The 60,948-nt window shown below is 38.9% G+C and overlaps 4 protein-coding genes across 9 annotated transcripts; 2 read left to right on the top strand and 2 right to left on the bottom strand.

The window, feature by feature from the left end:
- The first annotated feature begins 350 nt into the window (after nt 1–350).
- si:ch211-288g17.3 (neurofilament heavy polypeptide) lies at nt 351–5,738 on the top strand. 2 transcript variants are annotated; one of them, XM_020648567.3, is made up of 2 exons: nt 351–507; nt 1,573–5,738. In XM_020648567.3, exon 2 carries the CDS (start codon nt 1,595–1,597, stop codon nt 3,728–3,730), a length of 2,136 nt encoding a protein of 711 aa, XP_020504223.2. In that variant the 5' UTR covers nt 351–507; nt 1,573–1,594; the 3' UTR covers nt 3,731–5,738. The 2 variants fall into 2 exon arrangements, with proteins under 2 accessions (XP_020504223.2, XP_029136010.2); XM_029280177.2 differs by having other exon boundaries at nt 359–507; nt 1,576–5,738.
- A 1,009-nt stretch (nt 5,739–6,747) lies between these two features.
- Nucleotides 6,748–16,606, top strand: LOC109995006 (transmembrane protein 79). The gene is made up of 5 exons (XM_020648568.3): nt 6,748–6,905; nt 9,766–10,600; nt 12,166–12,360; nt 12,438–12,660; nt 14,552–16,606. The coding sequence occupies exons 2-5, from the start codon at nt 9,886–9,888 to the stop codon at nt 14,742–14,744; spliced, it is 1,326 nt and encodes a 441-aa protein (XP_020504224.1). The 5' UTR covers nt 6,748–6,905; nt 9,766–9,885; the 3' UTR covers nt 14,745–16,606.
- A 2,073-nt stretch (nt 16,607–18,679) lies between these two features.
- On the bottom strand, nt 18,680–46,928 carry mef2d (myocyte enhancer factor 2d). Of its 5 annotated transcripts, XM_020648554.3 has the most exons (14): nt 46,719–46,928; nt 38,339–38,506; nt 38,112–38,260; nt 35,462–35,665; nt 34,948–35,085; nt 33,755–33,971; nt 32,836–32,892; nt 31,998–32,179; nt 30,216–30,245; nt 26,723–26,852; nt 26,386–26,572; nt 24,458–24,523; nt 23,539–23,589; nt 18,680–23,087 (listed from the first exon to the last, which is right to left on the bottom strand). In XM_020648554.3, exons 3-14 carry the CDS (start codon nt 38,163–38,165, stop codon nt 22,625–22,627), a joined length of 1,779 nt encoding a protein of 592 aa, XP_020504210.1. In that variant the 5' UTR covers nt 38,166–38,260; nt 38,339–38,506; nt 46,719–46,928; the 3' UTR covers nt 18,680–22,624. The 5 variants fall into 5 exon arrangements, with proteins under 5 accessions (XP_020504210.1, XP_020504212.1, XP_020504211.1 ...); XM_020648556.3 differs by lacking the exon at nt 23,539–23,589 and having other exon boundaries at nt 38,112–38,506; XM_020648555.3 differs by lacking the exon at nt 30,216–30,245 and having other exon boundaries at nt 38,112–38,506.
- Nucleotides 46,929–51,681: 4,753 nt separating this feature from the next.
- LOC109995032 (kelch-like protein 10) lies at nt 51,682–57,850 on the bottom strand. The gene is made up of 5 exons (XM_020648612.2): nt 57,714–57,850; nt 56,012–56,495; nt 54,678–55,283; nt 53,735–53,884; nt 51,682–53,206 (listed from the first exon to the last, which is right to left on the bottom strand). The coding sequence occupies exons 1-5, from the start codon at nt 57,848–57,850 to the stop codon at nt 52,802–52,804; spliced, it is 1,782 nt and encodes a 593-aa protein (XP_020504268.1). The 3' UTR covers nt 51,682–52,801.
- Between the last annotated feature and the right edge of the window lie 3,098 nt (nt 57,851–60,948).

Genomic DNA, 60,948 nt, shown 5'->3' with positions numbered 1-60,948 from the left:
TGAGAGAGTTCCCGCCCTCTGTGTCCGGCCTGATGACGTTTAATGTCCCCGACAACCACTGTAGTCACATTTAGCCACTTGTTAGCAACCGCCTTTTTAAAGACGCCTAAAAACTTCAAAATTCACAAGTGTGGGTATTACTTAACGTAGTTTATGTGGTCTAACAAAACACCAACATGTCTTCTGCTTGTGTTAACCACAGATTCATTCAAAGTCCCTTCTGCTTCTTCTCTGGGATATTCAAAATCCACATTGAGTTTCGCGGTCAAACGCTAACTTACTTCCGGGTTTTAGGACCATTACCTGTGGTGCGCGTAGCAGGCGGAACCTATAAATGTAGGCAGCAGTTTCTTTCAGAGCCTGCTGAATGTCACGGACACCCGGAAGTGGTCGAAATTTAAACCGCCATCACAGCAACAATAAGAGGGCATTTTCTCACAGCGACGTGATTCTTTGATCAACAATATGCAAGCATCCGGGTAACATCGCCCTAAAGGCTTCTTTGAGGTAAACAGAGAAATGTGTTCATTGCAGTATTTACTTGCTCCTTGCCGATAGATTCTCTTTTCAGCGCCAATTGATTTCGGGGCTGGCTATTACCTGGAAAACAACATGGTTCATAGTCAGTCAATTTTTTAGGCATTTTATATTATTTTATTGTTACTAAAAAATATGTGTTTTAATTTATTGCATGTGTGTGTCAAAATATGCTGCTAAGGGATTTTTTTAAAATATCATTTGTTTGCATCAATGTTAATCGGACACATTGTGTTGTTCATCCAACTCAGCAAAATTTAAATCCAGAAAATAGACAAAGCCATGCAATACCTTAATTATAATAAACACGTAAAAAACAATGAAAATAATCAAATTATGACCAATATTGTATCAAGAAATGTTTTTGTAAATGCTTAAGGAATGAATGCTCAGATATTTAACAAAGTTTAAAACGGTTTTATTGCTTTTTAAGATTGTTTGGTCATTAATCAGATGATGTAACTGTAAACACATTTAATTTAGACATGCATAATGATCACATAATGTCCGGACAATAAACATTTGTTATAATTATAAATGCAAGACATTAAGTTTCTTTTACACATGGCTATTTAGATGTATTTACGTATTTGAGATGCCATTTTTCTTTAAATTATATGATTTAGTGACTGGTTATTAATATCCTTTTTTTTTTGTTAAAAAGAGGACTTAAACTAACAGTGCAATTAGTTATCATTAAATCTTTAAAAAAAACACTCTTGGATTTAATTTTGGGCATTTGTGCCAATTTAAGAGGCTGTATAGAGAAGGAATTTTAGAGCGTGATAGAGTGGGAAAGGAGCATGAAGTAGCCACTAGGCCAGCAGCGCCTCAATCTTTTTTATAATACATTTTTAGAAGCTCACACAAGACATCACCAACAAATGTGTTTTGAACTGTTAATTACATCGTTGCAGATTAATCTACACTAACTAAATTGTCTTTTTTTTAATTTATTTTTTTTTACATTTTTTAGCTCTCTTTTAAACTGTCACTTTGGAAAACATAAATTTTGCTCCTCTGCTTATTTCACAGAAGCAGTCAAATTGGGTACAGTATGGAAGAAGAAATAATCAGTGACGTGATGGAAAAAGGAGATGCTGGGAGCAACGAGGAAGAGTCTGGAGTGGGCGAATCTGGATTGAAGGAGGCTGACGCAGAGGGGTTTAAAGCGGAGGTGCCTGAAGTGGAGGAGGCCGACGCAGGGGATCCTGAGACTAAAGAGGCTGAGACTGAGGAGCCTAAACCTGAGGACGCCGAAGTGGAGGAGGCTGACGTGGAGGAGCCTGAAGCAGGGGATCCTGAGACTAAAGAGGCTGAGACTGAGGAGCCTGAAGTGGAAGAGGCCGGAGAAGAATTGTCAAACACGCGCCCTGCTAAAAGAGGGAAGGGGAAGTCACAGGGGTCAAAGAAGCTGAAGGTTAGTGTTACAGATGTTAACCTAACAAACCTGGTGTCAGGCATTTCCAATGGTGGGTCCCCACAGCCAAAGAGGGGTAGAGGACGCCCAAGAATCTCAGACACGAAACAAACAGAGCTGCAAGAATCAGAAGCTGACCAGACTGATGATCCTGTTAGAACTCCTAAGAGTCCAGAGAAAGGGTCCACAAATACGACGAGTAATGGGGACGGTGCTGTCGCAGACAGTTCCCCTAAGAAAAGAGGCAGGCCAAAAAAGGCTGTTAGCACTGAGACCACTGCTGGTGAAGTCTTACCCAATGGTGGCTCTAATGTGCCAAAAAAAGGAAGGGGTCGTCCTAAAGGAACCTTTAAGCGCAAATCAGAAAGTTCAATGGAATATGAAAAGAATGAAGGGAGTTCTGAAGAACCCAGAAAAAGGGGACGACCAAAAGGCTCTACTAGCAAGAAGCCCAGACTCGAGGAAGAGGCTGAAGGAGGTGTGGAGGAGGGGAATGACAGCGATTGTTCAACAAAGGGATTGTCTAATGGCAGCTTAAACACACCTACCAGAGGGAGGGGAAGGCCAAGAAAAATAGAAGTTCCGGAAAGTGTCAATCAACCGGTCAAGAGGGGAAGGGGTCGACCTCTAGGCACTTTAAACAAGAAAAAGCATGGTAAGGTGGGCCGGCCTCCAAAACTTCAACTCCTTACTCCTTCACGCAAACCGAAACGGGGTAGACCTAGAAACGGACCAGTGAAAAGAGGACGGCCCAGGAAGTACCCTACACCGTCACCCGAAGAGCTGAAAAAGCCAAAAGTGTGGAAGGCGCTGGGAAGGCCGAGGAAATACCCACGTGAAGATCCTCCTGAAGAGTCTCCACTTAAAATGAGCCCTAAAAAAAGCCGTGGTCGGCCTCGCAAGTCAGAGTCAAAGAAAGGTGCCCATTTTCGCATGAAATCTCCTGCAACGCCATCAACGCCTCACACCCCCAAAGACGAGACTCCAAGAAAAAGGGGCCGCCCACCGAGCAGTGCGAAGAGTGAAGCGGGGACCCCAAAGAAAAGGGGCCGGCCTAAAACGGTGCTTGACAGCGAACTCCCAAACTTATTGATAGAGACTGATTCAACTGCTGTTGATGAAAAGGAGATGAATGAAAACCTGGGGATGTCGCCCATCGGGGACTCAGAAAGTGAAGTTGTAATCCCGAAGAAAAGGGGACGCCCTAAAGGTGCAATCAAGACAAATAAAACTATAAATGACACAGCGCTTGACAGTGAACTCCCAAAGTTATCGATGGAAACGACTGATTCAACTGCTGTTGAGGAAAAGGAGATGTTGCCCATCGGGGACTCGAGCAACACAGAAAGTGAAGTTGTAACCCTGAAGAAAAGGGGACGCCCTAAAGGTCCAGCCAAAAAAAATAAATTCAGGGGTAAAACAAAGCTCGACAGTGAACCCCCGATCATTTCAGTAGATACAACTGATTCAGCTGCTGTCGAGGAACAGGAGGTGGAGTCGTCCACAGAGGGCAACATTGACCCTCCTACCACGCCGTCAACGCCCGGAAAACCCAATGACGAAACGCCAAGGAAAAGGGGCCGCCCCCCGAGCAGTGTAAAAAGGCAACTCACTGCCGGGAAGAAAAGGGGGCGTCCGAAAATCGGAAGTGAAATGCAGCTCGACCCCCATTCAGCAGGCGACGCATCTGCTGCTGGAGAAAACGAGGACGGTGCTGAAGAAATGCTCGTTGACCAGAACACGGGTTTGGAAGTTAGTAACCAGTCCTCATGACCTCCTTTTCCGACCAAAACAGCTGGTGTAGTAGTTGCTGTCTAAAACACAATCCTGTCAGTGAGAATTCATTCTTAACATTTGTCGGTCGGGTAGGCTAGATATCCTGTAGCTCTCCTGTTTTCCTGACTAACTTGTTCATGTTGTTTTATTGTTCTAGATATTGTTTAAGTTCTTAAACTACGTCATCTGAGTAAGCAGTAATACTTATACTCTTTTACTAGAACTAGCTTGTATGGTTTATTATAATAGGCTGATTGTTCCCATTTTTATTTGGCTTTCAGGTGTAGTGTTTGTCCGTTGAACTGTAAACGTGAAATGTGAGCTGGAGAATGACTCGGAGAGGGAGGAAAAAAATCACAGCAGTGAAACTATAAAGAGCTGAAGTCCTAACATCACTTTGGACTAGTGTCTGTCCCACCAGCCTCTGACACTTAAATTTATCATTTCGCATTTCCTAAGTCTAATTTTCTGAAGACCACCTTGGTTCCCTGACACTACTTTCATATAGTAGGATTAACTGGTATATGCTGGATGTGGAGTTTCATTGAATCAGTTCGCTCATAGTTTTGCTTAGCTGTTTTGCTTTTCCCCTTGCATCAAATCTGCAAACAGAACCTTGAAGTGATTCAAACTGCTTCATTGAAATGTACAACTAGCAGAAAAATACTTAAAATATGTTTTCCCCCTAAGCCAATCATCAAGAAACTACTGGACACATCCTGTGGTGTGCTGAGATGAAATGGAGTTGTCAGTTCATATTTCAATAATTAAAAAAATAAATTGGTGTCAAAAGCTAATCAAGTTAAATATTCAAAAAAATAATTACAAGACCAGTTAAAATTAAGAATCCCAATGCGGTTGTCTCTTCTGTGAAAGATGATTAGTTTTAATAGTTTGTGTAGCTTTACTATTATCACCTGAGGAGTGTCAAACATATTCATGTTGGCATTTCACACTTAAGGAAGTAGATCTTTCAGTAACTGGTTTATGCATTAGTCATGTTTTTTTCAATTTAATTTCATTCGTGCATATCCCAACATGTAAACATCTGTGTTTCTAAATGGGAGAAAAGGTGTCTTTTAGTCAACTTATTGAGCGCCTGAAAAATGAAATTTAGAGACTGTTTTTCTTTTGTTGCAAGAAGAAATGTATTCAAGCAACTATTTTTGACTGGTGATATTCTTTATAGGCATGCTACCTCGTCCTCATTGAACATTTCAGACTCTGTACGATGCTGCCTAGTGATTTGTCTCTGGTCTGTGTTTCTGCACACATTATCGTGTATATGAGAATGTGAGTTTGTGTTCCTTAACATAACAGAAGGATGGATCATCAGTATATTTCCAGCACTACTGCGCCTTGTTTTCTTTGCTATTTCTCTGTGGCTCATGTCTTTATATTTGTTAGCCTAAATAACCAGAGCTCTGAATGTACCATCAGTTTGTAAAACGCAGATCACTAAGTTATGTGGCACAGATTTTCATTTTTTTCTTTTATACATGCATTCCTCGACAGAACTCAACTTCTGAATTAAATTCCTTCCCGATGCTCACAGTAGTCACCCTGATGATTTTCTCCTCCTTTTACCATCGACTTTTGTGTTACCAGCTGTTTTTGAGAGATGTAATTTGCCTATTCGTTTAATGTTTGTGTAGCTGTGAAGCCTTTTATTAGTTGAAACAACTTGGGACTGTGTTGAGGTAAAAGTCAAGTGATTGAATTCACATCATAAGCATTCATCTACTTGATTTTTGCGCACCTTGTTTAAAAAATGGGACTTGTACATCTTCATTTACTGATATGAACTTTTTTTTTTTGGTTTCTGAATGCCAAATTGTTCTATTGTGTCAAGTCATATAAATGAATGTGAAAAGGCAAGTAATAGTTTTGAAAATTTCTGGCTTTTTAAGGTCTTCTTGTTTTATGTGGAAATGAGGATTTTGTGTGTTTTGAACAAGAAGTCCATTTGTGAAATAATACTCTTGAATTAAAATGTCAATCTTTATTTATGGTGTGATGTTTGTCTGAGTCCTGTTTGTTTTATGTTATTGTTGTGTGTTTTTTTTTTTTAAAGGTTTACATGATCTACAGACGATAATCAGCAGCTCCACCCTCACCAATCCTGTTCAGTGATTTTTATAGAAACATGAGTCACGCTACGACCAAGTCTATGTGTATTTTGAAAGATCGTACACCCCAATACAGGTCATGTGTGACATCTTAAAAGACCACTCAAACGACTTGCATTTAAAATGTGGCTTATTTCATACATGTTCAGTTTCAGTATATTTGGTAGTCGGCAAGGTACAAAGTAGCACTTTCAATCTAGGAAATCCCAGAAGCCAAGAAAACACAAGTTATTGTTACTATGCAAGCTCCATTGAAATCATCTTTTGTAAGGGACCAAGATGATGCAAATAGAAGTGTGAGTTGGTGTGTAGAAAGTGAAGATAAAATATAGCTTATGGTCAAGCAAATAAATAAAAGTGAGCAAATAAATGACGAGCTATTGGGGGAGAAGTGTATAAAAAAACCCCACAAATCAGTTATTGAAGCGCATAAACTAAAATGAGTCATTCAAAACATTACAGTTTTGAACAGGTTATTTCAGAATCAGCTTTATTGGCCATGTATGCTTACACACAAGTAATTTGTAGTCAGTCAGCTGTGCTCCCAACGTACTAAAGTACATTAGATAAGCAGAGAATAATATATATGACAATTTCAATTGCTACACAATTGGCTTGAATGATTAAGTATGAAATATTAGATCTAGAGCACAAAAAACTATATTAGTTATTTATAAGCACATACCTTGATTAATATAAATCTATGAATTCGAAAGTATAAAAGTGTTTTATTTATGTTATTCATCGTCCATAAAGGCCTAGGTAGAAAAATGAAAGACGTCAAGGTTTGGGTGAAGTGATCAGAAAGACGCAGTGAAGTTAACTTGGACAAATGCAGGTGAGTTGTTTCCGTGAAGTTTCCAATCCTTCGAAATGGAAGCAGAGTGATACCTCTTCGTGTTTTTTTCCTGCTCTGATGCTAACGAAAGGATTGAGCACCTGGTCACACCTGCCAGGTAGCTTCACAACTGAAGTAATGGTCGCTACTAATCGGTAAGGGACGGGATATCGTTACGGTGATGTTACCGGGATTAAACAAACAGGTAAGGCTGTGTGTAACGTTAACGTAACCTTTTTTTGTTTTGTTTTGGTGAGATGGGTTAACTAAACTAAGCCGTGTAGGCTACTTCAAATACGTAGTTGTTCATCCACATTCCTCCCTGCTCTAAACTAGGCCCAGTTTTCACAAAAATAAACTTAAATCGTAACAACAAGACATTTGCTAAAACAAATACCTTTACTGAAGTGAAAATTGAACAGGCTAAACTGTTTACAGCTCAGGCTCAATGTAACAAGCTGAAAGTTTGACTTTAACAGAAACTCTAACTGAAGAGTTTTTTGGGTCTTTAAATACTTTAGGACTGATAACATGTAAATGAAGGCAAGTATAGACACAGAGGAACAGGCCAAATGTTTCCTGGAGCGGACTTAATTGTAAACTTGAACATCTCACTCAAACTTTTTCGAGTTTCGGGGATGAAAATATAAAATCCGAATTTTATTGCTCAAAATGTCACTAAAGCTAGGGGTCAACAAATTCAAAACAAGCCATGGTTTACAGGCCTAGCTAAATCACAACAAAACATTTATTTTAAAGGTTTAGGCTGTTTGTAGTGTTTGAGGCAGGCAAAGTCCAGCCTGTGTTAGGTGTCTCCAGAGAGCAGGAATGCAGCCATATTTATATAACTTGTTATTCTCTTTGTAGCTTAAATGTATCCGTGTTCTCTGTTAATGATTATCCTTACATATATGTAAGGATAATCTTTTCTGTCTTTTCTGTGAAAGATGATTAGTTTTAATAGTTTGTGTAGCTTTACTATTATCACCTGAGGAGTGTCAAACATATTCATGTTGGCATTTCAAACTTGAGGAAGTAGATCTTTCAGTAACTGGTTTATGCATTAGTCATGTTTTGTTCAATTTAATTTTATTTGTGCAGACATGTAAACATCTGTGTTTCTAAATGGAAGAAAAAGTGTCTTTTAGTCAACTTATTGAGCGCCTAAAAAATGAAATTGAGTTTCTTCTATAGAAACAGATACTGTTTTTCTTTTGTTGCAAAGAAGAAACATATTCAAGCAACTATTTTTTGACTATGATGATATTAGCCCTCATTGAACATTTCAGACTCTGTGTACGATGCTGCCTAGTGATTTGTCTCTGGTCTGTGTTTCTGCACACATTATCGTGTCTTGTATGAGAATGTGAGTTTGTGCTCCTTAATATAACTGAAGGATGGAGCATCAGTACATCTGTCTTCATAAGGCCATACTACATGAACTGCCTTCTCATCTGTGTTATTTACTGACTTCCTACAAAGGGTCAGAAGCTGTAACCTTTGGTCTGAGAGGCACATCATGTATGAAGCTCCACTAACTATCTTTTAGTCTGAGCCAAAGGGTCCCCTTAAACATTTAACGATTTTAACAACGATTTTAAACCCAGGATCAGTTGACCTGTGTATTCACATGTTATACTGCTGAATCATGTTGTTTTGGTTTGCTATTGTCTGTTATTATTTATGTGGAACTTTTTGTGCTGCTGTCTTGGCCAAGACTCCCTCGTAAGAAGTTTATGTATCTCAATGGGAAAACATTTTGTCTATTAGACAAATTAATTGTGTGTTTAAGCCCTAAACTAGAAAAATTTCATTTCTTTTAATTTGGACTTTGCTGATAAGACGTTGCTTGCATCATTATGGACATGTTTGTCCATTTGGGCAAATGTTTCCTCTTCATCTGGCCATCATGTTGTCTGTGTTAGTGCATATGGCACCATTTCTTGTAAGAAAGACTCTCTCTAGACAAATTTTGGAATGCAAATTATTTATTTTTTAATAGATCAATAGAACAATGTGAAACATGTTTACAACCCTCTTAAGTCACTAAGGACAAAAATGTCCACTTACAAAAAACTGCTATAAAAATAGAACAGCTTGATATTTTTTTTAAACTTTTTTCTGCATACATCTCTTAAACAACTTCAGCCCTGCTCAAAACTATCAAACATTCAATCATTTTTAGGAATTTAACCCTTTAAATGCCAGTTTGATTACTTGATGTCACTGTTGTTATTTATGAAAAAAACACAAAAACAAGTTATTTTCCATATAACAAATATTTGGTGGCTGGGGGATTTTTTTTTAAAATCAATCTTGGATATGTCAAAGATTATCCAAAATATTGACTTTGATGCATTGTTAGTTTTTGTGTAGCATCAGATTTAAAATGTAGTTCCCTGTTTGGACAGTGGAGGACAAAAATGTCCACATCCAAAAACTGCTATAAAAATAAAACAGGTTGATATTTTTTTCTACTTTTTTCTGCATAAATCTCTTAAACAACTTCAGCCCTGCTCAAAAATATCGAATATTCAATCATTTTAGGAATTTAACCCTTTAAATGCCGGTTTGATTACATGATTCTGGCATTTAGAATATTAAACATTTAGACGTTGTTAAACAATACTGCATATAAAATGTAGAGCTGCAAATTAGGATTATTTTTATTATCAAGTCATCTATTTATTATTGCCATCATTAATTGATTCATCTTTTGGATTATAAAGTGTAAAAGTGATTTCAGCATTAAACACAAACACTCTTTATTTACTCTTCCTGATGAAGCAGCAGATCCTCACGTTGTAGAAGCTATAACCAGCAAATGTTTCTTCTTCTTGCCTTATTTTATACATAAAGAGTTTATTTGTACTCATCTGTTAAGTGCAGTGTGGCAGATTTTCTAATAAACAACCGACACCTACACAAACTCAGACTCAATCTTTACCACATGTCGGTATGTGCAGGGGCACAACGAGAGGAACACACCCATGATAAACAGTGAACTTTGATTTTTACTTTGAGGCTGATTGTTTAAACAAGGTTACAACTTTTCCCCCTCCCAGGCAGAGCTCAACAAGTGTGTCCAAAAATGACTTTAAACAACCGGAAGGAGATTTGTTAACAGTCAGACTCTTGACAGTGCAACAAGTGTTTCCTGAAGAGAGACAGGATTCAAATCCAAAATGTCTGGCCAAGGTGGATTGAGCTCAGATTTACCTGAAGAGGGGGCACTTTTACCTGCTGATCTACAAATCGCAGGCAGAAAAAAGCTGCTAGAGAACGAGATTATCAGTGAAAAAAGGGAGATAGATGAAGAAGAAGACGACTTAAAGCACGAGGAATATGAAGAAGAAGAAGAGATGACCAGCTCTGCTCACCTGGAGCCCACTACTCTGCCGTGGCCCGGAGACAAAGACAAGAGGCCTCAGACAGATGATGATGATGATGATGATGATGGTAAAAGTGGGTCAGAAAAGAGAGTGTCCGAGCCTGAAGAGGGGGACACGGGGATCAGCAGGGGGAGTCAGGACCTGTCAGAGGAGCACAGTCAGTCAGAGAGCGGCAGAAAGAGTAAATCAAAGTGGAGGGAGAGCATGCCCGAGGGAGAGAGGTGGAGGGATGATGAGATCGGGGTGCAGAGGGACGATAAAGGGGATGGCTCACTGGCAGATGATGAACATGAGGAGGAGGAGGAGGAGGAAGATGATACAAACTGGATGCCAGAGAAAGCTGCTCTGGGTTTCACTCCTCATGTCACCATAGTGCGCCCGTCCAGCAAAGAGCTCCCAGAAGAGAGCCGACTCCTCATAGAGAGGGACGAAAAGAACGAGCCACAGATGGACACTGATTCAGCTGTGCAGTTTCAGCCCGAGTGGACAGAAGAGGACGACAAGTACTGTGAGTACAAGATTACACCATGATACTGTAGACTGTGTCCATATTCATGAACTTGTGTAAGGATTAAAAAAGATACATTCTCACTCACTGTGAGCAATGATCAGAATATAGAACAGATGTTTATTGCCATCTGCACAGGTACATGACAGTACAGGTACATTGGAATTATTGTGCGTTTCTCCCTGAATCAGCTTCTACAAAAAAAGTTAAAATTATATCTAAAATAGAATAGCATTATAAGAAAAAAAGAGTAGAAAAGTACAAAAAAAAAGGAAAATAAAAATAAGTAAGTTGTAGTAACAGCTAAGTGACTTAAAATAAACTGAACAGAAGCTATTCACTGTATTAAAGCAAATATATAATACAAAGAAAATAACAAAGGGGAACACTGTACAATGAAATGAAAATATAAATATGTTTTCTACATCTCTTATTGCACCTGAGGTTATTGCACACATATTTTTCACATTATATAATGACAGAGTTTTTTGTTTTTAAGGTTAATATTGCACACTTGTATTGCACTGTGAGGTGGTCAGCTGTCCATTTAGTCTGTGAGGTGTGGGGTGAAGTACTTCCTTCCCATCTTAATGTCCTGTGGTAGCAGGGAGATGCTCTCTGGCCTGTGGTGTCGCAGGTTATAGCCCGAGTTCTTCCACCTGAACAATTTGAGTTTACAGAAGGACTCCTAATGTCAATGATTCATCAAATAACTTAAACCAAGAGTGAAGTGAAGGAGTAACATTAGTGATTATCTGATTCATCCTTAAGAGCCAATCAGAGACTTTTATTAACTTTACATCTGAACATTCATTATTGTTTTAACTATAAATCCTTTATTTTACTAAATTAAGGTCTATCTTATGATTTACTCACATGAAATCTTCAAAATAACTACAATCTGATTATATAACATAAAACTTTACAAATAGATAATTAGAACATAGCCGTATTATCCGCAAGTTTTATGTTACTTCAGGTCACGTGTGTGTCTATGAAACATCATGTTGTAATGGAGCTGGAATAAGGACGGTCTATGGTGCCTTCTAGTGCTGGTCCAAAACACACCACTATAATAATAATAATAATAATAATAAATTAGATTTATATATTTATTATACCACTGAAGAAGAAAAGAAACGTCCATATAAAGCTTTAATCCTGTCTGATGTGAGTGTTTGATTACTGTTAGTGTTTAGGTTTCTGTCTTGGTCAATGTGCTTTGTGTTTGAGATGTCAGTATAAGTCTTAGGCACACAATATTGGGCATGTTTTGTTTTTAATGACCCAAAAATGCATTTAAACTCTTGAACACGCGCTGCTCGCTCCTGTTGCTGAATGACCAACAAATAACTTTCATTGGATAAACTGATAATATATCTGATTGCTGTGTGTAAACCAAAGTTTACTGCAGCACGTTTTTCACTCAGTAAAGGGAGTAAAGTTAGGGATTGATTTCAGCTGAGTGTGATGATGTCTTTAGTCCTTCATCAGATATAATCACACGTCTGCAGAGCGATGTCACTGCATTATGATGATTCCCCACATTGGTTTTCCTTCCTTAGACCTGTGTGAGCACCTGTGCAGTGAGAAACTGAGGCTGGCTCTGGCGACGGCGGCTGCTGCGATACTTTTCCCTCTGCTGGTGTGGGGGGGTTACGCCCTCCTTCCCTTTGACCCCCCGCTGCTTAGAAGCCCCCCACTCAGATTGGTGTACACACTGCGCTGCTCCTTCTTTGCCACCATCCCCCTCCTGCTCGGTAAGATCTCATCATGTTCATGTTTTTTAGTTACTCTGTAAACATCAACACAATAATCACATGTCATGTCTCTGCAGGTGTGGTGGTGCAGGGTGCAGCCCGACTCCGATTCAGCTCCCTGAAGCCCCTCTATCAAAACCAGCTGCTGAACAAAGAGGTGGCAGTGCATTGGCACTACGTCAACGAATCCCTTGCACTCTTCTTATTCTTCTTTCTGCAGCTCGCTGTCATGGCAACCTACATCAGCCAAGACCTGGTCAAGTTGGTGCCGTTGCTCACCATCATATTTGTTTTTGGAAGGTTTGTACACTTTGTTGTTACAAAAAAAAAAATAGATTGCAAAGGAGGTGATTTGGTGGTGTAGAAACCTGACAGGTTTATTTATCTGCAGTTTAAAGTAACATTCGTTTTTTCCCTCCAGCTTTTATGAGTGACTAGTTTAGTGTAATAGGGAAGTTCAGTTGCAGACGTCACACTCAGCACACTGGACAGAAGAAATAAAAGAAAAACAACTGCACACAACAGCGTGGGTGGACAGGACGATCACATAAATCATATCTTGTAACTTTAACTATATTGTCTCTTTCACTTTAATGCAAAAAAGCATGATTGATTTGAAAGTTCAAAACATGATAACCTTTGGGTCATTACATTTTGAACTTCCACATGCACCAGGAAAATCTGCAAGGAAGATAAAAACAAAAGTTTCACAGGCACATCAGCGCTTTGAGCTGAACACTTAAACCACTATGTTAACATAATCATGACTAGCAGATCAAATGTTTACTATCCTGAGCATGCTAACTTCTGCACTAAATACAAAGAACAGCTGAGCTGAACGGCAATGAAAAAGAAAACATTCTGTTCACACTTGCTTTCTTTGATGTGAGTTAAACAAATATCTGCCAACAGAACAAACAAGTCGATGTCGGAGTCAAATGTTTAGTCCAGACAGCAGCTGTCGACTTTCTCAATCCTCACTTTAACCCATGAGGGAGAAAAGACGATGACAGAACGGCCGGACGTTACTTTCAAGCTTATAAAGAATTTACGTTTTTAAGTTTCATTAAGGTTAATAATATTCTGTGCATTTTGCTGAGTTACTCTCTGTTATATCTCTGTGATGTTGTCTTTACTGTGGCCTACATAGAAAGTTGTTGAACAAGTGTCCCAGTAACTTTTTGAATGCAGCCACCTTTTCCATTTCCAAATAAACTGGTTCAACTGGAAAGTATACCTGTCAGACCAGGTGTAGGGTTACATAACCAAGAGGTCATTCAAAGCTGTTAAAGACTGAAATACACTGAGCATGTTTTACTTTTCTCCTCTTTTTTTAAAATCTTTTTGTTTTCTTTTATAATCCTGTCTCTTTTTTGCCATTCTGTTTTCTCCTTTTTAATTCTTATTTTGGTTCAGCTTGAGTTCTAAATTCAATCATGATGCCACTGGGGTTACAGTTTTATAATAATGGTCACATATTGTGCAAAATAGACTTAAGCATGTTTTTCTAACAATAATACAGTAAGTAACTAGCTGGTCTACAAACCTCCCAATGATGAGAAAAGTCCATCCTCTCCGTCTTTTGTCTGCTCCATTTTACAGAAAATGTGTGCTCAAACAGGCCATTTGGAGATTTTCCCTTTGTGACATCACAAAGGGCAGTAACCCCTCCCCCAGGTGGGTGACACTCCCACAGCTAGGTGTTTTTTTTCCACCCTCTTAGTGTACCTTTCCACCGTAAACAACTGGGCACATAGCGAGAGAGCCCGAGCCACATCCCCTTCTAGAGAGGGGGCATGGTCAAACACCTCTCATTTACATATTTAAAGGTACAAACACAGAAACAGTCTGTTCTGAGCAGGGCTGAAATAGAGGGGTTTATAGGCATGATCAAATACAGGATCAGAGTGGATTTAGAACAAGAAACATGATGCATATTATTTCAAGTAATAAAAAAAGCATCTATTAAGACATTAATCAAGCTCCGGCACAAAAACTGATAAGAGTTCAGTCATTTCCTGTTTTGCTGAAAATGAGATTGGGTTTAGAAGATGAGATCACATCATGTTGTCATTATCGATACAAAAGAAGCTGATTTAAATCCTCAAAGAGACAAAAGAGGGCTTAGTGACTCACTGTTATTTTCTCTTTAACTGCTCTTATTTGATATTTCTTATTCTCTGTGCTGCAGGCTGATCTACTGGCTCTGCCTCTCTCTGGGCAGCACCATTCGAGGCCTCGGCTTCGGCCTCTCCTTCCTCCCCATACTGGTCATGCTGGGAGCCAACCTGTACTACATCTGCTCGTCAGTGGGACAGGGGTCGGTGTTCGATGTAGCCCCGCCCGCCACAGCTCCGCCTCCCAGTCTGCGTTGGTGGGGTTGAAGGCGACATCAGATAATGATCGTGAGGTGTAAAAAGAAAAATGACTTTCAGATCATCACCCGAAAACACTCAGACTGTAGACAACTTGGCTCGTTTCTTTTGGAGTCCTTTTAAATCGTTATCAGATGTCAGGTCTTTAACACTACAGAAAACACTCCTTGAGCAGCTGTTTTGTCGTTATTACTAAGTACAACATCTGCAAGCTCGCCTTGGCTGCTGTTTCTTGTTCTGTTGCTTCCTGGTCAATATTAATAATGACATGCTGTAAATAATAACACAAAAAAATCCCAAGGAAAATGGAGCGGTGTTCTTTTTTTATGGACACATTTTTACAAGCAGGTGAATGTGTCATAATAAAGAATACTGCATACTTCTGTCAAAACCTGTAGTTTAAAAGATAAGAGCACTCTCCTTTCCAGCGCTGTATTATATTAGTAATCTCTCTCTCTTTGTGTCCCCGATGGTGAACAGCAGGAAAGCAAAACATAATTTTGATTTCACTGCACAAGAGATCAAATCAACATCTTTACAGTTTGTGTTCTTCAAACATTCCATTTGTTTCTCTTCCTCTAGATTTGCACTTGTTTTTTATATGTTCCATGGTCTTCTCTATGTTTGTTTGCCAAACGTTTTGCAGATCAGCCAGTTCTAGGTGATAGTCACTGCTGTTTTTCTTTCTGGGTAAATCAAACTTAAAGATTTTAACATGGTTGCTCCTGGAGATTAATTTCCCTGTCCATTAAACAGAGATTTAATTTCACACAGTTTATTTACTGTACTTAATTAGTGTGGCTAACATTAGCAGTGCCTTCAGTCCTCCTTACAGGGTCCACATGTCTGTGTTGGTCAAGTGGTTGTATGACACTTTACCTGTCCACGGTGCTGGTTAACATCCGGGCAGTAGAGTGAGGAGAGAAGAGCCATTAACCAGAGCTACAGCCTTTGCTAGTGGACGTTGGCTGCGTAACAGCTTGGACTCTTTCATCCCTAATAAGAACTTAAAGTAACTGCTTCTACACAGTGTAAGGAAGCGTATGGTAAACAGCGACTGTTATCTGTATGATAAATTAAACTGAATCATCTGCATGTTTATCTCCCGGGTTTATGAAGGCATTTTGAAACCAGTTGAGAGGTGTACGACCCTGTCACCACTCCAAAGGAATAACATATAGAGAGGTAAATACATGGCACAATAGTGCAGATTCAAGTGCATACAAGATGGAGCTTGAGTTAACTTTTACAATTAATTAATTAATTAGACTTTTTTTAAAGTAAATATCAAACATGAATGAGGTTGTGGGTTTATTATGTAGCTTTGAACTTCCTCTTTGTATGAAATCAGTAAAAATTAGTTGGAAAACAAAGTTTAAAAAGTTTAGATACACCAAAAAGGCATGTCAATTGAAAACTACACACGTGATTCTTTTACATTGTGTGCGTTTACTTACCTTATTTTATCTTTGCTGATTAAATTCAGTTTTGAGTTTCAGTACGATGATGCACCTTCTGTTTGGATTTGATAAATACAGTCATGAAACCTGAAAACTGTCAGATTGAAGCTCAGGATCCAGTGAGTCAGATATTGAATATAATTACCAAATAAGGTTATTTCTAGATACTTAAACATTTAAATGTAAACAATCAGAATTTCTATGAATGTTATTAACGCATCTGGAACATTTGAGTTTCTTAAAATGTTAAATGTCAAAGACTGTTGAACATATTACTGTTTTATCAATGAATGATTTGTTTAACAGTTGCATCCGTTCGTTTTTTAGTCTTTTTTTTTTTCTTTTTTTATGCATTAGAGAACAAGAATTTAAAATCTGTTCAATAAAGATTTGTTTACACATATCACCAAATATGTTGTTTAACTGATGTTTCAGGTCCAAATGAAGAGTTGATAAGACATTACCTTCCTTTTCATTGATCATCTGTCCAGCCAATAAGAATCTTTATAACAGGTCATGTGTCCTGAATCATGTAATGCTGCATTCATGTGCTGCTCAGGTGGTCCAAGCTTTAGCAATATATTTACACATCCATGCCAACAAAGCGTATTGAATTGAATTAGAGAAACTCTAAACATGGAGGTACCTTTTATCGACTGATGTTCTTCATTTTGACCCTGGCACTACTTTGACCCAAAAGTACTCAAATCCAACATGAGCATAAACATGTCCCTTCATTTTGTCATCATAATCCAGAACCTCAGATAATACGATTTAGAACTGTTGTAAAAATGTCTTCAATAATTTATCTTTATCTTCATATTTATATCATCAGTTGTACAAATAGACCTTCTCTTGTCTTTTAGGGTTCAGAAATGTCAATGTTCTTAATCAGCTTTTTCTTCCTTAAACACACCTCAGTCACTCACACAAAATAATCCATGGCTCTTCTACTTCAGGTCATTTCCTGAATATATATATATTTTTTAAGGCTTTTTAAAGAAAGAAAAGGTTTTCTTGGACACTGTTCAGGGAAAGTTACGAGACATTCTCCTTGAAACATCACACTCCCTATTTTCTCACCTGGAGTTTGTATTCACTCCTCACTTGATATCAAACTTTCACATTTTTATAAACATGTTTTAGCCTGTGCAAGATTCCAGTAAACCCCTCTGAATGAACGAAAACAAAAACACAAAGAAACTTAAAGAGCTGCGCCCTCAAACCTTTCTGCATCTTCTGCTTTTCCAGTCACATAAACATTCCAACAGATAATTTTATTCTAACCACAATGAGATTTGAATAAAAAAGTACTTTCTATATCTGAGATGGAAAGTAGTTTGACATGCAGAGAAACATCGACCCCTTACCCCAATAAAGTTAAACATACATCATCCTGTCACTGATGAGCCTGAGTTATATTTTAAAGGTAATGAGCTTCATACACACGTTGTACATGTGGGCTATTTCCAGTCTCGGTAGACTTTAAAACTCAAACTCTATGTATCACTTAGAACTCTCTACTGAGGTTAAGAGGTGGCGTGCACATAAAAGAATGGCTCTTAATGGTACAGAGGGAAATTGACTTTGGATGCACTTTTTCTTCTTGCTTATTCTTATTATATGTTCACTGTGGCTTTAGGACTCAAATCCGTCTGCTGAATCATTTTAGTTTGGGACAAAATGAGATGATTGGATGACTTCCCCACACAAACTCTTCCACTGCATATTTTGCACATAAGCTTAGTCCTCCTCAACATAAAGCTGGAGAGCCAATGGCACAAGAGGAATGTCAGAGTAAAACTTCTCTAACTACTCTTCCTGCACTAGAAGTGTGAGAGAGCATGTTCATGTCTCTGGTTAGATACTGTACTGTTTACTTTCAATTATGCAGTCAGCAACTGATAAAAAAAAACCTCAGCCTGTGAGTGGTAAAACATGTTGTACCCAGGCCTTTAGTCATTTTGACCCCCCCCCCGCCAAAAAAAAAATACAACAAAACAGGACATCAACTTCACTCTCAGTCCAGTATCCAATGACAACATATCAAAATCTAACATATAGAAAGAAAACACCAGACCAATATGTTTTAGCATTAAGGTGAATGAAGATGGGTTTTGGTTGCCATGGTAATAAAGTACTTTCTGTTTTTGTTGATTGGCTCACACAGTTGCTTCCTTCAAAGTACGACATCATCTAAATTTAGACGTCTTATTATCACCAGGAGTGTGAAATGAAGCTTCATAGCACTTGTTTGTAATCGTGACAACCAGTAGAAGAAAAGAAAAAAAGAACTGACAATAAAAACCTTTGAACACATCTTATTAATGATTTCATGAAGATGACTTGATGTTTTAAGTGCAACAAATTAAGGTCTCTAGTTAGAGGCAGATGTTTTTTTTCTGACACTAAACAACCAGAGATTTATCTTTTTCTGTTTTTCATGACAGGAAACAAAATAAAGCAGACTCCAGTTCATTTCACTCAGTTTGACTATTTAATATATAAAATACGGTAAAACATACGCAAAAAGGGTAAGGTCTCAAGGGACTTGGATACTTTGGTACAACAAACACTTTTTTTGTAAAAGCGGTATAGAATTTTAATAACATATCAGTGCATACTTTGTATATGAAAATATACACAAACTGTATATCATTCTCAAAAAAACAACAAAAAGAAATATTTTCTTTACAACAAAAACCCAAAGCAGACTAGCTCAACACAATATATTAGCTATAAATTTCATCTTTAGTATTTCATATGCTACATTATTCAGAGTTGTTGTCAAACTCACTTGTGATGCATGTCCTTTATCATTACTGTGTGTAACACAGGTTTTCTTGTTACAAGTATCCCATGCATTTACATGATTCAAATTATTCATGAATGACTAATTTCAGTTGTTTTCCCGTTTTTATAAATATATTCTATATCTTAATTAAAATTGCAGCATTTAACTGGTATTTCCTTCATTGCATTTGCTAATACCACAAGAACTGATCGTGCAATTTTCAGCATGTTGTTTAAAAAAAGGAAACCAGTACTATATGTTTATGATAAGGATGAAAATATAAGAGAGAGAGAGAGAGAGAGAGAGAAATCAAAACAGTTGACTATCCTACAAAATAGCAATAAAATAAAAGCTCCATAATAATATCATCATCATAATAATAATAAGACAATGGAACTGTCACCAGCACAAATTAATCCAAAAATAGTGAGATTCTAAAAAACATTGTACACGACGAGTAACAGGGGTGCAGGTTTCATTTCTCATATAGATTGTCTTGGGACTACACTGCCAGAGTGGACAGAGAAATCTTTTTGTACATGAACAAACCTCAATCGGTGTGGTGTCACATTTCAGTCCACCATCAGCGCCAACAAACACAAACAGTTTACAAATTAAATTATTCTTTTTTATAATTTCACTGGAAATGTCTGTGAGGTAAAACAGATCGTTAGCTCTGTCTGACGGAGATTTCAACGGCTTAGATCTCGAAAAGAAATGATTCAACATTTAGTTTTCTTTAAGGAAGTTGGAGATAACTGATACCGCTCTAATGACTCGATGGTAAATTAAGCTATAGCCAGCTGCCTGTTAGCATAGCTTAGCATCAAAAATGGAAACATTTTTCTTTAATAACTGTCAAGTAGAAATGGACAATATCTTGGCATGTGTTTTCATTCAGATGTTTTGATGCATGTTTTTTAAATTTTTCACAAGAAAAACCTGAGACAAAATAGAACATAAAAAAAAGTCATCAAATTATTGCAGGACAGATTTTGCTTTTGGATAAACTGAGAACGTTTGTGTATTTCTGAACGAGAACCACCAATGAGTGCGATGGATAAATATATATGGTGATGAAGTGCGTGACCTTTCACCCTGGAAAGATCTGAAATAGAAGTAATGAAAACAGCAGATTCTCAATGTTTGCATAACATTACTGGATGGAATAAAATATTTAAAAATGTTGGTTGTAAAATGGACTTAAGGACATGGCATGAACACCCCCTTAAAGGTAACCTGCAAGGTGTGTTTAGTTACATTAGGAAGAGGGTTAATGTAAACCTTTGTGTCGTGCTAAGCTAACCTGTTTCTGATCCTTTTACTCCATTTCTCAAAATGTTAGTCAACATCTTTGTGTGATATCTTTTCTTTATCAGTATAAGAGTCAAATCTTCTCCAACATGATTATTGAGAGTGAAAGTTTAAATGTTTGCTGGGGATGATTGGCAGAAGGAAAAAACCTGAAGTCCTCAGAGTGGAAAGCTTCCACACTGTCCAAAGAGGGACGGAAAAATGACCTGATCATGGAAAAACATCAACAACAACACCGGTGTGAAAACATCACACTGAGGTTCTTCTACAAATTTATGGTGTTGGTGCAAACGCTGGTTTGACTCTGCTGTGACCGATGAAGGGGCAACAGTTCAGACAAGCAGCCGTGTCCACTTCCTTAACAACGCCTTCACTGATTTAAAAGTGAAGGATGGTTTGAGCAGATAGTAAACAGTCTTTCACCACCAGTCTGCACTTTGAGCAGCGTCTCACTGGATTAAAGGTCAAGCAATCAGGAGAAACGTTTCTATTTGAAGACTAAACAACCCGTGTACACACACTCACACACTAACCTGAAATGGTTCAGACAGTTTGTACTAAAAAAAACATACCATTAAACAACAAACACAGCACTTGTTAGCCAATTTCTTGACTTCATTTCTATGTGAAAAAAGGCAAAAAATCTGTGTCTGCTTAATGTGAAAAGATCTAACATGATTCTTTAAGCGTCAAAGAAGTGATTAATCTCTTAACTACACTACAAGTGAATGGCAGTGTCCTAATCATTCCATGTTTAGGTGGTTATGGACGACTTCACTTTGATCGTGGGGTTTATTTTTTGTGTGGTAGGAGAATATGATGACACCACAACCAAGCAGGCCTCTTGTGTGTGAGGGACAGAAAGTGCACACACCATCAACACGAGCATAAAATAGGTTTACTGAAACAAGTTCGATCCACTAGCACAGACTAGTGTGGCGTTTACCCCTGCACATATCAATTTCACACTCATATATGCAAACAGATCCACTGAGAATCAACACATTGCTTGTTTTTAGGGATACCTAGCAAAGTCTATGCAAATATATTCATATGTACATACAACGTGGTTTGAAGCTGAAAAGCTATTTTTACTCTGTCGCCAACTGAAGCGGTAGAAATATAGAAAATGTCTTTTTTCCTTACACTTTTTCCAAACACGGCAAAGAGCTAAGGAGAGCTAGAGAGAGCTAAAGAGGACATCAAAGCTTTTGTATAAGGAGTGATTTTTTATACAAAGTCAGAATTCCTACTTCTGGACAACTAACAGACCTTCAAAACATTTTTTTTTTTTTTTTTAAATACCAACAGATAAAGAACACTTGGACTGAAAAAACCAAATACGTCCCTACCTCAAAAACAGCCACCAAAGGCTCAAAAAACTCTCACTATGCATTTCACTGGATGGCATCTACTCCTCTATAATAAGCTGAGTGCTGATTGGCTGGATTTCTGCTGCAACAAATTCCAATCCAACTTCCAGAGGAGATGAGGAGAGAACGGGAGGAGGAGCCCCCCCAGTCTAAGGAGATAGTGCTGAAGAATTCAAAGAATCAGTTCCTGGTTCTTGTAGTTTTTCCAGACAGTGTGAGTGATAATCCGTCTGAGTCCCTGCACACTTTGCAAGAGGCATTTGGCATTTTTTCTTGTTGCAGAGAGGTCGAAAATTGGCACCCTGGCAGGGTCTCTCAGACAACCCTGTGTGAGTCTGTTTGCCCAGTGCCAGATATATTTATGCTCAGCCCTCACACTTGTCCAGATTTAATCCAAAAGTGCAGTTTGAAGTGACTTAATGGAAGAATGAACGGCACACAATCCAAGCTACGCTGGGTTTAAAGAGTGAGTCATACAGCATAAAGTCCCATAATGACAACAAAGCCACCAATCACACTGCGAACAATGTAGCAGAGCTGTGTGTAAATACATGAAGGTTATGCAGAAACCATGTGAAAGATAAATGTTCTAACAATAAAAATGACTATAAGGGGGAGTCCATTCAAGCAACAAGGCTTTCAAAATCTACTGTTCGTCTGTTCACGGGACGACCCGGGAAAAAAGATCCAGCTGAGCATAAAACTGTCGTCCCTCTCAGAGCGCGATCCCCACAACATCTTGAATTCTTTTCTGTTATTTGGCAAAGCCTTGTAGGTCTGTGTGACGCAGCTGAGCTGTATAATTTGGGACAGAGGCAGATGTGTGATGATAGTGTCACATGGCAGTGGGTGAGGGGGATTGGGCAGTGGGGTTTTTTAAGGATGAGTGTGGGTGTGTGTTTGTGGGTGTTTGAGTGTCCCCAAAACCTCAGTGAGCGTGCAAAGCCTCTATGTCACCCAGGCGTCCAGTCTCATGCGCTTGATGTTTCCTCCCTCCTGCTCCTGCTCGTTTGACGCCCGGAGGAGCTCGGCCGAGGGGCTAAAGTCGGGCGGGACATTACGGCCGGCAGGGCCAACGCTTCCTGTAGCTCCGCCTCCTCCTCCCGCGTTGCCTCCTCCGCCTCCGGTCGCGCCGCCGTCGTCACGATCACTCCCTTCGAAGGAGCTGGCGTTGCTGCTCACGCTGTCAGCAGGTGAGCGGCCCGTCGGGGGCTCCAGGCACAGCAGGGAGCCCGGGTACTGCGGCGGCGCAGTCAGGATGGATCCGGCTGTGGTCGAGGACGGCGTGGAGGAAGATGGAGGAGGGCAGGGTGTGCTGCGATCGCGGCCGGGCGAGACGGGCTCCGACTTGATGCTCACGCTCGAGTTGGTGCTGACGGTCAGCATGGCTTGAGGTATGTGAGTCACAGGCCTGAGAACGGGGTTACAGAGGACAGAGAGAGGAAGGCAGTGAGGGACAGAACGAAGAGGAAAGGCCAGAGACAAACAGACAAATGATTAGCGACTTGACAAAAGGCTCATGAGAAGCATTACAAGGCACAGCACCGACAGAGAAAGCCACACTCCTTTTGTTCAAATCAGTTCATTCTGAGCCTTCAAAGCAGAAAATGTGTCCCCAAAAGATCAACAGAACAGCCCAGGATGCATGAAATGATTGGTGTGAGAGGGTGGCTCGCAGTGAGGCGGCTACCATGTGATGTGTGAACAGAAAATAATGTTAAGAGACCAGTAGTGGAAACCAGAACTACGTCTCTTTCCTGTTTGACTGCAGACAGCAGCAGACATGCTGGGGGGAGGGGGGGGGGCGGGGGAGCAGCCAAAAGCGCACAGACACACAGGAAACAGGAAGTGTGATACAGTACCGGCCCAACCACTCATCTCTACCCAAGAGCAGGTTGGACGGAGAGCCAACACTGTGGGGAGAAAACAAAAATGTTGGAGCCCAAAACCAAAAGAGAAGAAGGTGGGTCAGAAGGCATGTGTGGAGAAAAGTGTGAAACATTATTGCGAGCAAAGTCTCTCCGACAACAGCAATAATGTTAGAATGTCTCAGCATCAGAAACACAAAGACCCCAATCTGCTGAATATTTGTATATGGTGTTAAGAGTGTGTATGGTGGCCCTTAAGGATAAAAAAAACATGCAAGAGTGAGTGAATGCAAACTGCTGTTATGCCTTAGTGAGGTACTTTCAGAGTTTAATTAAGAATAACTTTTCTTTCTGCAGAAGTGTACGGCAGCCCTCAGAAGCAAGTGATGCACTCTAGTGAACTAGTGATACATTTTCTTTCTTTGATTTTTTTGTCCAAATTGTTGTCTTGTGTTTATGACCAAACAAAAGGTTTAAAAATGATCTTGCCAGAATAAGTTTTTATATATTAAAGAATACAACAGAAAAAAACACAGGATTATAATTTAAAATCCTGAGGATTTAAATGAAATATTATTTTACATTCATAGGGTTAAAAGAAAAACCCAGCTGGATACTTTATACATGTGTTACATGTTACATACAGAAACCATTGCAGGTGACTTCAACTAACTAAATCCATATCTGCAGTCAACGACTTAAACTGATCAAAAAATACATTCATTATTATTCCTGCCTCATCAGTAAAATGTCAAAAGTTGATTAAGTTTATCTCTAATATTTTATCAAATCAATGTTGGCCTGTTATTTTAGCAACATATGTTTCATGTAGTTTTGTGTGGACTACAAACACCCCCCCTGCAGACAAGGTCATGACATGTCACACACGCACACACTAGCAGTGGCTGTTCACCTCAGATTTGCAGCCAGACTGGACACCTGGCTAGACAGCTCGTTCTGTTTGTCCATGCCCCACATGCTGTGGACGAAAGGAGAGAACACACTTAAAAGATCTGTGTTCATGCTACCAAATACCAAAAAAAAAAACAAGGCAGCTCTGCAGGATCCAGCTCCCGTAGCTCCCGCAGCTCTGGTCACTCTGAAACTGTCCACTAATCTGACACAGAGGCTTCACGGCTCTTACTTAAACCTTCAACCAAAAATAAGAAAAGAGTGAACATTTCTGCAAAATGGTGTGAACAAGTTTTCTAAATAAAGGGTTCCACTTGACTCGAGTAATTTTCCTTTTCCTTTCTAAACCTAGAAACATCCAGAATTGAGTAAAATCAAGTGAAAATAATGGACGCCTCTGGCAGAATCTGCCTTTTTTATTTTAGACAATGTTTGTTTGAATTTTGTCTTTAAGGCTAAATATCATTCTGAATGTCTATGAAGGGTTGTGACAGCACTAAGACAGAAAGCCAGTGTACGTGTTTATGTGTGTGTATGTATGTTTATGTGTGTGTGTATTTGTTTGTGTGTTTGTGTGTGTGTGTGTGTGTGTGTGCGTTTGTGTGTGTATGTTTATGTGTGTGCGTTTATGTGTGTGTATTTGTTTGTGTGTGTGTGTGTGTGTGTGTGTGTGTATGTATGTATGTTTATGTGTGTGCGTTTATGTGTGTGTATTTGTTTGTGTGTGTGTGTGTGTGTGTGTGTGTATGTATGTTTATGTGTGTGCGTTTATGTGTGTGCGTTTATGTGTGTGTGTTTCTCACAAATCTGAAGTTCCAAAAGCATAAACTTGTATCTTTAATGTATTGTCAGGACTGGGCCTCTTGAGATGTGACTTCATATGATGCAGTCTGTAACTTAAAGGAGCCGATGGAACCTTATTGAGCTGTTTTTACTGACGATTTGATTCACAGTGGTAAAACATACTTACCTTTCACAGTAAATCGAGCATCATTTCAGAGGTTCTAGTGTTTTAGGTTTTTGTACAGTGACCTTTTTTAAAATCATTTGTCGCCTATACTAAACTGTTCCTGAAACATTCCCATCCTTACAGTTTGACACTGTGTTTATATAAATTAATAAAACAAGAGTAGATAAATGTTGGTGAATACTGCAGTGTTCACATTTTATTCCTAAATATATATTTTTTAACCATAATATCAGCTAGCAGTTATTAAACAAGGCAGGCCTATAAGGGGAGGATCCTTAATCCTTAAAAAAATTATATTTCAGATATTGCAGACTGATAATTAAAAAAAATATATAGATTTTAACTATGACTGACGTGTTTAAAATTAATTGACATTTTCTTTTTTGTTTGTATGACATTAAACGTTTTACTTTGGTATTGTTTTTTTAGTTTTTTTAACAAGGCTCCCTCTATTCTGTTTTAGTAAAGGAGGGTTAATGGTGAACTCTTATTGTTCTTTTTATATGAGCACAAGTGATATATTATGAAGTCTTACTTTGGGGTGTCACTTTGAACAGATCTCGTGCCTTCATAAAAGATCTTTGATTAGCCATCAGTCTGTTATTAATAGAGGATCTTTGAGGCAGCAGGATTGTTGCTGAAGAGCCTCAGATACAGCAGATATATTCAGGTTGATGTTATGAAGAGGCAGAGATGGAGAGATGTCGTGAGAGACCAATTCACCAAAACAAACGTGAATTGCTTGTAGAGAAAGTCATGGTATGGATATCATGCATTTGGACTGGAAGTATGTCAGTAAAAAAAAAAGGGTCATCAGTGGACAGATAGTTGTGACACCAGCCTGTAGAGCAGAAATATGTCAGCCCAACACCATCTCCCCTGTCACCTGATGTGAGAGACGGAAATCTTCAGGAAAAGGGAAAGACGCAGCGCTGCTTTGAAGATGGATAAAGACTTACACCAAGTTGCTGAGTAATGAAGGATTAAGTTGTTGTTGTTGTTGCTGCTGGGCCTGCTGCTGCTGTTGCTGTGGTTGCTGGGAAACAGCCTGCTGCTGTTGCCATGGGGACACACTGGTTGGCAACAAACCGCCAGGTGATGCCAGAGCGTGTAGAGCAGTGATGTCTGCACTTGTCAGCTGGTACTCTGAGAGGGGGAGAAAGGAGAGGAAGTCCAAAATTGAATGCTCAAAGTTTCCTTATTTCATCACTGGGAAAATATTTTTTTAAATATTGTTTACAGCCATCTGTTCCTTTCTACTTTCAATAAAAGGATCTTCTTGTGTGTTCAGTTTACCTGTGTTGTACACTGTGGGCATGGCGGAGAAGGGCAGCCCTTGTGCCAGGAGGCTCGGTGTTGCCACAGAGACCACTGGTGTGGTGAGGCTTTGAGCCACCTGAGCTCCTGCTGCGAGCCGCTGAGCGTTCTGCAGTCAGACGAACATCGACAGGTTAGTCACAGCAGAAACATGGAGCAGACTGTCAGCTCTGCCCTGAAGCTAAATGACTTATTACATTAACGCGGGATCGTTTCTGACATGCTGGGAATGACGATATGGTTTGATTCATAATGATGTTCAGAGTGGAGTAAATCTCAGCGACATGTGGATTTACTGTCAGGAGGATTCTGATGACATGCATCAAGACAGTTGTTTTTGAGTGTGTTGTATTCAGACGTATTACATTAAAGGCACTTAAATCAACAGTTAGCTGTAATAATGGCTTAAGATGGGGTTTGTAATTATTTTTTTTCCTTCAGTTTGTCTCAATTAAAAAAAGGAACAGTAAAGAGATGAAGAGTTATTAGACATGAACTGGAGATATTGCAGATACTTTACACTCAGGCACCAAGGCTGTGGCTTTTCTCTTCTTAGACCTCATCAGTATTGACAAACACAATGTCATAGTTTCTCATCAGAAAGAATCTATAATAATATTTAGTGCAGCAACTATTCATTCTTTAAGCAATGAATCTGCTCATTATTAGCTTGATTAATTGACTTTAGATTATACAAATCATATAAATAACTTGATTATCTGTGCAGCGTTTATACCTTTTTCAACACTTTCAACACTGACCCCGCCCCCTGTGCGAACAATAAAAGGTTATCTTATCATATTAAAGTTTTTAGCTCTTTAACAGTCTACCAGTAAGGAGATACATTTTGATTTTTCACACGCTATTTGAATATTTACAACATTTCAGAACATTACCCTGGCACATTAAAGGCTTTATATGTGATTTTTTTGATCCAGCAGATGTCGCCCTTGAGCACCAGCATTTACCTGAAATGAACGTGATCTAGAAACACAGTTAAGCAGTGAGTACAGTATGTTATTCTTCTTTTCTCTAGTCCCTCAATTAAACTACTTTCATACACGAGGGGAGGAGTCAGCCAGCCGTCCAGGCGATGTAAACAAACTGAAGATAGGACTCTGAAAACTCTGAAAACATCACAGACAGTGGGACTCGGGTGTTACACCCATTGTAGACAGTCATGACTCAGAGTTATTTTCAGAGGATATACTTGATTTATATTACATTTAAGTGTAAAAAATCACATATAAAGCCTTTAAACTATAACTACATGAACACTTGAAGCTATCTGGAACTATTTCATCTCTAGTTTTGAACTCTAATTGAGAGCACGGCTGTTCTTGTGTTTCTCCAGCGGATGTCACTAAAGGTCTCACAGTGTGATACCTGTGCGCACTCACTGACAGTGCATCATACCTTTATATTTCCATTATTCATTTTTTAGTGAAGGCTTAGGGTACAAACCTGCCGCTTTCTTAGTGTTTGAACATTAAGTCAGACATTTACAAGGGAAATATTCAGTGTTTTCTCCAACACAGGTGCAGTAAACACACTGTGAGAGACCTGTTAACTGCTCCAGTGAGGTTTGGTTATTATGAAGCCGCTCTGGCAGACACAAATCTGTGTCGTAAAACAACACTTTGTAGTCTGGTTCCGCTGAGTTATACCGCAGATAAAAGCAAGCTGACGTCATCTGTAACATTAGAATAATAACAAGTCTGCACAAAGAAGCCAGAGGTGCAATAATTCAGGTCTGGAATTACACTAATGAATTGTGAGACCTTGTGAATGAAGATCATGCAGAGAGGAAACATTGGGCCTGAGTTATGACTGTAGAGAGAGAGAGAGAGAGAGAGAGAGAGAGAGAGATGGAGACAGGGAGGGAGAGGGAGAGAGAGAGCGAGAGAAGGAGGGAGAGAGATGGAGAGAGAGAGGGAGAGAGAGAGAGAGAGAGAGAGAGAGAGAGAGAGAGAGAGAGAGATGGAGGGAGAGAGAGATGGAGGGAGAGAGAGAGATGGAGAGAGAGAGAGAGAGATGGAGAGAGAGAGAGAGAGAGAGAGGGGGAGGGAGGGAGGGAGGGAGGGAGAGAGAGATGGAGACAGGGAGGGAGAGAGAGGGAGGGAGGCAGAGAGAGAGAGAGAGAGAGGAGAGAGGGAGGGAGAGAGATGGAGGGAGAGAGAGATGGAGAGAGAGAGAGAGAGAGAGAGAGAGAGAGAGAGAGAGAGAGAGAGAGAGAGAGAGGGAGGGAGAGAGAGAGAGAGACAGGGAGGGAGAGAGAGAGAGAAAGAGAGACAGACCGCAGAGACGGCCAGATTCAATTAAGTGCCTTTGTGAAGACGTGAGGCGGGGCGGCCGGGTGAGGGTGATGAAAATGAATCAGTCTTCTCTGGAAAATGAGATTCCTGCCCATCAACTTTGAGAGGAAGTGTGAAGAAGTGACTGACAGAGTGTAGCAGAGAGCAGCGGCTGTCATCGCTCTCTCTTTCAAAACATTCAGCCTCGATAAGGAGAGATCTCGATCTTTCCTGCATCTTTAACAATCTTTTACAATTACTTGGGGGAAAATCATCATTTATCCACTTATTGAAATGTCATTTATTTTTCCTTATAAATTAGGACAATTTTATGCTGCAGCTGTAACATATTTGTCTTGCTGGTTGATTTGCTTTGTGTTTTTAGAAAATAATGTTACCTACTCTTATTATTTCCTAGGTGACATTTTGAAATAACTTTTTATGTCTGACCCACAGTCCCAAACTCAAACAAACTGTATCTATTTTATAAATGAATTATAACATATAAAAGCATTAAAATAAGTAAAACAATTATTAAATGACCAAAAGTTGACCATTAAGTTGTGGATCCAGGCTGAGTTGTTAATTGTTTAAATAAACAGAGCCAGTTGATCCTCAAATGTTGAATGTTATAAGTTTTCTTTGTTGTAAACGTTTGTCGTCATGCAACATGTGAGCAAAATGCCTTTAATGTAATTCCAGTAAGCTTTATATCAACTGTACTTTAATATTTTGGTGGAAGGTGACAATGAACCTTTGTGTGAGTGTCAGTGAACAGGGAACATGCTCTGCAGCGCCTCACACCGCAACCTCAAGTGAAAAAAAACACCTATGCTCTAGGTGGCATCAAATGATGAAGTTAATGGGCCTGTTTAAAGGACTGACAGGATAACTCAGTTTCCACTGAAACACAGAGCACTACTACAGTGAAGGTTATTCTACGTTATCAATGAGAAGATGATCCTGAACACTGCAAAAAATGCTGCAACACACAACCATGAGTCCTGAACCACATGCAGTCAGGTTGGGAAACCACAGGCTGAATCTCAAGTTAAATGTCAGTGGAGCAAAACCAAAACAATGACAGGTCTTACTGTACAGTGTTGCAACCATGCTAACAATGTCACACAGTTGATAGCTATCGACTCATGCGAGTGACTGACATGAGGAAAAATCACCTCGTTTACCAACTCCAGCTCATCCTCTGTCTGTAAAGGGTGGTAACAGAGACAATTAAATGCTATTGGGATTCATGCTAACAACTACTGTCAAAGAAAATAGAGTAAATGAAAGTACATCCATGATGGTCATAACTGCCTGCTCTTCTTAGACTCATTTGTAGTTGTTTAGTTAATTTTGATAAAATGTCCCTAAACCTGCTTTTGTTTTTTGTCAACTACAAGCTGTTGACCTTCTCTTATAAAGATGATACAGTGAACTTTCAGCAGATAGATGCCTCAGCATGCAGAAGGCAGACACAGTTAGTCAACGTAAGCTTCCTGTTTGAGCTGTGTGTCTGGTTATCTGATGACTGTAAGGCCAATGTTCACTTTTCCTTTGAACTTTGTATTGGTCTCCACTAACTCCTGAAGAAAAAATCAGACTTTTTTTAATTTTTTTTATCTGCTACTTGCTTTGTAATGTTCTCTTCCTAAAAGCTACTCTCACAAAGCCTGGCCTATCTCAACTCTTCACTTTAAAGCTGTGCAAACTGTGGCTAAACCCATTATCACTCTGCACTGCACAGTGCACACTGTGTATTGCTTTGAACCAAATCAAATTAAACTGAGCCACGATGCTATATCGCCACCCTTTATTTTTTTAAGGGGGGATTGAACAAGTCAGCCCCAAGTGATAAATCCCCTACAAAAAATATATTAAAAGTATTTTTTGGTAGTTCTTCAAAAACTGCTTTATTGCATGATCTAAACGCTAACATGATCTGAATGCTGATAGTTCATCATGTTTCCATTTAAAGCTTGTAGGCTGCTAGCTGGGAGATTGTTACAGTAAGCAACATTTTAAATCTTAAAAACACAAACTGGAAGGGTAGGAGAAGTCTAGTGTAGCAGGCAGATACATGCGAGTGCATCTGGTGATTGGAACTAGCTAGGAGCTAACTGAGTCTGTATGTCATTTTGGGCTAGGCAGGTAGAGAGTGACTTTATACAAACCTTTTGATTGATGATTAGACTGAAAAGATCTGGGAGTTGCTAAAAGAAACAAACAGCAGGTGATAATTGTCTTCTCTGTGGGTCTGTCACTATAAGAGACTCTTCTGACCATCTTAGATTCTATGACGGGTGGGCGAAATTCATCTGTCAAAGGAAGACTGTATCATATGATGACAAGCTCCAGAAAAGCTAACATGTGGTGACACGTTGACAAGTTTTTCAGGTCCAACAGGAAGTAATGATCTATTGGCAGTGGTTTGCGTACTGTGTCAGACATGCTACAAGCTAACGTGGGTGCATGTTTAGTTCAAAAGGTGTCTAGAAATCTCGTCAGCATGTCAGTGGGAGTTGGCTGATTCATCCAGGACTTCACACAGTCTGCCAGAGTCAATAATGAGAAGTAGAACATCGAGAGGAGAGCACAAATCTTGGCTCCGAGGTTTTTTACCAAAAACACAGAAAAGATGCCAGCCTCTCTCAGACTGTTTATCATCTTTTCATTCTTGGATTTCATTTGATACATCAATATAAACTCCCAATGTTTTTGTATAATTTCCATCTCTTTCACTGGGCAGTGAAGGCTGATTTTGAGATCAAATGAAAATAATTTCTATCTCCTTGTGGCTCTTCAAAACTTCGGGGTTTCAGGATCTTGGTTAAGGTAAGTATTTCAGTATGTTTTTGTATGTAATCAGATGAATAAAATCCCAGTTTTTTCAATGCTCATGGTTAAAAATGTTAACTTAAAGCTCCCAAACAGCACAGGTTGTGCCTTGTTAAGCTCACCATCTGCCTGAGGCTCTTTCCGCCCTGTGAGGTGATGACTCGGAGGTCTGGCTTGCGGCTGTTGACCATCTGGGGGCTCGGAGGTGGGGGTGGAGATTTGGCCGGAACTACTTTCCCCAGACTGTTGCCGTTGGAAACAGTGAGGAGGCCTGGGGAGGCCCTGGCACTGGTGTATCCATTAGCTGCGGGATGACAGAGGTGCGAATGCACAGAAATCGATCAGAAAATCAAACAGGTGAATGTGGATGTAGACAGCAGGGAACGGAGAGCGAGGGCACTTTAAAGTTGTGTTAAAATAATCCTCCAAAAGCTTTCTTTTATGCTATTTTTAGAGGCTCTAATTTAAAGATATGTCAGCAAAGAGAGAATAAAGCTTTCAACATCCTGTCATTGAAGAAAAATCCATTCCAATAACAGCTAAGAAGATGATTTTTGGTTTGGTGATGATTGGACATGATGTCTAGACAAAACTTGTTCCTTCGTTTTAAAATCTTTAACAACGTCTTCTTTGAAATCTCAACAATGTCAACATTTGCACAAATGATAAATCCCACTTTAGAGGCAAAGACTTCAAAATGTCGTTTTTTTTAGACTTAATATCAAATAAAATGAAGTATACCACGTCAGCTTCCTATGAAAATATTTATTAAAAAACTCCTATGAAATCAAAAGGTTTACAATGTTGTAGTGCTGGATATTTGGATACATGTATGACAAGATGTAGAGAAAAGGAGAGGAAGAAAGCATTTAGGACAAATACTCTGACATGAGGGGGACTGAGAGCATTTTACAAAGAAGCAACAAGACAAAAGTCAGGAACAGTTATGAGACTACTCACGGACTGGACTTGGACATCCTCCGTTTGAGTTATTCAGATCGCCTCCGAGGAGAGCACCTTTTAGAAAAAGAATGAAATGGACACAACGATGTCAACAGAGAACAAAACAGACACTACAAGCGTTCACATTTCCTGAAAACAAAGATATAAACTGTACACCTTTTTTTTTATATTCAACAAAATCCAAAAAATAAGGAAGCAAAGGAGTGTTTGAAATTATTGAGAAAAGACAAACAGATGGTGAAATAAAAAGTCCAAAAAATCTACAAATAGACTTTGGATGACTTTGTTTTTTCCACTGCTGTTTCGAAGGTCAACAACGAGAGCTTTCAAACTTCTGAATATTTTACTACGATTTGTCAGCAGAATTCCAAAATAGCATTTAGCTTCATGGTTTTTAGTACTATCATTACTCTGCATACCTGAGTCTTTTTAGTACAGACAAGAGCATCCTGCCATCCTGCCTGTGCACCTCTGAATTCTTTCATCTTGAAACATAAGCCCGAAAAGGAAACTGAAACTTTATTTACAATTGATGCAGGCTGAGCAGATCGAATAACTATCCATGCTCCAAAAAAAGGCAAATGTAAATACACATACCAATCTGCTCAAACATCCACTGGTGACTGCAGTTTCAGCTAAGTGCCATCTTCACAGAATAAATTCACTACAACAGTAAGCTGAAATACAATGGAGTCTATCTGTGCGCCAACAGCTGCAGCTGAAGTTAAACTACAGGAAAATAATTATAAATAAATGCTGCTACACTTTAAATTAAGGTCACAATATTCACCATTAACAAGTTGCTTATTAGCATGCTAATTAGTAGCATACTGGCTGCTTATCACTCATTATTAAGTGCTTATTAGTACCTCATTCTCCAACTTCATAATCTATATCTAATAGGGCAGTTACTCACCTGCACTGGCTGGTCGCTGTGGCAACCCAGGTGACACTGCATTTCTCTGAAGAGCCGGCTGCTGTGGCGACAGGAGGTGGGTATCTGTGAGCGTCGATGATGTAACATAGGAGGTAGTTACCAGTGCGTTGCCAGGGTTACTGAATTGCAGTGTGCTCTGATTGGACGACTGGACTGTGACAGGCATGGAGAAGGTCTGGGGCGGAGCTGCCGTTTGCTGAAAGGACACAAAAACGATTGTTAACATCCATCGTACCAACAAGGAATCAAAAAATGTGTACGTGCTAAATCAAAGTCATGACAAAGTTTGTTTAAGGGTTTTAATATGGCAAAAACAACCTATCATAAGAACAGTTTCTTCCCCCAGGCTGTCACTCTGATGAACGCTAAACAGTCAGAGTGTCAGACCTGTCGCCGTGAATTGACTCTAAACCAACCGTCACTGTGAATATACATATATGTATATATATATTATTTCATTTAAATGATCAATCTACACACACTTATTTATGTAAATACTGTAATGACATCTTAATTGACTCATCTGTCACATAACTGCATTTTACTTATCATGTTACTTCATCATCTTTTTCACTATTCACCACTGCACTGTTTCATATTTAGTCATGTAAATATTAGTCTTTTCTTATTATGTTTATTGTTGATATCTAATGTTGTACCTGTTCATAAGAGAGCACAGTTCACCAAAGTTAAATTCCTTTTGTGAGTAAGCATACCTGGACAATAAATCTGATTCTGATTCTGATTACACTTTAAAATGTGCTCTGTTTTTATTCACTTTCATAGTTTGTCTGGTTTTTAAAAACTCTGAAGTGTTGTGAGTTTTGTACTTTCCTTTTCTCAGGGGTGAACACCTTCTCACTATTCATTCTTTTCTAAATATTTCATTTGAAATAATCTAGTGTTCGAGTACACCCTTATGTTTCTTTCCATGTACTTGGAAATGTAAAGAAACTGTTTAATTAACTGTTACCTCCTGGGATTAACTAAAGTTTCTTGTTGTTTGTGTGAAAAAAAAAAAAGCGTGAAACGGCAAGTTGGAGGAACTTCACACCAGAAGCTGTTTCCTGTGAGCCATTTGACAAACAAACTCTATGTTAAAAAACAGAAGCAGACAAAGCATCGTTTAGAATAAACATTTCAGTTATTATTCTGCAGGTTAGCTGACTTACTCCGTAGCGTTTGAAGAGAACGTCCAGGTCCTCTGTGGTCTTGCGGTACTTGTCGTCGTTAAGGGGACTTTGGTCGATGGAGTCTTCACCGTCCGGCTCGGGACTGTCACAACCATTGAAGCCTTTCTTTCTCAAAGTCTGTTCAAGAGAAGGGGAATGAGGAAGAGGAATCTTTAGGTGACACAATTTTTTTTATTTTTTTTAGCTCAATCCCAATCCAAGCTCTGAGATAGTTACTGACACTTAAATTAACCTGAATGTTAATAAATTATATTCAACTGTACCCTTCTAAATATGGCACAACTTAGTATAAACAATCCTCATGAACAAAGGATCTAAATCAAGTGAATAAGTGACTTTACTTTATATGTAGTGGAGATAATTTGAAATTTGATAATTTGCGACAGAGGCATCACAATCTGTCAGAGGAGGCACTTGTACCTGGACAATAAATCTGATTCTGATTCTGATTCGGGTATATCAGGCTTTGAGGGAGTTGCTGGGATGGATTTACCTCGATGATGTCTGCGTTGGTTCGGCTCTCGTGCGGCTCGTTGTACTCTGTGTATTTGAGCAGAACCTTGTCCATGTCAGTGCTGGCGTACTGAAACAGCTTGTTTGCATGATTAAAGATGATCAGTGCGATCTCGCAGTCGCACAAGACACTCAGCTCGTAGGCTTTCTTCATCAGGCCAAACTTTCTCTTTGTGAACGTCACCTGAGAGGCGGGACATAAAACCTTGGTGAGTTTATTTAAATTGAGTGAATAAATGTGAGCTAACAAACTCTGGAGTTTTGCTACATACAGAAAACAATTCAAGTAGGTCAAACACTGAGGTATACATGTTTGTATCTGTGTAAAACTGTCTTTGCCTCTCCAGTTTCCTTCTTCAGACTAAAACAGTTATTTAGATAACAGAAGATGAAGAATCAAAATCATGACAAGAAAAAAAAAAAGATGACGACCTGAGAAATATCTTTCAAGTGTTTAGTGAAGCAGAGATGACGTCACATGGACCAGAAACATTTCCCGAAAAAAAAGAAGTTTTTGTTGCTGATCTTGGGCTGACAGAAAAATCAGAGACAATCAGCGGCGTCAGTTTTTAGCTTCAGTAATGAAGCATCATTGTTTTTGTGGATGTTTTATGACTCATAACTATTTGCACTACAAAGCTCTAACAGTGTCAAACACTGAGCCACTGTTGTTGTGCTAAATATCTTAATGTTAAAAGAATCAAACATTAAAGATTCATTTTGTGAATAATCCATGTTGACTGAGACAGTCCAGTCAAAAGTTCTCAATGCTGAAGTCAGCACTAAGAGGACGCTGTAAAAACAACGACTCTGGCCTGTGTGCATAGTTCTGCTTAGTCAGAGCGTAAGGAGATGGCCTTGGAATTAAAACCAAACCAAAAGAAATCCTTGTGGTTCACAAAAAACAGAGATAACAGAGGAAAACCCCGAATAATATGAATGAACATTTTTGTCTGACGACTCATCTGACCCAACGGAGAAAACACAAAAACCTTGGTCGTGGAGGAGAACATCGGTCCCTGTGAAGAAGCTGCAGCGCTATGATTATAGATTTATCTCAAATCCAGTCAATCAGTGAAAGCATGTGATGTTTCTGAGCAAAACTAAAGTCGCTCTTAGAAAAGACATGACACATGTCAACTAAAGAAAACCATGTGGAGGACTGAGAGCTCCAGGCAAAAAAATCTCTGCAGTGCGATGAAACCATAATTGAACTTTTCAGTCGTGATACAAAGCACTTTGTTTGGCAGAATTCATCTCATCCATCCAACAGCTCCCCTGCTGTGAAGTGTGGTGGCAGCCTCACACAGCGAGGGCTTGTGAGGAGAAAAGAAACAACGATTGGAGCTGAAAAAGGCAAATTCCCGTCAACAGCCAGCTTTTGAGTATCTGACACTTTTCACTGCAGAAAATGTGCGCATTTCAACGGGACAGTGATACAAGGAATTCAGCAATGGAGCGCAGCAGAATGAGAAAGTACAAAAGCTGTGAGTGATTTCAGTCCATCTTAAATCTGCCTAAGACTGGCAGTGAATTATGAGGATTGTGAACAATATCAAAAGTAATGTGTGCAGGGTCTTTAAGTCTCTGAGCATTTCATGAGCATGGAGACAATATTTTCAAATCATTTTGAAGCATAACAGAGCTTTCAATGCTCAAGGTCTTATATTGAACTTTACTGAAGGTATTATTTTAATCAATAAAATAGATTTTGACATTATGATGCCAAGAGAATTCCACTTTTAGTTACAGAAGCGTGAAAATGTTGTTTTAAACGGTCATTTTGGCCTATATTAGATTTGAATGATACCAAAGACTTTGTACTCTGTTCACTTCTATAATGCAATAATTAATATGAGTTAACTAGTGGAGGTTTGAAGAACCCCTTTACTGGGATTTTCATATGACAGAAATAGGAAAAGGATGATTGACACATCTCACTGTGCAGTTCATTTCACTTGTAAGCCACGTTACTATGGAGACATACTTTTCCATGTTGCTGCAAACTGTTGGCTTTTGATTAAAAGCCTTTTCATAAGGCCTTTTCAACAGCCTCAAATTGGAAATATATATCAAAATATAAATTTACCGATCTGACATATTATACCTATTGATGATACTTTAAAGTTTTCCATAAGCAGTAAGACAGACTGTTAACAAGAGTATTGAGGGTAAATGATACAAAGGTATAAACTAGGACTGTCAGCATTAACTAGTTAATCATGATTAATTCAGGTCAGACATTAATGCATTAATTGCTTTTAAGGCGCTGCCTCGATTAGTCTCCCTGTAATCACAGTGATGGAAAAGAAGGACAGTGCTGCCTCTTTGAATGTCTCATTTCACAACAAAAAAAAAAGAAAACTGACAGCTCGGCTGACGAGTCCAAAGTAATATCAACCTCATGACATCCAACATTTCACTTTGTTAACGTTCCTTTGAGCTGTTTGACTTTAGTTTGTCAACAGTGACGAGTTCCTTTTTCTCTGTGGTTAAGTTAATGTCGTAACCTTCAATGAACCAGAAGGTCCTTACTTTATTTCAAAATAAAAGCATAACTGTTTGTGGCAGCCAGCCCTCACCTAAAAAAAAAATAAGCCACCAAAAAACAAACACATGAAAAGACTCACCTGCTTGTTCCTTTCGTCCGTGATCCGCTGAATCTGAATCTTTTTCCTACCCATAATGCTTTGTGGTTGTGGACACAAATGTTGTAGTCAGTCAAGTGTAGAAGCCCCTCTCTGAGGGTGAGAGGGGAAGTGCCGCCTGTGACCTCTTACTTCAGCAAAAAAAAAAAAAAAAACAGTCACACACAATCCAGCATCCGAGGAAACACGCACACACGCATTTCTCTGACCAGGTGTGTCGAGGCAACTTTGTCGAATCCTCCGACTGAGGAGAGGAGAGGGTGAAGAGATGTGTGAAGTTTGAGAGGAGAAGACCTCAGTTCATGGTTTGTTCCACAGGGACTGAAGTGACAAACTTCCCTGCAGCTGCTGTGCTGAAGGAGGACGTCGCTCCTCTCCTGTGACACACACACACACACACACACACACACACACACACACACACACACACACACACACACACACACACACACACACACACACACACACACACACACACACACACACACACACACACACACACACACACACACACACACACACACACACACACACACACACACACACACACACACACACACACACACACACACACACACACACACACACACACACACGTCAGGTCACTCGAATGTCAATCATGTTCCCGACACGTTGCACAAACATCAACACAACGCAGGAAACTTTTCAGAGCAACAAATCGATTTAGATATCTCAAATGGGAATGAATTATTATAATCCTGTCGTGTAAGAAAATGAAAACAGAAGTCTGCCTCAAATGAACTGAAGAAAGACAGAGACAGAGGGCGGTGTGACTATCAGAGAAGAGGGGGGAGGGGTCATAGTGAAGTTATCCATCCAGACAACGCTTTGTACCAGAAAGATGCTCTGTGGCGTCCTGCGTCCAAAACTAGTCAAAGCGTTTCATCACATAGGTGCAGAAGTCTTGCTTCAGACTCACTGCTCCAAAGATTTGATTTCTGCTTTGATCTCATGCTCTGAGACTTCAATGAGACTTCAATGAGATTCCCATTCAGCCGTCACAGAGACCATCAGAGGAAGTTATTGTCTAGGGTCTTATATATCCTGCTCAAATGCACTTTAGCAGGTCAAGTTGGGGAAAAGATGTGTTTTTTATGATATACAGTTTTACAAAGAAGTTGTTAAAATATACACCTTAAAATAGACTCAATCTAAATAATTGACTAAAAACCACAAGTTAGACGTAGCTGCTTAAAGTTGAGCAAATCATAAACACAGTCTAGATACTACACAGACGACTACCCTATGTGTCCTCTGTTTAAAGTTACATGACAGGTTTATTCATCAGCCATCAGAAGTCACACAAAATGACACAATTAAAACATCTTTTTTCTGTGACACTGACACAATAATGCTTTGACAGAAACCCCTCTGCACTACTCTTACTAAGAATTTCATGGGCTCAATGAATGGTATTGGGTAGACTGACAGATTATTGAAGGGCTGAACAATGAGTTCTCTAAATGTTGAAAAAGCTGGACTGGAAATCTTGATGTTGATTCAATTAATACTTGAGGGGAAGGGGGGGAATATTTGTGTTTTACATCTTAGGACACATTTCGGATAAAAGTTAGGCTTTTATATTAGATTCACAAATATTTGTAATAGCTGTAAAGCCGTTCAGCAGCCATCTCCGTGTGTCAGCTGATCTCCTCATCGATGTGACAGAGTCCAAGAGTAATGAATAAGAAATGTAAAATAAAAAGGCTTATGATGAACGAGAAAGCCTTGAGAGCTCTGCAAACTCTACATGAGCTTCACCTTTAAGACTCTCTCTCTCTCTCTCTCTCTCTCTCTCTACAATGCCAGTGTGTTTATCTTCTTCTGCTTGTTTTCAGCAATTCACAGACTTCGCTTAGAGAAGTTTTTCTAATTTAATAGTCAAGGGCATTTTGAATGCACTGTAAGTGGAGACATGGATTGATTAATAAAAGTCTTTATATCCATGTCATTCAAATTGACTGAAAGTAATATTACAACACAAGCAGTATTCTTCCCGAGGTAGAGCTTTAAACACATCTACAACTGTGGCTGTACCGTTAATCATATGCAGTAATAATCACAACTCTGACTTCAACAGTTAACTAAACCTGGTCAGGTGTGATGCTGACTCATTTCATTTAGGATGGCTGCTTTGTTGCATTAAATCAGCCCTGAGCTGGAAAGCCTTTATTTGACATAGTCTAATAGTCAATCGACAAAAAAGTGCAGTGGTGATTTTAAAGGTTTAATATGTGATGTTTCACACTTAAATGTAATAGAAATCAAGTATATCCTCTGAAAATAACTCTGTGAGTCATGACTGTCTACAATGGGTGTAACACCAGAGTCCCACTGTCTGTGATGTTTTCAGAGTCCTATCTTCACTTTGTTTACATCGCCTGGACGGCCGGCTGACTCCTCCCCTCGTGTATAAAAGTTGTTTAATTGAGGGACTAGAGAAAAGAAGAATAACATACTGTACTCACTGCTTAACTGTGTTTCTAGATCACGCTCATTTCAGGTAGATTTACATGCAGTGTGAAGATACGAGCATAATAAAGATTGCTAGCATTAGCATGCTAACACAACAATGCAGTGCGAGTTGTTTTGGTTTCATGCTGGTGCTCAAGGGCGACATCTGCTGGATCAAAAAAATCACATTTAAAGCCTTTAAGCGCTTAAATGCTAAACATGATTTTTATTTCTGCTTCTAAAATACAAAGATCAGATGCATTCCTGATTTGAAGAGACCACTTTGGGTCTCTATGAGATTAAACCAAACCTTTTCAACTCATTTTTAACATTTAATTGACTTAACAGTTGAACAATAAATCAAGAATATAATCATCAGATTAGCTGAGTCTGAACAACTCAACTAATATTTCAGCATCTGTCTGACTAACAGTTGTTTCCATCCAATCATGCACTATCTTTACTGCTTTTCCTGTTTGGGGCCATGGGGGGGTGGGGCCTATCCCAGCTGTCATTGGGCGAGAGGCGGGGTTACACCCTGAAGTGTTTGCCTGTCAATCACAGACAGCTGACATAGAGAGACAGACAACCAGCCACACACACACATTCACACCTAAGGAGGGAACCCACACATGCATGGGGAGAACTCCTGGCTGACAGGGATTTGAACCAGGAACATCCTTGCTGTGAGGCAACGGCGCTAACCACTGGACCACTGTGCAGCCCCACTAACAGTTATTTCAACATCATTAGAATATTTTTTACTACTAATTATTTAGCTTATTATGTTAAATAATGTTCACATGATATCCCGGAGCTCAACGTGAGTATCAAGATCTCCTCCTGTCTTACAAACACCACAAAAAGACTCTTTATCTACTTTCATAAGAAACATCCAAGATGAGAAAACCTTACATTGCTACATTTTCATCATGTTAATCTTTTACATGTTCAGCTTAGGGCTGGGCAATATATTGAGTTTTTAAGATATATCGATATATTTTCAAACAAGATATATGGTAAAACAATATCGTTAATATCGTATATAGTTTATGTTGCATTAAAATAACGTTACAGAGGTGCCAGGTCACCTTTGTCTCATCTCACTGATGATGACTGACTGTCTGTCCGTCTTAACCCTGCTCCTCCTCTCTCTCTCTTTTATTTTATAATATTACTTTTTAAATTCACAAACAGGTAGTTTATTTTTCATGTGTTTTCACTGTTAATAAAATACATATCGATATCGAGTATCGCCAGTCAGCTAATAAATATCAAGATATGAGTTTTGGTCCATATCGCCCAGCCCTAGTTCAGCTCTATTGGAGTTTTTTTAATTCAATGATACATGGAACAGGATTTATCTATTTGTTTCAGTATGATTTTACAATCCTTAGCAATAAGAGAGGAAATTTGAGCTGCTTTAAAAATGAAAACAACACATTTTGGAAGTGGAAATGCGATTGTTCCCAAAGGTACATTTTCATAGCCTCACTGCTGCAGTGAATACTGGCAATAAAACACGTGAATAATGAAGCTCAGAGAGAAACTGACAACTAAATAGTTGCAACTATCACTCCACATATTTTGGTATCTTCAGCGCTGAAACTATTTTTCTTCCCTCCCAGTCTCATACTGAGGCTCAGCCCTGTTGTGTTAAGTTTTCCCTGCAGTCTTGACCCTGTGTGTCCGTGCTTTCCTGTGGGATTGTTGTGAGGCCAGACGGAAAATATGAAAATGCCAGCGGAGAGCACATGGGGCCTCCAACAAACCACGTTTCAACACTTCAGAGTGTCCAGCTTGAGAATTAATCAGAAGCTGTAACAAAATCCAGCATATTAGGTTCTTCATTTCATGGCACCATTAAATGGCGACTTCAGCGTTCAGGCTTTCTGCTGCTTCTGAGCGCACGCGTTGGATGAACGGATAGATATCAGCCCTGATACTGAGCTCAGAGAGGGCATCAGGTGTTTGACAAAAGATGACACATTCACATCAAATATATATATATTTTTATCGGAAATCTGAGTGAAAGTGAGATAGTGTTTGCAGTGTGGTGATTGGATGATGATTTGCTGCCCCTGTTTTCCGATTTACAAGTAAACCTCAAATACTGGACTTTTGCACAACATGAGTCATTCGGAGTCATAACTTTTCTGATTTATTCCTGTGCATTTTTTGTGTTTGACTATTAAGCATGAACGTTTAAGCTATGTGCTGATAAAGAAAAGTGTGACAAATGCCCATCACAATATACTGGGGCACAATGTGACGTCTTTAAGGTAAGCTTCTTACGATCAACTAATTGTTTAAGCTCTGTGTTACAGCTTGTTACAGCTTCAATTATCTCTAATTAGATATGACACAATTTCTCCAGGTACCTCTTCAAACTGTGCAAATCTTATAACAAGCATGTTTAGGCTGGGAAACGATGATTTAGAAGCATTTACAGCATCTTCTTGAGGGAAATGAACTTTTACCTTTTGGGCATTTTAGAAACCTGATTTTAAGCCTCCAAACCTGTTTTACATAAGTGTGTTTATTTATTGCAGTTTTGTACTCGCTTAATTATCTTAATACATTTTAGACTTTTGTAGACTGATTCTAGCAGTCTTGTATTATCTGTCTCCTGTTTTTCTTTTTGATTTAATGTCGGTTTTCTAATTATTTCTGTAATGACTCGATGTCATTGTAAATGAGGGTTGCCCCTCAATGATCTTTCGGGTATAAATAAAGGTTGAATTGAATTGAAAAGTGGCTCATCATCACTTAATTATCTAACCAGTGAAAAAAGTTAATTTAAAGTGAAAAAGGTGAAGGATATTCATACGACTGTTATATTCTGTGTTGGTGACCATAATAAGAGACGTTAAGATGTCCATTACTAAACAACATTATATATGAACAAACTAAATATCAACACGTCACAGATACAATCATGCATGATGTGATCTGAGCTGTGCTTGGCTGAAGATTTTTATACACTATGTACTCACAGTAGTGCTCAACCCCATCATAGATTATTCATTAAACGTCACAGTAGGACATCAACTCTAAACTATTACCCCAACAACACACTTAGAAATAGCCAGCTCTCAAAGAGAAATGATAAACTCCTCCTCCCTAGTAACTACTAATTTAATCCCTGTCGACGTACCATGTTTTCTTTGATTAGCCAAGAAATTACCAAAAATTGGGCTTCACATCAAGGCTTCTGTCTAGCCTCAGTCCCCCTGACTGCCCTCTGCATGGCTGCCCCCTCATTACTGTAATTGACACGTTCGTTCCTCCTCGTCCCCCCTCAAGGCGCTGATGGCTCAATTAGGTGCTGGCCTGAGGACTCTGATTGGATGCCAAGATAATGAGGTCGCCGCTTGGCTAAAACAGCGTCCAGCAAAATCAAGCTCGTTTTGTGACACACGCAAGGCAAAGAAGAAAATACAATTTTTAAAGCATGTCTGAAGACACATGTAGTTTAAAGTGGTGAAGTATGAGTGACTTAACTCATTATCTTCGTTTGGTGACTCGGGATGACATGTCATACGAGTCGTCCAAGTGAGGGTTACGCAACCCTTGAATATTGTTCTGATGAAGGACAGGGCAATCAAGCTCATGGTAGGCATCTGTCTGTTTTGGAGTAGTGTAATTAGTGGCTATGACCTTTAGCGGATCATGCACTAACCAATGAAATGAGCCAAAGCCCTGAGATAAATGGTCCGAGCCTCAAACGTGACTAGCAGTGGGGTTTGCCCCTCTGAAGCTCTCAGTCAGGGCTTTGGGACGGTCTTAATGGCTCAATCTCAGCCTCCCATGGACAGCACTGATTTGCACTCATATAGACGTGTGACTCTGCATCAACATTTCACCTGACATTGACAAGGAACCTGGGGTGATGACTAATTTATGGATTCGAGGTCACTGGCGAGCACTGCTTTAATTTTCTCTTAATGATTATGTTTCGTCAAAAATTTGTCCAAGGTGCCATCATACAGGTATTCCTTCTTTAAATCAGACAATCCATCAAAACACAAAGAAGATAGTCTTTTACTCATAATCTATAGGCTACTCTCATACACAATGAAAATAAACAAATCCTCACATGCAAGATTTATTAATTAGTAATTAATGACTTCATTTTGCAGAAATGTAATCAACGTAGAAAAAAAATGGAAAAAGCTGCCACTTTTCACCCAATAAATCACACTGATTGGTCATTTTTTTATATTGAAGCGTTGCAATGACTCTCTAATTAATGTAGGTCACTATTAAATAATATGTTTCTTCTTTAAATCACTTAATTAACGTCTTCTTGAATGCAGCATTATATTGTTTTGGTTACTAAATTATTTAGTTCTTTTGACAATAAAATTGACAAAAAAGCAGAGTTCAGTGTGTTGCTATATTTGATTGACAAATTGCTACCATAGCAACATTGTATTCCTAGTTTTCCCCCTGAAAACTAGGAATAAAAGATTTGCCTCTACATTTTAATCAAATTGAACAATCAAGTGTGTTTTTGATTTGTCTCTGTCCCTTATAATGTATTTCAATCATTAAAAAAAACATGTTGTTGTTGTATTGCTATTTAATTAATCTAAGCTAAATCGATGAAAAACACAAACAGTAGGACTTGCTGCTTGTAAGGCTTGACAGACTTTAGATTCCCATGCACCAAATGATACTGAAGATGAAAAACATGAATGTTGTTTTAAGAGTTTGTGCTGGGGACTTGTAGTAACTATCTATTAGTTTTATTTTGTTCATCAACCACTCCCAGCTTTGTAGGCTCAAAGTCCTTCTCATAGGAAGTAGCAAGTTTCAACAACATTGTTGTTTTAAACATCTTCATTAAATACGTCTATACATCTAAATACATCTATAATAGCAGCCAATATGTGGATTCAAACTGGAGACAGAAGGATTCTCTGGGATCCATGTGAAATTTCAGGATGTAGGGAACTTCTCCTCAACCCCAATAATACAAATTAAAAAAGGATTTAAACCAGTCCCAACAAACACATCACATCTTCCAATGACCAGCGTGGTGCTACAAGAGGTGGTTGATGAAATGTGTCAGTTATGCTCTCATGAGCACATACAGATGTTGATATTAATCCATCTGCAGGATGGCACACATGTTGGTGGTATCGCTCTGTCAATCTGGCCTACTTCTAGCCCAACAGCTTTGGTATACTGGGATGGCACAGAAAATTATGGCTGCACAGGCCAATCTTGAACACATAGCCTCACTAATAATCCACAGTCGGTGCCTTGATTTGATTTGAGTCTTAAAAGGGTTTATGTCAAAGAAAGTAGTAAATAAGCCCGTAAAAATGTCCTTTATCTCGCTACAGCCTTGTCGTTTCTTATCCTGCATTGGTATTGTTATGTCTTTTGTCCAAAATACTACCAAAATACCATTACCAAAAATCAAACTTAAACCCGTAAAGGTAATATTTCTTTCTTGGGGCGCTTAGTAATGAAAAAGCAGCTGCATGAACAGCTTCGAACAATAGGTCACTTATGTGTAGTTTTCCTATTTTCTCCCTTGATCTCATTAAACTACCAACCATGTAAAATATGGTATGCAGAGTCCATGTAAGGGTAAAAATCACCTCTTTTTGAAGCAAAGCATGAGCAGCAGTCATAGCTGTGATATCCTCGACACAGTGTGACAGATGGGAGTCTGAAGACCGAGCAGGCCCACAGACAGGTACCCTACAGGATCTCATTTAACACTGCTATCAACATTGTGTGCTCTGATTTTTCGACAAAGCAATGCCCTCCTTTGAGACGCTAAACACGGGGATTGGTTTACAGAGCAGAAACAGGAGCCACTCTACACAGGCCATTTCACAATTTTCAAGTTACGAGTCGACCGACAGCCATTACCTTCCTTACCCTCTCTCCATTTAACTGCGAGCTGGAGCACACACGCACTACTTTACATCAAAATACGGACATTTAGTATTCACCTAAAGGCAGTTTCTTTATTTGATATACATTAGTACAGACTTCCATGTTACTTTATCAATTTAAAATTATAAAGCGAGCAGGTTTGTCCTCTTGTGTGAGAAAAAAAGACGCAGGAAGGAAATGTATCACTCCACTTACCCTGAAATATTGTTGATAAAAAACGAACACAGGCCTGTTGACACCGGCTCCAGAATCGACCCGCCTTGTTTACGAAGCATTAATTAATCACGCTTAATCGACGTCTCTATTTACATGAATCCGCGGCATTTTATTCCATTTAATGTTGAAGTAACTATACTGTCCACCCAGGCGATACAGTGAACCCAGTGTACGATCAACGTCATTGACATTAGCCCGTGATTGACCCATCGGGAATCCAATGAGAGCCTACCGCGAGGGCCTTCAGGCCAATCAGAGCGCAGTGTCACCGAAGTAGGCCGGCCCGCAAGAGAGGACATGACGGAGGTGACGGCCATGTTCTGCAATAGTGTTTGTATCCCTCCGCTTCAGTATTTACCTTTGCATGATTTTGCATGTGGGGAAAATGTCACTGTAGCCCCTCTGTGCCCTGCCTGCTTTCCATACGAGAACCCGCTAAGGCCATTTGTTTGTTTCACCACATACCTGCAAACCTCGAATAACCGTAAAGACTGTTTCACACATCACAAGAGAGAAATGTTCAGTGTTATGAAGCGTCGTAATTGTTTTCCACTGCCTGTTTTTTTTTATCATGTTATCCTGTTAAGGCATTCAGCTAAAATGTTGACGGATTTTTAGTCACCTTGTGAAAAAATACCACATTATAAAGTAAATATGTGGACATGTTAACAGTCGTACCGCCATAAAATGTCTAAATGGGTAACATTAATCACACAATAGTTGAATTGTAGGCTATTCTAGTCCAATAATGTGCAGTCATGTAGAACATTTCCTTTGAATGTCGTATGTATGCTAAGTGTGACTGCTGACCTTTTAAAAATAACATAAATAGCCTACTAATAAAACAACCCCAGTATGCATCTTAATTTAGATTTTATTAGATTACAGGGCTGGATTAAAACACTAGAGGGCCATGGGCCAGTTATTTTAAGAACCATTCATATTCCAACTCTCCCAATCAATTCATTTTACCAAATTATTTAACAAATTAGTTTTGTATCCACTATAAAATGTCAACTGATATATCAAAAGTTTTCTCTCAAGCAGACTGGACATTCAAGGTCACTAAAACGCAAATATAGTATAAATGCAGAAGCACACAGTTAAAAGTGTAATATCATATATTTGTATGTCTTTGAGGGTGCCGTTTTCAGCAGTGCATTCATTTATTTTAAAATTGAGACAAAGCTTTAAATTCTCGATTATCAAACTTTAAATCACGAAGGCCTTATTGTTACATTTCAATGGGGTCTGAAGGCAGCAAGCGACAACCTTGAGAACCTGTACCTATGTACATTAAAGGATCAGTTCTATATTTTTGGAAACAGTGTACAGTAGATTATACAACAAGATTCATAAAACGGTTACTTTTGAATGTTAGAACCAGAAGTTCAATAGTAAGCTTAGTTTAGCATAAAGATGAAAATGAGTGTGTGGGGGTGGGGGTTGCTCTTTTCTAAGATTCTACAGTTAATTTAAGCAGACACTTTTATCCAAAGCGACGTACATCAGTAAGAACAACATTAGCAAGAATCTATAAAAGAGGAAACAACGTCAGTAAGTGCAAAAGTATACAGCTTTAAGGTGATCGGACAGGCAGTGCATGCACAGAGGCAAAGCACAACATCGACGGCTGTTCTTGAGAACTTTTTAATGCTCAAAAAACATTGGGACTTAGTCTCAGAGAAATATAAGAAAATAGTTCTACCACACCCTTGGAACACTAATTTTTCATGCCGGATAACCAACATGTATCAATAACATTTTGTGTTAAATGAGGAGTTGTATGTATTGGGCAGTGACTCTCATTTAACTGTTAGAAAACAAAAAAAGTGTATTTTATTTTGAAAACTATTCCTTCACTTTGCCATCAATGGTTACAAGGCAAGACAGATAAAACAATGAAAGGATGATTGATGAGGGGTAGTGATGTGAAAAGCAGTTCTTTTCAGTGTACTGAATCAGTAGAATCAGTTCAGTAAAGTGATTCGTTCAAAAGATTCGTTCACTGAATCGTTCAGTACTTCTCTGCAGCTCTGTCTGTGAATCAGAATTTAATAAGCTGAAACACGGCCGAACGTTTAGTTCTGCTCACAATCGTACTGAGAACAGCCGGTGGTGAATAATAAGCCAATGAGCTGAGAATTTAGTTTGCAAACTGAAAGCTGCTAAAACAATCACGTTTATTTTCTCAGACCGTTCTGTTCAGTACGTTCAGTACAAGAAGAGGAAGAGAGTGACTTGGATGCGGAGCTCTTCCTCTCAGTTCGTTCAGTGATTCACGTCGGAGCTCTCGTTCAGTTCCTTCAGTGAACGAGAGCTCCGCCTCCAAGTCACTCTCTTCCTCTCAGTTCGTTCGGTGAACGAATCACTGACTGAACGTGAACGAGCGAGACTGCGAGTCACCAGCCTCAGTCACTCTCTCACACACACACACACACACACACACACACACACACACACACACACACACACACACACACACACACACACACACACACTGTACTGACTGTACTGACTGAAACATGATCGTTAGTAGATGTTAAAACAGTCAGCTAAGTGAAATTAAGTTGGATATAAAAGCCGTTTGTAAACTGACAGCAGCTATAAAAAGCACATACATTTTCGCGACACCTAAATGTTAAATAATATATTTTCTACTTCTACCCTCAATTTTGGAGACATGAGAGGGAGAAGTAGGGGCGGGCTTTAGTGACACAGAGCTCCCGACCGACTCCGTCCTGTTGGTTCAGTCAGTATGTATCACTGACATGAAGGGAGAGGGAGGGCGGGCTTTGAGAGACTCTTACGGTCTAGAGAGAGAGAGATGAGACGGGAGAGAGGAGAGCGCAATTAAAGTTGAGAAATGAACGACTCTTTTCAGTAAGTGATTCAGTTCAGTTTGTTCACCCAGATGATTCGTTCGTTTTAAACGAATCGTTCACGAACTACACATCACTAATGAGGGGAGGTAACTCATCCAGGCAGTTAAAGAAATACTGTAGATTGAAAATGTCCTGCATTCCTAATATTGTGCTGTGTGCATTATTCTTTTCTCCTCTGGGTTTCCAGGCAGACTTGTGTCCTAGTTTAAAAAACAAATGCTATATAAGACCTGGTGCTGCGGACTACTGGGAAAAGAGGGGCCGACAGAGATAAAACACATGACACCTTGGAAAAAAGCCTCATCAGGGACATCTTGTATTAGAAATACAGTATCAAAGACTGGCTTGATTTGTTGCATTCAAACCCACACACTACAAATAGGCATAAAGATGAGTCACAGACAGATCTTACAACACTTTACACTCAGACATGGACATCACTGCTGACCAGAATAAGCAACAGAGAAGAAGGACAACAAGATCTGCTCTTGTGCACAGAGGAAAGAAACCATGTTAAAGGGACCAAAATGCCCCCGGAGAAAAGCAGAGTGCAAGAATCCTGTGATGACCTGAAAGTTTTCGAGAAGTTCATAGAAGTCATTTGAATGGAGTCCAGCAGTAAGAAGAAAAGTCAAAGTGTGTAGCATAATAGTGTCCAGAGGCAGATGTAAGAAAATGAAAAGCAGGTTACAGAGTGCACAGAGATCAAGGCAGCAAAGGAAGGGAAAGATCAGCTGAAGAAACTCCAGAAAGAACCGGCCTCAGGCTCCTGAGAAGAGAACAGAGTGGGCATCTGTTAAATGTTCACACAGGCTGAAGAAAGACTTACAGTTACATTGCTTGAACTATTGAGTGTTGTGGCTGCACATCAGTTGGTAGAGTAGGTTAATTGGTCGGTCATTTGATAACAGAGCTTTTTTGTGTCTCTGAGGTGGAAACTACACCCCATGTTCATCCATACTCTTTATGGATAACATGCCAAATGAACTCATCGTTATGAAAGTAGTTAGAATGCAGAAACTGTAACTGCAAGTATTGAAACCAAGGATACCTTTAGCAGGGAAACATGGGAGGACACAAATTGGTATACACAAAACATGGACAAATGATGTTTAAGGTGTCTTATTCTCACAAAGCTTCTGAAAAGACAGTAAAACCATAACGTCCTGATTTCCACCCTCTCTTTGAAACAGAGAGAGATTAGTGAAGATGCAATCAAAGCTTCTCTCAAAGACACTTTGTTCAGGAATATTTTACCTCCTGGGGCCAATCTTGTTTGATGACACTGTTCACATTTTTTTGTTACCATAGAAATAATCTGCTCAAACATGCAAACAGGACTGAACTGCTTGCATAAATTGTGCTTTACTAGGCCTATATTATTTTTTTGCTTTGTTTGAATATGCTTGGCCTTTTCTGCACATCTATAACATGTTGGTCCAACCTGAAAAGTGGGATCGCTTCTCTGTTGCAACCTCCCCACATTTCTTGGATTTATGCCATCATACCTTAAAATCCTGTGTGACCATAAGTTTGACCTGAACAGAAGGCAGCACAACAAACCTTAGAGGTCGTCGGCTCCCGTCTAAAAATGTGCTTTTTTTTACCCTCACTGGTAATGACAAAAACAAGCCAGAGTGCTCTCCATGAAAGTCTCTCCCTCTCTGCTGCCCACACATACTCCATACTGCCTCCCACACACACACTCCACTCTGTCATCATGTTACTCTTTTAGGACCTAGTTTAATTGTGAAGACCAAAGGGCACTTGTCGCTGAGATCATTCGTGCAGCTGCTCAATGGGCATTTTTCAAATTCAATTTCTGGAACAAAAAATAGGTCAGTCTGATTTTAGAACGCTACTGTGTCTAAAAGTTTGATTATATAATGCCATGTTGTCAAAATGTCATTTCAGAAGAAAACTAAGATAACTAATAATAAGCCTAATGCAAAACTTCATAAACATATTTTAAACTTGTGTTTTTACAAAAATAATTTGAATATATTGTTACAATTGACCCCCAAAGCAGGTTACAAACACGTAATTGATCCTTTTAATTTCCACAAAGAGCCATCATCAGTCCAACTATTATATTTATTTTTAATTTTTTAGCTTTTTAACTAATGACATTGCAATCAGCCATAGCTGATTTTTATATCTACGAAGAAGTACTAGTTTACGCTGCAGTAGATATGAGATGCAACGGGATCTAATAATGACCACTAATAAGCATATGTTAGCATGCTAATAAACTGGACTATGTTGCTGAACATGCTACACAATATCACTTTTAAAATAACATCAGCAGGTTATTTAGCATGTTAATGTTAGCATTAAGCTGAAAGGTAACATAGCTTCCAGTAGACTCTGGTTCCATCATGCAATTGTTTGTAGTTATTTTCTAAGGTTAAAGGGTTAAAATCGTTTACATGTTGTGACCTTATGTACCGTCTGTGGTTGTGACTAGTCATTGTTAATTCTAAAGAATCTATCTTTAGGCAAAGGTAATTTGAACAAAATAATCCACCACAGAAAGATACATAAGTGCTGATTAGTCAAAAAAGAGACTATCTAGGACAGGGGTCTGCAAACAGGTAGCTCGGGAGCTACTGGTAGCTCACGGGCAGGTTTTAAGTAGCTCGCCTATAGGTTGACCGACTGTGTTAAAAATAAAAATAAAAATCTGACAACGGTAAATGCACCTCTTCCCACTATTCATATATTTGGCCCATAAAAACAAGTATGAAGTACTAATGTTTTCTTGGACATTGATGTGAATTTAAGATTATTGATAAGCATTGTCTTGCAATTTCACACATGTACAAACAGTAGCTTAATTCAGCTTAGCTGAATGCAAGCGATTTGATGCAAGTAGCCCTTGGCCACTTTCATTTTTTGAAACTAGCTCTCAGATGAAAAAAGGTTGGAGACCCCTGATCTAGGAGCAGTCCATTTACTATTCACTACATGACTTGACCTTTTTTGGTGTCTGGAAGAGCTAATATGTGTCAATACTGGCCAAAAAAAAGACCTCATATATGACTGAGAACGGATAGGCTGGACACATCAACCTTCTCACAGGACTTGATACTAACAAGTCTTTAACCAAGATGAAAAGTTAAAGAAGTCTTCTGTGCAGCAGCAGTTAAATGCTCAAAGAACTTTTTATTTTGCTGTTCATGTCTTTCCAGAGTGGATGGTGGTAAGGGGCAAGACCGCGCTTAAGACTGGAGACTCTCCCGACTCCACAGGCTCCACCTCCATAAGCAGAAGGCTGTCTCGAGGGACAGTTAGCTTGGTCACGTTAGGAATCCCGGTCACCACGCAGCAGCTTACAGCACTGCGGAAAATCTCCATGTCAGCTGCCTCGGACCACACGTTGGTTGACGCGTCGTAGAATTCCACGTTATAGGATGTGGTGAAGCCATTGAAGCCTCCGACAGCAAAGAGTTTGTCGTCAATGACTTCGATTCCGAAGTTGCTGCGGGGTTTCAACATGGAGGACACTGCGTGCCAGGTGTTGGTTTGAGGGTTGTAGGCCTCAGCGCTGCACAGGCGGGTGTTGCCATCAAAGCCACCAACCTGCAAAGGGAAAATGGAGACAGAACGATCTACTATCACAATCCAAATAGAGAAAATGATCATTCATTGCATATAGAGCAAAAGGCAATGTATTAAAGGTGATAACAGCTAAAGTCAGTGAATTTGTCAGTCACTGACTAATCTGTCCAGATTATGAATCAAACAGTCTTTAGAAGACTCATTCCTATATCCAGTGATAAACTGTATTTCAACATTTACTGGAGGGGTTGGTATGATATTTACACGAACATATGGATAAATCTTAATAACTTAACTGATCCACAGCTTCATATCTAGCAACAAGAGGTGGACATTTGCTGTTTTAAGGAAAATATATCAATATATGTTGAATGAATTAGCATGATAATTGACAAATCATTGAGGATTGTGATGGCTTTTGCTTTGTTGGCATGCTAACCTGCTAAACTAAGAGAATGAACATTGTGTAAACATCATAACATGAGCATGTTGGCATTGTCGTTGTTAAGTTTTTAAGTTTATAAGTAGGCAGTGATAATATGAATTTACTGCATAGACAAATCCTCCATAAGAAATGACTCCAATTCCACTGCGCCGGCTGATCATGGGGCTGATCATTGTCCACTGGTTGGTCTCAGGGATGTAATATTCACATGAAGGCAGGCACTCGTTTCCATTGAAGCCACCACAAATGTAAACCTGTGTAGAACACGAGGGTTATTAAGAAATGTACCATTTTCTAAACTTTGTCAGATTTCTTTTAAATGTCAATGTCAATATAAACAGCAGTATCATGTTATCTACATGTTAAATCATTTCAGGTGTGACCAAACATTTAGTGAAGAATGTGTTAGTCAAGAAGAAGAGGGCAATACTGCAACTCGCACCACTTAACACAGATCAGAATCAGAAATACTTTATTAATCCCAGAGGGAAATTCGATTGTTACAGTTGCTCCAAATATACAATAGAGCAGTAGAAATATAGTGATATTAATCAAATAGAATAGGAATGTAAGTAAGATTTCAATAATAGGTACAATAAATATTTACAGGAATAAGAGTCAGATGGAATATATACACACATTTTCAAGATTATTGTACTGTTTGTTTCAATATTGCACTTTGTTATCATGGACATATTATTCATTATTATTATATTGCAGTTTTAATAAATAATGAGTTATGGTGGAGGTTACAGTTTTTCAGTCTGCACAGAATATTATAAAATCTTTACATAATTAAGTTGGACTCTACCCTCTGGACAATATTCCTACTTACTTAAATAAACATTCCCAAGATCATCAAACTAACTGTGGTCTTCTACCTCATCTAATAGTTTTCTTTACACAAAGCCCTAAAGTTCTGCTAGTGTAAGACTATGTAGTAGACTCAGTCGACTATGAGTCTCAAGTAGTTCACAAAACAAATGATCAATGTTCCAGTCTCTGTCATACTCCTCTTTTAGTCCCAGCTCTTTTTTTTTGCTCTACCTTGTTGTTGAGTGAAGTGCAGCTGGCGTCGCTCCTCTGCTCGTTCATGGGTGCAATAAGACTCCACTGGTTGGTCTCGGGCTTGTAGCGCTCAGCAGTGTTGAGTCGTACGTGCCCATCGTAGCCTCCCAGGGCGTAAATGTATCCATTGAGCACGGTAACACTCACATAGCAGCGACTGCAGTACATCGGCGCCGCTTCATGCCAGGTGTTTGTGCTCAGGTCCAACCGGCGCACGCTGTTGAAATGCTCCACACGATCAAAGCCACCAACACAGTACACGTACCCGTCGAGGAACGCAGTGCCGTGGTAGGCCCGGGGACACTCCAGATCGTTTGTCACGTTGATCCAATGGTCGGCTCGAACATCGTATGCCTCGATGCCATGAGTCGGATCGCCACCGCTCCAGCCTCCGAGCGCCAGCAGGACGGCAGGAGGCAGGCGAGGGCGGACAAATGGGTTGAAGAGACCAGACAGCGATGGCCTGTTTGCGATGATGTCATACAAGGCTTCAAGGTCCTCCGTGCATGAAAGGTCATTTATCACCAGCTCATTGGACATGACATGGATCCTGATGTGCTCTAGACTCATCGTAGCCAGCCGGACCTAGAGAGTGAAAAACAGGACCTCCTTAAATCAAACCTATTTGACTTTAGTTCAGTGAATCTCAAAATGGTTTGATCAAACTAACTTGTTATCGTTATATCATAAGAAGAGTGATTCTTTGTTCATTTGTTAAAGTCAACAAATAAACATGTCAGTTCCTCTCTCAATGATTCATGACCCAACCAAATGTACAAATTAGCAGAAGGCTAATAGGCTACTTAGCTAGGTTGCCAGTTACAACATCCGGCAGCCATCTTTGTTGTTTGTGACAATTGCAGTTTTTTAGATTGCATCTACAGTATGATTCCCTTATCTTTGAACCTTCCACCAGGGATGCATGGAGAGAGGCAAGGAAAAGATCTCTCTAAGAATTAAGAGCTTTGTGATGGCCTGTAAAATTAGCACATCTGGAACAACTTCAGGTGCAAGGGAGGATTAAGGAGCAAGGAAACATCAATTAAGAAACGTGAGCTGTAAGCAGTGTCTCAAGAGTGCTTAAATATGCCCCGTATATGATTGAGAAGGGAAAGGTTGAGACTGCACTTGATTCAGGAAATCTAATGTGTGAAAAGGATGGGGAGCAGACACACCCTAAACCTATTGAACTGATCTTGTTGACTTGAATTTGTCTTACTGTAAGGATTTCTGTTGCAATCATGAGAACACAGCTAGCTACATGTTAAAGAACTAAATCTCACATCAATCCAGTGTGGAAAAAGTGATCTTACCTTAGACAAGAGAAGGCTGATGTGTCCATCTCGTTCCTCAGGTCTGTGGCCAATCCAGTGAGTAACAGCCTCAAACACAGATCTTTCATTTCTCACATTGAGGTCGTCTCTCTCGAGGAATTCAACCAGCTCCTCTACGGAGAGCTGTAAGAACTCCTCACAGGAAACGATGTCCTCAAAGTGATCAATGATGTAGTGGTACGCTTTGTGCTGCAGTTCCAAGGAGAAGACTATTTTGGTGAACTGCCAGATACCGATGCAGTTTTCTGGGCAGAGCTGCTCTCCAAGGAAGTCACAGCAGGTTTTGACGATGTCCATTACATTGAGCTGATCAGCAGCTAGCAGCAGTTGCTGCACGTTTTCCTCGGTTATAGGAACAGAGCCGGTGTAGGCGAACTCAATGATGAGCTGCATCATGTCAGGAGACAGGCCCGGTATGTTGTAGACTTTTTTGTCAGTGGTTGACCAGCGTTTGAACAGAGCTCTGTGGATCATTTAGAGACAAGGCGGTAAATTGAAAATAAACCTTATACAACTTTTTCTTATTATTTTCACACTATTAAGAATATTTTGGAACTTTCAAAACATACAATGTGACTGAATGAGTTAAAGGGCCTTTCCTAGTGTACCAAGCTTTAAACCACAGAACTGATGAACCAAGTGTATTGTGAGGCTCACATTTTATAGAACTTTATGTACATGAGTTTAAGGAATAGCACATATTTCTTTTTGAAGATATATGAATATATGTTTCATCTTAACTGCAACTTAAAGCCCCAGCTGATTAACAGAGTAGTCTGGAATAGTCAATTCTAAACTGTAAGCCCATCAAATCACTTTAATCATCACTTATCACTTTATCTTGCCATTCATGGCACATAATGTTTTAATTGCCCTGTATAGTTAACGTAACCATTTATATTGTACTTGCATATACCCCCTATTTTTATTCATATTATCTTAACTATTCTGTTTAAACTTTTATTTGACCTTCTACTTGTCTTTGTGCTGCTGCAATGCCCGAATTCCCCCTCTGGGGATAAATAAAGTATTATCCTATCCTATTTAGCAGTTCATAGAGAGAAACATGCTACCATTTTGTATGAAAAGGAATTAAAACTGTCTGAAACAATAATGCATCATTCAAGTCATAACCCAGAGTAAGAATATGATACCAAACACTCATTGGTTTTAAAACTTGATTTATATTTTAGTTTTCGTTCTTCATCTTCCTTTCACTTTCACAACCAAGTAAGGTGGCATGGAAATGAGAGATTGGTGTTAACTTACAATCAAACTTTATGAAAATTATTGTTTTTTATCCTGATTTCAAAACTGAGCATCAAGTCAATGTACAAAATCCCTGAACTTCACTTCATGGGACTATTTAATTTTTTTAACACAACCTTCAACCTTCATCTGAACTGATATCCTATACTGTGTGTTGAAAGAGAGGGAACCCGCTCCATTGGTTGACTTTTAAATGATGAATTATCCTTGAACACATGTTGTAAATATCAGGTGTCCATCAGGTTTGTTTCTTTGCTGAATGAATCAATGTGTCTTATGGTTTGGGCTTTTTCAGACTTACAGTAAATTATGATCTGATCATAACTTTGATTCTATTCATGACGTTATATAAGTTTATCTGCTTTTCTTTAAGGATACAAAATGAATCAGCTGATTCAAACAACAAACTCACCGAAAGTAAGAGCTGTAGTTACAGAGGATAACTTTGTGGATTTGAAACTCGGCATCCTCAACTTTGATGACTGCATCACAAAATTCTCCCTCCAGGCGGAGATCATTAAAGTAGGATGATTTACTTCTGTCACTCATCTTGATGTGTTTTTTTTAAAGATACCTTTCTCTCAGTCTCTCAGTATCCTTGTGTTTTGGTTGCTGGTTTAATCTCAAATGTCTCTGCTTTGTCTTAGATGATAGAATGAGAACACTCAGGCCTTATGACAGAAGTGACAGATTCTAGAATCCAACATTGTGACATCACAATGACAACGGAATAATTTTAATAATAACAGATTTGTTTATGTTGTTGAGAAGTGTTCATTAATTCATACAGTATATTTGTGATTGATTATTTACTCCATTACATTGATATATTATTTGCTGCCCAATGCCATAGGCTCTCGTGTTAAAGGACATTTTTCAAAATAAAAGTAGCAGACAGCATTTTGTAGTAACTACAAAACCTCCATGATATTATCAGCACATTTTTTGACCTTCAAAATTTAAATTGCATTTAACCATTTATGTGGGATCTTCAAAAGACTGAACATTTTGGAGTAGAAGTTAAAGATTACACTTAAATGTACTGGAAGTACATAATGACACACATTTACACAAAGCAAAACACACACAAAAAAGTATTTAGTATTTATATAATTTTCAATTGTAATGTAGAAAAAAGTATATTTGTCCAAAGTATGAAAGGTTCAGTACTTGTAGAGCCTACTTGAAAAAATTAAATTCAAGTACTTAGTCTATAATATGTTTTTCATGTTTGAATCAGTGTATCATAAAGAGAGGCTCAGAATGACCTTATTGCTTTTGGAAATAAAGAGGTATGATGTATTTTTAGTGTTTGTAAAACAGCATGAGACCTTGAGTGTACAGTGATTGGCCACTTGGGGCAGCAGATATTAAGGCTTCAAAAATCAATAGTTGCTGATGTAATACATAAAACTTCCACACGATGGTAGCAGCAGAACAGAGAAACACTCCCGCTGCTGTGTGTCCTCTGCAGTCCTTCTGAAGCTCTCAAAAACAGCTTTATAGCCTCGTAGATACACCCACAAGGCCAAATATCCCAAGATACAGCCTACTAAATATATTTATATAAATAGTGTCCCTTCTTTCAACTGAGTCTTTTAAAAAGATCGTATATTTCTTACAGAGGATCTGCAAACACATCACATAGACTACAGTGACGGAGGATTAAAGCCATCAATCTACCTGTTTGATTACCTTGAAATTAGCTATGCAATATGATTACCCTTTGTAATTACTCAGCAGACAGTAAGAGGGGCTGGACTTTAACCTACATTTAGAGATCCCAATACATGCGCACATAATCTAAAACCTATAGGCTGCGCGTAAAAGATTTTTTTTTTTTCATCTGCAGCTGAATATCCCACAGGAGCTGCGCTGTATAACAAATCTAACTCTAAATACTAAAGGCCTCATCTCGATTCCACATCTGGGATAAATTAAAGCTTCATTTTAGCATTGACACTGTCATCATATTCCCAATAACCCATGGTAAAAAAGTAGCCTCCGCTAACAGATATTGATGATATTTGAACGGCAACTACATCTTCGATCAGAACTTTTTTTTAAGGCGTTTATCGAATAATTACGTCGGGCAACAGGACTTATAGCCTAGTTATATAACAGTCATGATAAATGAGTTCAGAAACATTGAAGCCACTCATTACAGCTATTATAGGCTATCTAAAAATAAAAGTGTTGCTAAATAAAAACGATAATTTCTCTCAATAAAATGGGAACCCGGGAATAAAGCATTTTTATATTGTCTAATATGCTAATTGGACATGTCTAGCCAACAAATACATTTTAATGGGGTTAATTGCCTAGCAAATGTTTTGATTTGTGTCCCATGTCGTCTTGTATGTTATTTGTATTTTCCCTCCTCTACTGTAGACCTAAATCTGATGGGACAATAAACCTCTGTATAGTGTTACTGTGGTCCAAATCACATAATCACGTTTGGGCCTCTTTTAGTTGAAACTTTATGAACGAGCAGAGATTAAAAAAACAAAAAAAAACAAAAAAAAACACAGCGATTCAAAATCAAATGCAACATAACAAGTTTGACATTCTGTTGCGATAAATTGAATAAAATAGTTATTTAAGGGGGGGGGGGGGGATGTATGAAACAAGGAGTTTCTCGAGAAGTGAAGATTTAGATGAAATAAGCAATTACCGTGGAAACTGTGGTTTGGTGCAAGACTCAGTAGTAGAAAATAAAAGCTGGACAGTTTGCTTACAGTTTTTTTTCTTATAATTAGAGAGATTAGGGTAACAAATGAAAATCCTGAAGACTCTGCCAGAGACCGTAAACCTTCGACGAGGTAGGCTGTTGGCTATTTCTCATAAAACTTGTAATCCTAAATCGCATCTTGAACGTTTTGTACAGACTTTATATTTGGTTTGCAGTCGATTCAAATCTTTGTTTTTTTGCTGGTCCAGTAAAGAAAAACGGGATAAAAACGTTCCCTTTACTTAAACGCTGTTTAAAATAATAGAATAATAATGTAGCTCGATGTTATTTAAAACAAAAAGCCTGACAAAAAGCCTGTTGAGTCTCAGCCACTCGTGACGTGATCAGTCAATTCATTTGGTGTCACTTTAGTTTCTATTTGATGTAAGCAGGCTGCATTTATTATTCAATTATTGATTTTTTTGTAGTAAAGTGAAATTGCTCTACTGTTGATTTTTTTTAAAATTCAGACCAGCTTTGAGACAAATTCTAAAAGACTGGGTTAATTATACATAACATATTTCATGAACACAATCCCAATGCTTCTAATATCTTTGTTCTGCTAAGAAATAAAATAAAAACCCACACACAATGGGTTCATAAACCAACAACCTCCAAACACGACGAGGGTTGAACATAAAGTAAACATTGATTTTTAAAAATTATTAACCAGCATGCTTGAATACAAATCTGCAAATGTATCAGAATAATTGATTAATATCTGTCTGTCTGTCTTCTCAGGAATAATCAGTGGCTATACTGGCTCATTCTATCCTCCGTATACTGAGTTATGTTTAGTTCTTCTTCTCAGAGTTCAAAGACAGACCTGCAGACATCATGTTCACTCAGGAGATCCCATTTTGGGAGCAAGTTTTATGACAGTTTTTGTGAAAATGTTTTTTTTTGGTGCTCATGT

This window comes from Labrus bergylta, chromosome 19 (genome assembly GCF_963930695.1).
Source record: "Labrus bergylta chromosome 19, fLabBer1.1, whole genome shotgun sequence".
NCBI lineage: Eukaryota > Metazoa > Chordata > Actinopteri > Labriformes > Labridae > Labrus > Labrus bergylta.
The sequence above is the reverse complement of the archived record's forward strand: the minus strand, read 5'-3'. Positions and strand labels throughout refer to the sequence as shown.

Bases quoted from the DNA above. Each gene is read 5' to 3' on its own strand.
- si:ch211-288g17.3 (XM_020648567.3), top strand. From the start codon at position 1,595: ATGGAAGAAGAAATAATCAGTGACGTGATGGAAAAAGGAGATGCTGGG.
- LOC109995006 (XM_020648568.3), top strand. From the start codon at position 9,886: ATGTCTGGCCAAGGTGGATTGAGCTCAGATTTACCTGAAGAGGGGGCA. The intron at 10,601-12,165 runs GTGAGTACAAGA...TTCCTTCCTTAG, and splicing joins AGAAGAGGACGACAAGTACT to ACCTGTGTGAGCACCTGTGC. The intron at 12,661-14,551 runs GTTTGTACACTT...TCTGTGCTGCAG, and splicing joins ATCATATTTGTTTTTGGAAG to GCTGATCTACTGGCTCTGCC.
- mef2d (XM_020648554.3), bottom strand. From the start codon at position 38,165: ATGGGTAGGAAAAAGATTCAGATTCAGCGGATCACGGACGAAAGGAAC. The intron at 35,086-35,461 runs GTAAATCCATCC...TCTCTTGAACAG, and splicing joins CCAACGCAGACATCATCGAG to ACTTTGAGAAAGAAAGGCTT. The intron at 30,246-31,997 runs GTGAGCTTAACA...CACCCTTTACAG, and splicing joins GAAAGAGCCTCAGGCAGATG to ACAGAGGATGAGCTGGAGTT.
- LOC109995032 (XM_020648612.2), bottom strand. From the start codon at position 57,850: ATGAGTGACAGAAGTAAATCATCCTACTTTAATGATCTCCGCCTGGAG. The intron at 56,496-57,713 runs GTGAGTTTGTTG...AATGATCCACAG, and splicing joins AACTACAGCTCTTACTTTCG to AGCTCTGTTCAAACGCTGGT. The intron at 53,207-53,734 runs GTAAATTCATAT...TTCCCTTTGCAG, and splicing joins ATGGAGGATTTGTCTATGCA to GTTGGTGGCTTTGATGGCAA.